This window comes from Calliopsis andreniformis, unplaced genomic scaffold, assembly GCF_051401765.1.
Source record: "Calliopsis andreniformis isolate RMS-2024a unplaced genomic scaffold, iyCalAndr_principal scaffold0022, whole genome shotgun sequence".
NCBI classification, from domain to species: Eukaryota; Metazoa; Arthropoda; class Insecta; order Hymenoptera; family Andrenidae; genus Calliopsis; species Calliopsis andreniformis.
The window spans coordinates 10697497-10766669 of NW_027480432.1; the positions used below are offsets into that span (position 1 = coordinate 10697497).

General features: G+C 31.9%; 1 protein-coding gene and 1 pseudogene across 1 annotated transcript; one reads left to right on the forward strand and one right to left on the reverse strand.

Annotated features, from left to right (window-relative positions):
• Positions 1–1075: 1075 nt before the first annotated feature.
• Spz3 (Spaetzle domain-containing protein 3) lies at positions 1076–31153 on the reverse strand. Its single transcript, XM_076390851.1, has 6 exons — positions 30618–31153; positions 26414–26645; positions 3677–3801; positions 3042–3326; positions 2558–2683; positions 1076–1268 (listed from the first exon to the last, which is right to left on the reverse strand). The coding sequence occupies exons 1-6, from the start codon at positions 31151–31153 to the stop codon at positions 1076–1078; spliced, it is 1497 nt and encodes a 498-aa protein (XP_076246966.1).
• A 34138-nt stretch (positions 31154–65291) lies between these two features.
• On the forward strand, positions 65292–65412 carry LOC143187414 (5S ribosomal RNA; annotated as a pseudogene).
• The last annotated feature ends 3761 nt before the right edge of the window (positions 65413–69173 follow it).

Below are 69173 nucleotides of genomic sequence, written 5' to 3' on the forward strand. Positions count from 1 at the left end.
TCGTTTGCTTAAATTAACAGGGAACGAGAAAAATGGCAACGAGTAAGTGCGGAGGACGAAATGCGAAGGTTGCGCGCTCTTTTCACTTAAAATTCATTGTTTTAACTGTAGAGTAATGAAGTACATTGAAGATGCTGTGAAACGAGTTTTTCCTGTTTTCTATATTCGAATCATCCAATGTCTTACTATAATAAAATCGAAACGTTATTTTAAATTCCTTATTAGTCATTAAATACTTTTACTTTTCTACACTTTCTTGTCTATTGTGTTTTCCTTTTCTTCTTTGTTTATTTAAAGCAGTTGCAACAGTAAGGTATATCTACTACTTGAAGTTTGTATTTTGTCATCAATTTTTAGTATAACTAAATCAATAAGTCAAATTTGAGTTCAATACAATCTATAATTGTGATAACAAGTAAAACTCTATTTCTGAAAAAAGAGCAAAGAAAGAGATACTGTGGATGCACCCTAAGAACATATTTGAATATTACATATGAAATGACATTCGACGCTTACATTATTATAATAATTTTAACCTTAGCTCTATAAACACAACATTTAGATATTTCATCTTTATTTTCTATTTAATCATTAACATAGAAAAAATAATCTTAAATTAATAATTTTATATTATAACTTCTCCTTAACATAGATATCTGTATATACGTATTTAACACAATGCTACTTTACAATGAAGATAATCCTACTGTAGATACTATTCCTTTAATATTTTGTAAAAGTATATTTATAAATAACTATAGCTTCGTCAACACGATCTTACATCATACCTCCTATCAACTAAAAGGAAGAAATAGAAATAAAAAATTGACAAAAGTATACTGTATTAAAATCTCGTTGCTTCAATGGACTCCACAGTCCGACAGTAATGGTAACAACACGCGAATTCGATTCCCATTTAGGTGAATCACGTGTACGCAAATGGAAACACGGACCTGTGACTCTGCGACAGGACGGAAGTTCCGATTCACGCGGTGTACTGCAGTTCCTTTCGTGACTGCGATTGAATCCCCGATGCAACCGTAAAACCTTAGGAAACTGCTCTCGAGAAATCGTTTCAATTACGACTATTCGTTGAGGAAAATTTGTTGGCGATCCGGTCGCATCTACAAACGCAACACGAAGGAAAGAGGAACCAGTCCATAAAGATACCCTTGCAGTCGTTGTCAGGGTCGTATGCGAGCAGTCTGTGCCACTTGTACTTCTGCTCGCAGCCGCAGTCCCCTGTACAACGATGTGTCTGCGTTTTCCTGAAACAGTGCACATTTCCTTGCTCTTATAATTATGCATCCACTTCTTTTCGGTAGTTTTCTCTTGGAATAATGATCAAATATATGTCTACAGGGCGATCCAGTAATAAAAAAAGAAGGTTGCCGAGTTTGGACTGGCGCCTAGGTTGGACTGTCATGTATTTTGCAAATTAGGTATGTTGACATCTAGATAATAATTTTGTTAACTTGTTTTCAAAGAAACTTAATCGTTTTTAGACTTTCATCCAGTGGTCTAACTTATGAAACCGAAGGTGTACTCTAGAAAACTTGTTGCTTTGATTAAATTATTGCTACAGTTATAAAAAAAAACTACCTATTTAACTGTTTGTACTGTATCTTGTAAAATATAAATATAAAAAATATAAATTATAAGTTAGAAGTTATAAGTTGACATCTACGTAATAATTTTGTAAACTTGTTTTCAAATCGTTTTTAGACTTTAATCCAATGGTCTAACTTATGAAACCGAAGATGTACTCTAGAAAACTTGTTGCTTTGATTAAATTATTGCTACAGTTATAAAAAAACTACCTATTTAACTTTTTGTACTATATATTGAAAAATATAAATATAAAAAATATAAATTATAAGTTATAAGTTATAAATATAATTATAAAGCCCAAAAACAAATGTGATTACCTACTTCTTAACATAGTTAATGTACTATTAAATTTCCTTCACTTATAACGTAATTTAACTAAATTTCTATTATTCTAATAAATTAAAGAGGAAGGAATAAGGTTCTGTAAAAAGCTTAATTTTGCAAAAAAGGAATGGGCTAGTCTGCCTCTGAGATGTAGATTTGTTCTACTATCTCTCAAATATTAAAAATATTTGATTACCAACCTAGGAATGAAATATTTTATTGATCCAACTTTCGTAACCTCCTTTTATCTTCCTAATGTAATTGAATATGATCAATTTGGGACCAATGTAAAGCACAGGAGTCGATACAGTGTTGTCTCGATATAAGCTTACTACTTGACTCAAGGGGTATAGAAAACTCGTTCCTACCAAAGACAAGTTTTCGCACTAGCTACTTGAGTTCGAATTTTCAAATTCAGGGATCATATAAAGTAGAAGAATAGTTTCAAGTGATTGTGCATTAACTGAGTTAGGGGAACCTGTTGACAAGACGCCTCGACGACATAGTTCAGGGTCACTATTCATAAAATAGTCCTGGTAGGTGAAAACTCATAAATTTCAGGACAAAAGCAGAAGCGATGTTTCAATTAAAGAGGTATTACTGTATCTTAGGGTATACTTACGAGCAAACTTCCTGGTGAATGGCCTGCTCAAAATGTTGTGTATTTACGATGGCACGAATTTTACCAGCGCTATTGCTAGCCCAATAAGGTGTCACGATTTCCACTTTAGACTCGCATGCATCAACTCTGAAAGACATTAACACTTTTTAAACATTGCACTGTGACCAGCAACAGACGTTTTAAAAGTTTGATACAAGTAATTTCGTATAACAAGGCATCGTAAAGTAGTGTAATAAATAATTTAATCTATCAACAGATATTCCATTGGCAAATATATTCGAACAAGATAAGTTCAGACATATTCGTCAGAAAACACATCCACTGTAACCATAGCCTAATGCAGTACCTAGCCAAAAAGACGAGTAACACTCTATGTATATAAAATATAAAACAAAACAAAAATTTTGGCTTCTGAAGATTCTCTTACAGGAAATCTTTTGTTTCGAATGTGTTAAATGTTAAATTCAATATTGTAATTATGTACCTCCCACTGTCATTATTATTTCGATTCTTTCCAGGAGATTGTCTTGGATTTCTGGTTCTTCTGATATTCGCAAAGAAGGAATCACCATCAGGCTCGATTATGGGTTCCAAATCGTCTGGAAAACTTGGTCTACCATCAGGGATGTCGTCTTTCGAAGCTTCTCTACTTTTTCTTCTCCTACGCGTTCGATGGCCTGGTTCTCTAGGTGTTGATGTCATCTCAAAATCGCCGTACATTCTCTTCATTAACGCCTTATTTTCATCAATGAAACGTTCTATCCGTTCTCTGAAACCATTTCATTTCGTCGATTTTACTCCTCATCGGAGTATGTTAATCGAATATTAAAGCAAAGAAATGTTAAACTTGGTTTCCTCTTTTCTACTCAAATTCTAACACATTATAAAACATTAGCAAACGTAAGTTATTTCAGAACGACAACAGTGTTATAAATATTATGGTATTCTAACTCTGCTTTGTAATGGCATAAACAGCATGAATGATTTAAAAGATTTGCATAGAGTATACGTTAAATGAATTTCATATGCAGTAGTTGAGTGTTGAATGATTTGTTTAAGCACGATAAGAAATGAAGAAAATTATATAGTATATTATTATACTGGTGTTACAACTATTACATTGGGTATGTGTTTCCGGCAGTTGGACAAAACAGCTGATGATATTTTTTAATGCATGGTACACCACGTACCAAATCTCCCCTTAATTCTGCACCCAGAGCAACAGAAAGCGCAGTCCAAAGAATCTGTAACATTAGAAGAATATATTTCAAATATTATTACATACAAACTTAACATATCTTTTTTACATATATAACTATTTCGCATAAAAAAGTCAAGTCTTAATTTTTTTTACCTTCCAATTACCACAATTGACAATAGAACTACCAAATCCATCAAAATGATGTGCATAATTATTCCTTAAACACATTTTATCCTTTACAAACTTAATTTTTTTCTCAGTTAATGTTGAATAATACAAAGAAAACATGTGAATAAACGTTATTTATAAAACTTGCATACCTTTTTAGACGTTTGTAATTGTAGCACATTATTAAAAATGGACATATATTAATCACGGTAGTTCTAGTGTTAAAAAAAGTGGTCCAACTGAAAACTAGAGGTCCTATCGTCTGCTTTATGAGCTAAAATATTATAACAAATATCAAATTGTCCTAATATACTAATGTACATCAAATTTTGTAAACTTTTAATTTTTAATTTGATTGTGTGATATACCAAGTAAAGAACAGTACCTATACCTGCCTATGGGAACTAATGAGTTAAAAGTCATAGGGACATTATACATAATTTCTTTTATACTATTACCTCTTTTTATACTATTATACGTAATATCATAAAAAACAAAAGAGCAACGTCAAGAGCGAGTAATGTTATATATTTACTTTTCACGAAGGACTCTGAATTTACAGTTGGTCACAAAAGTATCTGATTGCCTAATTATAGAAAGAACATCATCTATCTATTGTGCATTTAAAATGTAAAGAGTGTTCGGTTACAGCTGAAAAAAAATTTATGAAATGCTTCTAGATGTCAAAATAATAAGTACGAAAATCGAGGGTAAAGAACTGCATTTATGGTTTTATTAACTCTTGGAAAAACTAGATGGAGTCGTGAGATGTAAGATGCATCTGACGCCAAGACCTATTCTACTAGTTATGTGTGTTAACCAGGTCAGACTCAGTGACAGCAGTATCGCAGGCACCCGGAAAGACTTACTTATTTCGTAGTGGAACTGATAACATGCAGCATTATTGGCTAAGTGGATTATTCTAGGTCGCTACGGCACTGCCGCTGCTAAGTAAGCCTAATTTTGTTAAAATGTGCTTGCAATAGAATGTCCGGTAGAATACTTCAGGTCAGTAGCATTGCGAGTACTTTAACACCAGAACTGCCGACAGTAAATGTATGCATTTGTTTCAAAATTGTAGGACTACAAATGATGCATAATTGGAGAAAATAGAATTCATGTAAAAATATATAGACGTTTCAATTTTATTCGTTATTAGTTGAGAATAAACCTAAAGTCTTTTTAGAATAAATCGTACATTAAAAATAGCTGTACGGGTCATTTTGACTTGTTTGGTAGTTCTAGTGTTAAATGATTTAGGAACAGGAAGTTCAAACGCAATTTTGTTATTTTAAATTTTTGTCCCATTTTGGGACATAGAATTAGTAACAGAATTACTCCTTAAAATGTCTGATAACAGTTGTCGAACACCCTAGTAGTAGGAGTTTTATTAACTTCCATATTAGATATTTTATTTGATACTGGTAGCACTGATCTATTCTAATATCTTCTCATTTTGTGTAATATATGAATCGGGTAAGGGTACCAATTATTGTGTGCTGACCGATTACTGTGCCTCCTTTCCATTTTCACATACCACAAGATTTATTTTATTCTATGAAAATATTTTATTTGATTTAAAAAATATAAATATTTGTAGTTTAATAGTGCTACATCCTGCTACATGTGAAAACAAAGTAGGGGTACAGTAATCGGTCAATACACAGTAATCGGCACTCTTAGTCTAGACATCTCTCAGTTCCATTTATAAAATTATCGTATACTTTGGTTAAAAGGGTTTAACCTTTTAAACTCTCTTTAGACCTTTTGACCTTATATTTTTGTACGGAAACAAAATTGCTTGACACTGTTTCGCTTCCAATGGATTTATAATAGGGACTTCAAATTAATGAAGACTCTCAAAATATCCTAACGACTCATAGTCATCTAGCCATGGAGGGCTTGCTGAGCGATAATTTACAAACATGAGAATATTGGGAGCAAGCAAGCAACCCGATGTTACGTTACTAAACAATGCAAATATTGTTCCTTAAGGAGGTGGTCTGGGTTACAAGACTGTAATTAATCTCATGGGACATATCTCCGAAACTATATAAGCTAAATATGTAACAGGTTATACCACGCAAAGATTCAGAAATTCTGTTTGGAAACAGCTTAATAAATGTTTACTTGAATGCTCGCTGACATGACAAATCCATTATTAGTAACATGCCGATCTTTAGAGCCTTCTTAACTATGTTTGCACATACCTAACTTTAAATTACGATCCCAAATAATAGAACTTAATATTACTTTAAACTAAACCTTCAAATTAAACTACCCTAAATCTGATCCAAACTTATGCCAAACTGAACTCAATCAGTGAAAGAATACATAATATAAAATACATGGTGGTAGGTATACAGAATGGGACAGAAATCGTACTACAACTGGGTTGGAGATAATTTTGAAAAAAGTAAGAAAAAGAATTGGTATAACACTTTTTCATCCAACGTTTTTGAGAAAATCGATTTTGAAGTTTGATTGATTGCTGTTTACAAGTCTTGTGGAATGCGTTGCTTCTAACCCATCCTGTATATTTCGAGACACAAACAGTATACAAATAATTGAATACAACTTCGAAATCGTGTGTTTCTCAAAGATGTCTCGCGGAACGCCTTAGAAGTAATGGCTTCCACGAGACTTCTAAGACACGAACAGTACCTTTTTTCTTGCTTACTGTTTATGTCTCGTAAAATGTCTTACGAAATACCTTAGAGATAATACTTTACCATGAGACTTGTGGGACACGATCGATAGTTAATTGAACTTCAAAGTCAATTTTCTCAGAAATAAAATTCCGTATGAAAAAATCTTATACTTAATTTTTTTTAATTTTTTCAAAATCGTATGTGTAACTGAAAATTATTTAAAACATTAACTTTGATAATACGCAGGATATTTGATGATTTTTTATGATATGATATGATGATATTTTGATGATTTAGGTAATCCTAAATGCTATATTGCGTTTCAGATTTCATGTTAAAGTTATTAATTGTTAAGAAAACGTTTAAAATATGTATGGGTGAAATGTGTCTGACTTGGGACTTGTTTTACTGAACAATCGTCGCTGCGTTTAATTTTACATGAATTTTATTGACTTTGCTTCATTTCAAAGTTATTAATTGATGGCAAAATGTTTAAAATTCGCATAAAGTGTCTCTGACTTGGGTTTATTCTAATGACTTCGCTGTGTCTGACCTGACTAATATACACTGACAGTAGAATAATTTCCAAGTCAGAGACACTTTACGCGAATTTTAAACATTTTGCCACCAATTAATAACTTTAAAATGAAGCACCAAACGCAATTTCGTCTTATAATATTTTGACATTTAGATTCACCTCTTAGAATTTACCTCTTAGCCCATGTTTGAAGTTCATCAATGTTAATGAAGTATATTTTCAATACAATTATGAAATATATTTGTAATTAAATATATATTTAAATAAAGTTCAAAAAACGATATCACTGTTCTTCATCGTAGTTTACAAGTTTAAAGAAACATTTGAAAGGGGTTGAAATCACCGTGTGGGTACAAGAATGTCGACGTAATCTAACCTCAAGCATACAAAATACAACAGCATGAACGTCACCATAGGCTGAAATAATTCAAAATATCGTTGATCGTAGGTGGCACAAAAAGGGTCCTTAGAGATTCACGGATAAACGAGCAACAAATTCAGGGTATCTTGGCGGAAAATCGCGGGACGGTGGAAATGCGACACAAAGAGCGAAAGATCTTCGATAAAATGGTCCTTGGTGCGAATGAGGAATCGATATCGAGTAAGCAACGTTTCGTCAGTATCCAAGGCATACGTGACCATTTCGAACGTTGTATTTGCATTGTACATGCGAAGCAGGCAAACTGTCCTCGTTTATATCGATTCAACGTTCGTGCCAAAGAACGAGCGTGTACGCATACAACTCGTGCCAACGCGGCGATGGGACGCTACACCTCTGACAAGGGTTCACTTACACCCACGCAATCCGCGAACGATAAGAGCTCGATGCGTATTTATTTCACAAATTGTATAGGCAAACCTGGCCTACGCGTCCTCGTGCTAGATGCTGTCGTCGTCTGTGAAAAAGCGTGATAAGGCAGGTACAGAGCTGAGAGGCAAAAGGTGCTTTAGCAACATAGTCGGGACACCCACGACCGACCGCAAGGACGTTCCCAATGAGGAAACAACTCTTTTGTAGGAAGACTAGTCTCGTGAATAATACTTGGATTGAAGGAGGATAATCAGGATATAAAGGGTGTTCAGAAATACTTTGGTCGTATTTAAAAAATCATCACAGGAGATTCTAATTTAGATAGTCGAATAGTCAATCTGCGATATTTTTTTGGAAAAATTATATCTACGTGGAACCCTTTGGTTTAAGAAATTAACAAATTAAAAATATTTCGAAGTTAAACAGATTTGTTCATTCTTTGTATTATTTACTTTATCTCCAAAACTGTTTTCTAAAAAAATTCATTTCTGAAGTGAAGAAAGATTCATCTATCAATAAAAAACACCTATTTTTAGGAAATGGAATACTTACTATAAATTCTTTTGTTTTAGAGAAAAAACCATAATTTGGTGAGTATTTTACAATTCGAATGGGTGTAGTATGTAAGTTTAAATAAATTTATTTAATGATAAAAGTTAAATACTGTTTTAACTTCTTTATACATTTAAATAGAATAACAAAGAACCTAATATCAGAAAATTTTTACACTAGAACTAGATTTGTTCTCAAAATTGTTCTTGCTTCAAATAGTTCATTAAAAAAACGTCTATATTGAGTGTTTAAAATATTATTTCAATAAATATTTAATACTTAAACAAAAACTTATTTTATTTGAGTATCAAATAACGAAATAATCTAAGAAACGTTATTTATCTCTTCAAATAAACTATTACCTGATTATTTAAAATAATATCAAGTCAAATAAGATAATATGTTATTTTAATGATAATTTATGAAATAGATCATTTCGATAAGGTTCAAGCCTGACTCCTATTTATAACTTATTAAGCGAATCACTAATTGCTGATTACCATGGACATTTTAATCTCATTAGTTTAACAGATTCCAGACACGCAGCATGGGCACGTGACGACTCGTAGCACAGCAATGTAAAATAGATATCAATTCATTATGATTCTTCCTTTACATTTTACAACTTATTTAAATCGCATAGTACAATGTTTATTTCACTAATTGAGAGATATTGCAAAGAAAACTAGTTTAACAAATATCATAAAACAGAAAGAGGTTAAAAAGTATGTATTCCTTTATTAACTTGTTGCTCTTATGTTTGCAAAGTGTTTCTAAAAATAAAAAAACTAATATTGTCAACTTGTTTGCCTACTTCAAACATATTTTTCTATTATATTTTGTGGACATTCCAGGTTTTGGCAGGACTAAATTTCTTCAGACAGAGAATAGATTAAAAAATTTTGAAAAGCCTCTCAATTTGATGAAAATCAGGAGCTATAATTTTGATTTTAGTTTACTTATTTGAATAACATGAATTTGTGTTGCTTGTACGTGTAATAAATTATTATATAGCAACATTTCAAAATGCTACATTTTATAATTCTATAACAAAATTTACATTGCTCTCTTTAGAAGTGGATCTGGAAATAGGAATAATGCTTTAAACCACTGTAATTAAAGTTACAAGATCGCTTGTACTGCTGAAATAAAATAATTTTATTTTCCACTTCGCATTAAATAAGTTTTTCACTTCACTTCTCCAGCAAGAAGATTATTTACAAATTCAATTTTTATAAAATTCTGAGTTTTTATTATGTAATAATATAAGCAGCCTTTTACTTTTAAAAACAAAAGCTTTCTTGTTTATCTAATACTTAAACATTCTTATACTTCTATAAACCTTTTTTTTCCATGAAGCTAATACTTTGGTATTCTCTATAAATATTCTCATCTAAATGAGAATAGCATACTGTGACCGTTCCTAAAATTTACACGTTCTAAAATGATTAGACACTTGTGGTGTATGTTTTTCATAAATTATAATAATTATGAAGTATAAACTTGAAATATCTAGCATACCTACTGTCTTTTATTGTTTACTTTACACTGCATTCTATGCATTATAAACACCCTTAATTAAGTAATTTTAAAATCGCTACTCGCTATATAAATCGCTATTCTAACAACAGTCATATCACTGGACAATTAATGTGTCTAGAACATTCGGGGAATTGCAGAAGTGTTGGTCTATAACCGGAAGTGAACTCCGTTAATGATCATAGTCCCACACTCGCGTCTCCATTCAGCAGGCAGCATTCAGTAGGCGTCATTCAGTGGCTCGAGTCACTCGGGATCTTTTCTATGTACGCTATACGCAAGAGGAGTATGACCAACGTAGTGTATTGCTCCTCAGAAATGAATCACGCCGCGCGTCCACGCAAGTCAATTGTAGGCTTTCGCGTGAGTTAAATTCAGAGATTGGTTTGTACGTTATGAACCGATGAATAATACTCAAATTCATTCCTATGAGTGCAAACTCGTATCTATTGTTTTGGTTTTCACTGTTATTTGTGATAAACTGTTTAAGTACAGATTACTATTCAGTTATTATTAGCTATTTGAAACAGGAACATGAGCCAAAGAATGGAAAATGAAAATAAATGCTTCCAAATCCACGCATGTTATATTCACAAGACATGTAAATAATCCCCAAGAATAAGTAGGTACGTATTTAGACAGAACACTTACTTGGAAGTAACATCTGCAGACTAAAGAACAACAGAGGGATATCAAATTAAAGAAACTAAGATGGATACTTGGCCGTTTGTCACCACTATAGTTAAAGAACAAACTGCTTATACATATGCAAAGTTGATTAGTCCCAAGCTGATCATATGGTATCCAGCTATGGGATTGTCCTAAGAAATCCAATTCAGATACGATACAACGTTGTCGAAAGAAAGTACGTCAAAAATGAAGAGCTATATAAAGACCTTTAAGTGAAGTGGGTCCATTTAATTGCAAGGAAAACAACCCTATCACACAGTAAAAGACTAGGAAATCATCCCAATACTCTGACAAAGGCATTGACCGACAACCGAGGAATTAGGCGACTAAAAAGAATTTTCCCATTGCCAATGGGAAATTCTTCTCACACGTAAACCCACAATTGTTCACATTCGATAAATGACCTAATTTAGTTAGTTGCAAATATAGTTTATAAATTAGAAAAGAATATCAACTAGTACCTGAGTACAAATTAAATAATTAAAAGAAGACAAAAATCGATAATTTCAATATAATGTTAATGGTAATAAGTAATTTTTCGAAGAATAATACTGAAAACAAAAATATATGTACAAATATGTTCACGATAAAAAAATCGATTGCTGTTATATGTACTAAAAGAGTATTTCTATACTCTTTAATAATGAAATAGTTCTGTAGTTTAAATCTTCTATAAAATATTACTTATTAATCAAATATTATAATTTTTACCAATATTGTAACAACTTAGGAAATTGGTTCTGTTCTATTAATATCAATGACAGTGAATTGCAATAAAAAAATTCTTTTAAGAGAGAGTATCTCTTCTATTTAGATAAAATTTTAAAAGTATAGGTTAGACTCCGTGTTTTAGATCCATGATGGCCGCTAACGCCACACTGGCCTGATTGCTAATTCTTGACGGAAACAGTAGGCCACTGGTGAAAATTACGCTTAAAACTAGCCGATTATCATAGTGTTGTATCATAGGATATAGGAAAGATACTATATCATAGTGTCTTTTATTACAACAACCTTTAGTTTAAAAACGAACAAAATTTAAGAATCATTTACTTTTTGTAACATTTGTACAGTTTAATGATTCCCTTTCATAGATAATTGTTAGATTCATTTCCAAGTATTTATATGCACTAAATGATTTTTAATAATTCTTTCCTTTTAATCCAAAATTACAGTAACATATAAAGTATATTATGATGTATTTTTATAAACAAACATAGCTGATATTGAAATAAACGACTTTTACTAAATTACAACCACCTTTACTTATGTTAATTGAAGTATCTTTTGCAAGTAAATAAAATGGGATACTCGAATAATATTATACATTTTTCAAATTTAATGATATTGTAACCTACAGCTTTAAATTAACAGCTTTAAATTTTTAAATTAACTGCAATATTTTCATAATCAAACGATTTAGAATTTTATAGTTCTTATATTCTTTTAAGTACAGATTTGTGCATACATACAAGTTGCCGTGACACAAGAAATCATTAGGCAACATTAAAGCAATGTAAATTGAGGATTACCAAATGTTAAGAATTTAATTTCTCTGTTAGTAACTAAAGTCGTTTCAGTGTATTGAATAATGAAAGCAACAGGAATTATTTCTTCAATTTATTTCCTATTTGTAGTTAGTTAATTTAATTCCTATTTTTCAACTCATTCAATTACTTGTAATCAGTAATACTGATTGAATTCACGTTTAATGATTTTCACTTATCTATATCCCATTAATTCTAAATTTGATTAACATATGCTTGGAAAAATTCTCTAAGAATTACAAAATACTAAATTGCAGGAATTCCTTCACTTATAGCACCTACATGAAGCGCATTCGAAGTAATTTTCGACACGCGCAAATGTCAAAAAATGTGAAATAACTAGCTGTCATTAAAGTTTTTTATCTAGAAAAGAAACTTCAGTCCTGTTAGCATCGGATGATTGCCAATTATAAGCAAACGTGTTAGTGAATGGGCGTTCATCGGAAGGATTCTCTTAAAGCTTGTATTAATTGACCAAGAAACACCCTCAGCAGCTGTTCTGACATTTTGTATCTGACTGAAGACGATAACCTGTTATGCACAGGGTCGAACTAAGATTTCGTGAGACCCAGGGCTGTACAATAATGGAAGGAAGGATCTGCTACTATACTAAAATATTTCCTACTTTTTCCAAAGATTTTATAAAGAACAGCTACTGTCAATCTATGGGCCAAAGTAAATTTCAAAGCACCACAGTAAATACGACTTAAAAAAAAACATTAATAAATCAAAACTAATTTTTGTCTTAACTGTTTGTTGAAATTTATTTTAGTATACGAAAAAATAAGGCCTCTTACAGGATGAGGACAGCGACTATAGACTCCCTTAACTCCTCTCCCTTTGTCCGCGTCTGGTTGTGGAGCTAGTGAAAGGAATAATTTGCACGAAGCACATGTCAATTAAAAGCTCAATTTAGTTAAGATCTATCCTCTTAAATCGTACCTACTATTAAATCAGTGATTCTCAAATTTCTTTAGGCGGTTAATTTCTTTAATTAAATTATTTTAAAAAACCCCTGTAATAAGTGCATGTATTGCAGAATGCTTTAATTAAATTAATTAATATCGAAACAGTGGCGGATCCAGTTGGTAGTGGGAGAAGAGGGTAATAGTATCTAAAAATATTATTCAAATTTTCCAAAATTTGTTAGATATACACTTAATGCATAAGTCATTCATATGAATTTAATTGTTTAAGGTATAGTATCCGATGGAGATATTAAAATAGAAATTACTAGCAAGTTTCAAATCTTTTTCAAACAAGAAGGTTTGAAGAAGGTACTATGTTTATTTACCTATATTATAATTTCCAATTACATATTATTCCCTATTATTACTATAATAAGGATAAATGGCCCATGTTTGGGCTACTTCAGTTCTCTATAGGTTAATACGAGAATTTTTACACCATTGTGAGTAATATTAACACATGCAATTATGAATGATGTTAACAACAAAATATAACAATAGTTAACTCCAGAAAAGAGAACACTTCAGGATGAATAAGAAATCGATTGAAAATCATTTCTTTTTTCAAGTTGAAGTCATTACCAAACTGATAGAATTTTTAATGAATTTAGCGAGGCAATCAACGCGTTAGTAGTCTAACAGATGTAAATTCCCACGCGATGCGAGTCTCACTTCCTAACAATATTCATGAAGTCAAGTTCGTGCTGCACTACAACCTATGAGAAGTCTCATTCAGACTGCAAAGTTGCTAGGCGATGCAAGGGCCACATAATCTGAAGGGGGAAGTTCAGCTATATTTCTCCTTGACTTTCTTTCCTCACGAAACTAATGACATGACCTTGTGAATTGGTCTCAGGTTTAAGGTAGTTGTTGCCTAAATCCAGTTTCTCAGGAACGTCTCGTAATTTTAATCACATATGATATAAGTCTCATCTATATTTGGTTGAAATTTTGAAGAATTTCATCATCCCAAATTCAAGTTATTTGCCTTCAAAGTGACAACTTGTAACACGTAATACCTATGCCAAGATTTCGTTGAAGTAACACTTTTAGCTCTATCTCCGACAATTTTCTTAGAAATTTGTTAAAAAACTAATATACTATGCAGAACGACCCTAAGGATTTAATAAAAACCGAAACAGGACATGTTCACCATTTAGTTACCGAATTGCAGCAATGTAAAGTTCATAATTTAGCAAAATTCCGAAGAATTTCCGAAGTATGATGCCATAGCAATGATGCCATAGCAATGTTACCATATCGTCATTTCTTCTTGTCCTTGTCAATGTTTCTTTGTATGTATAGAGCCTATATCAATGTTTCTTTGTATGCATACATACGTGAGTATGCGTAAACGGCGGGCAAAAGCTGTACAGACGTATCGAAAAGTTTTGTCATACCCTTAGAAACAAAATAGTCTCGAATAATAAAACCAGGTGTAATTAACTTTCTCATAAAACTGCGCGGAAACAACTACTTTAAAACTATCTATCAACCATCGCCAACCATAATGCATGTAAGCGATTTAACGCATTTGTGTAAACACATTAACGTCATTCATAATAATTCCTCTTTTCCCTGTGGAAGTTCCTTTGATAGGAACGTTTGCGATAGAAGAAAGTAAAAATTCTTAATATGTTAATTCGTGTTATCATAACTTGCATATCATTATGTGGTATTGCGACTGGTCACGCACTATGACGGAGTACGTACACGTTCCTGTCCTAGTATTTTAAATACTCGACTACTACACATGATTGTTACACACGATATCTTCGAAACGACGTTTAATCCTGATTATGAACAATGAACTGTAGAATGGAATTCTAATCCGGACGGATGTTACTGTAGACCCTGCACATGCCTGAAACTATACAATGTTGCTAGAGTCCAAGGACTAAAGTTATCTTTGACCTTTACGGTGTTACGCGAATAAAGTTGGGACCTTATTGTGCATACGAAACATTTCGCTTATCTAATGGCATATAATAAGTTTGCAGCTTAGAATACTTGGTTCTAGATAACATTGAGATATGGTAATAAAGAAAGTAGGAGAAGCATAGGCCTGGATTAAAGAGAGAACATGATTGCTTAATGCTTTTTGACACAAATCGCCGAAACGTGATAAAACTATTGATACTAGTGGATCGTGCGGAAGGAAAGTATTTCCTGTTAGATAAAAGACATTTAAATCAGGTTTTCAGTTTTAAACATCGGTACTTTGTTATGGACTCAGCGACGGGACTTGTTATCTACTAAAAATACAAATTGGAAGTATTATTTATATTGCTTTACTTCACTCATTTGGGAATGAGTCTTTCTAAAATTATTAGTATAATTTTGGGATGAAGTACAGCTTATATATACCAGACAAAGAAAGAGGTCAAACTAAGGTGTTGTCTTAGATATATTTGTGTAGGTAACATTCCTACATTATATTTTGTTTTTATAGACAGTATATGTATCTATTCTATGTATGTGTATTAACACATTTTTAACTGGTCACTTTTACTATTATCCAGTTTCCATTTTCTAGTAACTTTTTCAAAGTTTACATAGAGGTTTGCATAATGTAATTGAATAGAGTTATTCGAGTATCCTTTCGAACAAATACAGAGTTGTAAATAGTAGAAATTCATTTATACAAATACCAACTTTTATTATGGGAACGAATAAATTGTAGCGGAAGGAATAATCCGTGGATTTCTATTATCTAAACTATCTAATTACTTGAACAGTCTTGTTTTCTGAATAGTACGAATTGTACTGTAGATAGTCTGACTTACTTTGTAAAATATCACGACAATCATTATTTTAGCAAATTTTATTAATACAAATAAAATAGTTTTACTGCAAATAGTATAAGAGTTATGGATAAAGCGACTTTACTTTATTTATGTTTAAGGAGTATGATCTACTAGATAATAAAGTTTATATTGCCCATCACGTAAACATTGCTGTTCGACTTTAATTTTTAGCAGACTAGAAAAATCGGATCATTCTCATAAGACGTTCCATCATTAACTTGATCAATAATTAATAGAAACCATAATAAACTGTCTCCTATTAAAGAATATACCTTATTTCAGAAAATAAGTAACCTTTACAACAAATTTTCTATTTTCATAATGGTTATGTATGTTGTGTGTTTGCAAATTTAAAATGTTTAAATAAATAATATTTCCAGAATATTTAGATAAATTGAACAATAAAATAAATCCTGCACTGCAATACACAGATTGTAACGAAGACTACATTATGTGAAAAGAACGTGGTCTTGCATATTTGCATATTTCGTCTTGCATATTTCAGATTAATTGTAATTGCATCTTGAAAATTAATCTGAAGTGTAATTTAATAACGAATACATCTTGAAGCCATTAGAAGAAAAGTTCTTTGAACTGGTAAGTCAGTGACAAGCATCAGATTTTAGAATAGAAGTTGTGAGCGTATATTACTCCAAATAGTAGAACAGTGAAAGGGTTAACTTGTTGATTGTTATCGGTACATTTCTACGTTGTAGTAATTCTTATTGTCTGACATGGGTGTGTTGTCACATTAAGGTCTGAGAGCACAGAAGAATAAATGTTGACCTACAACATTGAATATTTATGGTGAAATCTAACAGTTCAGAGAAATGAACTACAGTATTATCTACATAAGCTCGATGATATACTAATGTTTTCTGGAGACTATTTTTTCACTTTACATAGCCTTTGTCTTTGAGAAAACAAATTTAAGTTTCTGGTAGGTAAATGGATCTTACGGTTTTCTGAACTTTTGACGCATTTATATTATGAGCTTGTATCGAAGAAATATTGTGTATTATGTTTTCACACACTGTACATGTCCAAAAATTTTTACTGTATTAAAATTAAAAGCATTAGCATTAAAAGGGTAAAAAGCATTTTAATTAGCATTAAAAGGGTTAAAACCCTGTTTAGCCTGTTTTCAGTTTGAGTTCAAAGAAGTCGAATTGTGCTCTATTTGTTCTATTATGACACAAAACTTCTTATGACGTCGATAGAAATGATGGAATTCGACACTCTCGTTAACTGCCCTGAAATAACGTTAGGTAACATCACTGAAAAGAGAAAACGATAAACACCAAACAAAAATGGGGAATAAGTGAGGACCAGTGGGTTACTCTTAATAGTCATTAAGCAATCATGCATAGATAATTGGTTAAGATATATTTATCAAGTAGTATCTAATACAAACAAACAAAATTATCAGGTAGTGTGTACATTTTATGAGAAGGGGACCTTTCATAAACCATAGAAGCGAGAACACCGCAAGTTGGTTGCTTTAGCTACCAATGATCTTCTTTTCAAAAACGGACAATAGTCCTTTCAAATTTTTATTCTGTAGATTCCTGACGTATAGATAATTAGGAAAAGAGGTTGGAAAAGAATGAAAAAAGAAATAAAAAAATACTGTTTCTATTCTATGACACAATTTAAAAGCGTGAACGTTTTGCGAAGACTCAAAGACTTGACTAAGAACTAAGTGGCAAACAATACACCAAATGCCTTGGAGGTCGGGATTTATGGAGCTTCCGTTATGTCGCGACATAATTGTTTGATGTCGTCTCTCGATTGCCACTTGAGATGCTGCATGAAACCGAATGGCGAATGAGAATCGCCTTTTGAGTGCAAAGGGTTGAGATCTGACCCGACAGCAAATTTTCGCCCAAGGAAGAGGACCTAAAGGATTATATTAGGAGCATATCAAAACGATGAATCTTATCCGATCAGCATATGTTCAACAGGTGAAGGTGCTCTTATTGGTATTGGAAATAGTCCTCGTAGCTTTAGTATTATTAATACTTATCCCGAATTCAAGCACCTATTCACTGCAGTTTTTCTTGGACCTCATGGAATAGTAAAAGCAGTATACTTCTCTGCATTGACTCATGAGAGGCTGTATATTTTATTAGAAGTTAGAAAGACTCTGTACCAAAATATGTGATCTATAATAAGGTGTTGTCTGTATTTCTGTTCAACCTGACGTCATAATTCTTACAGAAATTTGGTTTGACGACAGATTCTCCGAAAAACTGAATTACGCCTAAACGATTAAAGTAAATTGTTTTTAAATTAAAGCAAAAATTGTACCATATTATTAGGTATATCTGTGCGCCAAATCTCGATATATAGTGTTTCCTCACTGCTCACTAGCAAATTTATAATGTAGAACTCAGTTTCATAGTTAATTCATGCTCCTAGAATTCAGCTTTGATGTTATCGAAAATAGTAAATACGAATGCAAATAAAATTCTTTCATTCCAAATAATTTCAAATCACTATGAATGCAACAACGAGACTATAACGAGGAGATACTGTAGGCACCAGAATAAGCTAAAGAGATAGCAGTGTATTAATTGCCACTAGAAGTATCACATGTAGCCCCAGTATTTTCAATTCTGGTTCTGAAATAGAACATCTTTTGTCACTATCTTCCTCGGATCTCATTCTATAACATTAAAGGTAGATTACTTCTCTCCACTGATTCATCAAAAGCATCACGATGCACATTGCTCTTTTATCTTTGAGGTTTTTGCAACTGTCCAATTTGCGACTACTTCATCCGCGCTGATTATAATCTCCCACATATCGTCTGGTCGTTTATGAATCATCCACTCTGTTTAATATGCATCCTAGAGCCTCAATGAATGAAGAGCTCAATGATGCTTCCGTTCAGTTGTCATCTACAACTTTCAACTTTCACAACGGCTTTCAAATGAACACTGTGTCCAGATTCTTGGACAAAACTTTAGATCTAATATTTTAAAATACTGATTTTGTGTTTATTGATTTACCAGTTGACATTTTTCTAATTTAATATAATAATCACCTTCTATTGTTGAGTTATTCAGGGTAAAAGTTACATGCATGGTTTTGAGTGTGGTGATTATCGTAATATTTTTGACTATTTAAACTCTTTGAACGTCTTTGTTAATCCTAGAACAACTCTTCCACTTTTCGACGTAAATAACACTGTGGAGTTGCAGGCGACCCAAAAAGAATCTTAATATTTAAAATAATATTTTCGAAAAATACTTTTTCCATTCTTCTCTGAATATGTTAAGAAAAGATAGTTGCACGGTCTGATTCCTATTTACAAAAAAATAAACAAAATTTTTAAGTTATTTCGAAGTACATGCTAAATAGATTTACACGTTTGAAATTTTGTGGGGTCGCTGGTGACCCCAGGAGGTCGTTCTAGGATCGCTAATCTAACCTAGAATATTTCAACCTTCTTTGATTTGTAGCAAATCCCCCTCATTCTCACTTTTACCATTTTTTTACTTGTTCCTACTTTCCTTTTCTTCACGTGGTCCTCAAAATTCAGTGTTTGACCATTAGAAAGCTATATAACTCCCGTTGAGAAACCCTGATCTAGCCTAACCCAAACTAAAATTTAGCCAAAACCTAATTGAAATGTAACCTAAGCCAAGTCCAAAGTTAACCCAAATCCTAAAAGAAAATATAGTATAAAATATATACCTAGGAATAAGATTTTGTTGCGTATATCTCGAAAACTAATGTGAAGAGATAACTATACAGGGTGAGTCACGCAACTATATCACCTGAGTTTTCTTCTAAACTATATGTGGTATGAAAAAATGTTCCGAACGAAAGCTGTTTGATACAGAGAGTATGTTACTCTTTGGTATGCTCTTCTCGAAAACATTTCTTCATACAACATATACATTAATAGAAAATTCAGGTGATACAGTTATGTGACTCACCCTGTATGTAGGCCTATGCTCTAAATGAAAATTATTCAAGACATTAATTTTCACAACATTTGTCAAGGTGATTAAAATCAGTGAGATGTGTCCTATTCTATGTAATTAACCAATACTGTCGTTCTTAGTTGAGTTATGTTTAATTAATTTATTCTTTGATTGATACACATAGCAGTTTTTGGTATTTATTAATGGATAATAATAATAACGATATTCCTATACAAACGTAAACTTTCCTTTTATTATCCTTTAATTACTCCTACCATTTCACAATGAAACTTTTCCTCGAACTGAAAACGATAAATGTAGAGAAGGATTCAAAGGCATGGTCGTAAGCTGGTTCGCCAATTCAAGGAAATTTGTCAGTAGTAGAAAGGTTAGTGAGGTCAAGGGATTATCGCTTCAATGCCAGTCTACCGAGTGACCTCAATGGTGATATCGTGTGAGAAGAATTCTTTTTACCGCGCATAAATCTACGCCAAGGGAAACGAACGACAACAGAAGCAAAAAGAGGACACGAGCAAAACACCTGGGCGAGAGCAATTATGGTACATGCGCCCAGTCGATCGTACATTTGCAAGAGTCTAGGAAAGATACTCGGGGTCATGGGTGTTGCGGGGAAATGTCATGCCGCGCGGTGATACAAACTTTGAATGTTCTTGTATCCACGGCCGCGTTCGATCACCTTTCGAACTATTCCCGAACGCGTTTCATGATCTTCTAAGTACGAGACTTCAGTTGGGAGATCTTTCAGGAATATAAAGATCGAAAATCGTAATACTGGGGAATTCATAGACATTGAAAATTCATATATTGTCATTTCCAGTATTGTGTACAGGTGTTTCCAGAACTACGCATACAGAAAAAGGAACGCCAGGAAAATCTGTACAATTTCTGAAAATATGTTTTTTTAACTTCAATTTTTTTCGAAATAGTAAATAAAGTAGAAAAGAAAAAAATATATTGTTCTTGAGCTGTAAAGAAAGTACATAACTATTTGGACACTTTTATGCTAGTGCAATGTGTAAAATACATCAAGTGAAATTTTGTAACATAGTTTTGGCTACAAATCTCATCTCACAGTATTATATAAGGTTCACAAATATCGATGAGAATAATATCTAATATCAGTTAGTATAAACTAAAAAATATAGGTATTTTATGCGTTTCTAATAATGTTAATGTGCTTAAATACTTATGCACGATATTGTATTCTATAGTTGCTCCCTCTTTAATCACTGACTATATTTGTTCGCTATAAGCTTAACAATCTATTGTTTAGAATTATTTATAGTAATTGAGTTTTACTGGTACATCATTTACGAGTGGTGTTTATAAAAGTGAAAGAAACAAATAATCTTCATATAGACTAACCTTTTGTGAACTACAAGCTGCGAGTTCATAGCAAGAAAATACTGCCCTCGAATTAATATTCATAAAGATTAATAATATTTTCTATATTCAAAATTAAATTTGAAGAAGGTACCGAATATTAAGTTTGACCTTTGTTTATACTTAATACTTTTAGAATGGAAATCCATAATGGTAAAAAGAAAGTTTAATATCGATACTTTTCTGTACCTATCAAATAACTTTAATGTTAGACTTTACTTATTATATTGGTATTACTGATTTACTTTGGGAATTTCCTGCGATACATAGTGTGTTACCGAATAAAGAATACATTTCCTTCTTATAACCATACTAAATTTTGCTGACGTTTAGCTTTGAAACTTTCTTTTCCCAAAATTGTAGCTTTTGATAGACAGGGAATTTAGGTTCGACGAAATTTACTTGTACATTCTACGATCGTAGCTCACGTATGCTTTCTACTTACATGTAACGAATGCTTCCGCTCTGACAAGTTATGAGTCACACCATTGTCACTCAACGTTTGTAAGAATTGCATGAACGAAATAACATTAGAGAATCCACAGTGTCATGGTACCGAATGATTGCAGATGTATCTTACGTCATGCAAAAGATTCAAATTAGCAAGTGACTGGTAGAGTCTATTCGTACGTACTCAATTACAAATATGTTCATAACTTTTAAAAAGTTCATATATATGACTCTAAATAACAGAAAAAATTAAAGCTGTTTTAATTAACACTGATTTAATCATTCGTTTATTTATACTACTTGTTTTATCTTTAAATAATACGATTCATAAATTTTTATTCAAGAATAATGCAAATAAATACTATTATTTAATACAATAAAAAGATACATTCCTGCGGTATCACAATGAGAATCACAAATTGAATTTTATACACTAATTAAGTAATAAATTTAAGGTGATTATTCCTAAAACAAGGAAATAAATTAAATAGTGTGATAAATAATGATCTTGATGATAGCTTTGATCAAAACAGGTTTAATTGTGACATAAAATCAGTAAAACTGCCATAAGAAAAAGAATACTGTTTCACCATAATTTCTGGAGGTAAGGTAGTGACATTCTGAAGAAAACAAATATTTCGTTTCAATAAATATGGAAGAAAGATACATACAGGCTGTTCAACAACAGGTGTCGAAAATTTTAAGGAATGATCCTAGGTGTTAAAATAGAATGACAATCTATTAGAATGAAAATTTAAAACTTCATTTCAGAGTAATTTCATTGCTGAGTAAATACCTAAAGCTTTGAGCGATATATATCTGACTTGGGACTTATTCTATTGATTGTACTGTATTTGATCTGACTAACACACTGACAGTAGAATAAGTCCTTAGTCAGACACATTTCACGCGAGTTTGATGGGTTTCTTCAGTGACTAATAACCATGAAACGAAACATGAAACTCATTTTCTTCACGGTTGGTCTTTCTTTTATTTTAGCGTGTAGAATCACCTTTTAAAATTTCTGACTCTTGACATCGAATATCCTGTATAAAGTGGCATGTGTAAGCTTCTACTTACTATTATTATTAAGAAGTTTTGTCTTATTGTTTAAATGTTTAATAATTAAAGACGAAGACTAACGCCTGTCTAACAATATGAGATCTTAACTAGAGACACTTACTTTTGGACACTAATACGAGTATGGAGTCTGTCAAATTCGGATTCCAAGACATCATTATTAGATATTTATAAAATTCATATGACGTAACATGTATTAAATAAAAATATTTCAAAGTAACGTAGAGAAAGTAATCTATAATACAAAATTATGTACCAGTAGCTAAGAGCTAAGTTTAAAATTATTTTTTTCTAATATTTCGAAAAGCAATCAAAGTATAGAAGATTAAGTTTTACATAAGCTCATGTTTTCGTGACTTGTTTTTAACAAATCGCAAAGGTTTGTAAAAGAATAGAAAAATTGGAACTTGTTTGGTTCATGGGTTGCAAGAAATAGTTGAAATAATGGAAGACAACGTAACTAAAAAATTAAACGTTATCCAATTGTACATGAATTTTTTTCATTGTTTGAATTGACAATTTGGACTCATATTTTCTATACAGTATACATTTACCAGTATAATGTTGTACCCTTGTTTATGTTTAAGTACTTAAAGAGATGCATCACCATGAGGCATCAAAAGATAATAATTAGTGCTGTAGAATTTTTTTCAAACTTTTTAGTTATTACTAAATGAGAAGTTTAGTATTTCTACGGAGACTGAAGCACATATAAATCTCAATCCTATTTTTCAAATTTTAAAAACAAAAATATTACAATTAAATTTTCAATTAAAATTTACAATTAAATTACATTAAATTTTCAGTCAGTGAATTTAGCATGAAAAACGAGTTATTTAATAATACCACATTTTTTAAATAACTATGTCATCGATAACATTTAATTACTGTCTCGTGCACGATAAATTTGGCGTCCAAGATTTAAGGAAAGAACGGTGAAACATGTATAACAAAGTGAAAGGAATACTTTCGATATTATGTCGTTATAATCTTTGTTACATAATGAAATAATTTAAACGCGAAACAAATAATTCTGTACACGACAAGTTGTTTAAGAATATTAAGTATGTTTCATAACAATACTGAAAATTGTATATTTGCTTACAGAAATCTTATGTCATAAAATAAATCACGATTGATGAACTATTAGCAAAAATGAAAGTTGCATATCAGTTTAAATAATACTAAAGTAATTAAATTTGTTTATTATATACAGAACGCAGATATGTCAAATATGTTATTTGTTATTTGTTATTATATGTGATTTGACAAATATATTATTTGACAAATTTAATTAAATTTAATTATTAAACAAATTTAATAGCATGTACTATTGACAACAAAATCATGCATTAGATAATTAAAGTTAATCTGAAAGAAAATTTCAAAGTGACTGGTAACATCTACAGTATCTATAGTATGATTTATTATAAATAAAGGAAAGTTACTTAACTCCTGCAAACATGTGCCAATTATATACAAAATAACAAGTAAGACAAAATTTTAAAAATGATACTACGTGACGAAATAACATAAAAAATCAACTGTAATACAATTTAATGAATACAGAGAAAACGATTGGAATTTTCTTCTAAACTATTTATTATTCGAAAAGGTGTTTCAAATAAAAGTTACTCCATTTCGAGGAGAATGTCTTATGATGGACAAAAATCTTACCTAACCAAGCAGGTCACTAAGAATTTTAAATGACTCTTTTTCTTTACATGGGGCTATACAGGGTGTTCAGCAACAGGTGTCAGAAATTTTAAATGGTAATTCTAGGTGGTAAAATAAGACGAAAATGAAAATAAGAATTCAGTGGAAGAAATAAAAAATTCCATGACAAAGAAATGTTAACTTTACGTTATTGCCACTTTTTCCAAAGGCATTTGTCTTATTCTAGTTTGGACAGTAACTACACTCGTATTGTATAAGCCTATATTTGACTTTTTTACGTCAAATGAGTACAACAACGTAAATCGTGACAGCCATTCAATACTTTCTTTTAAAAATCGCCTAAAATCGACGTCTCCGAGTGGCAAATACCCATTCAAAGTCTGGAACCATTTTTTATTACCTTATATACATCATTACTTCGTCCCGAAACAGGATATATGTCCTCTTAAAAAAGTATATACAGAGTGTTTCCAAAGATGTAGGTCATTTTTGGAGGGTATATCTAGACACGAAGACAATGACGTTACGAAAAACGCTTAGTTTTTTAATTATATGCTTCTTATATTGCATACGTTGTGGTACTTTTTTTAAAATCTACTGCTGTGTGCCACTGATTCGAGGAGTCAGAATATTCCTGGGCCCAGCAGACCCTTAAAGAGCATATCACACTGCGCAGGCAAGAAATGGATTAACATTTGCGTAATATAAAATAGAATGTAATTAAAGAGCTATGCATTTACAGACATATGCACATTTGAACTTTCTTCATTATCTTTGTATCTAGAACCTAACCTTCAAAAGTGTTTCATACTTTTCTTATATTTTTATTTTCTTATTTCTGGACACGTGTTCATATGAACTATTTTGTTATCTGTGTATATAGAATCATCGTCCAAAAATGTCCCACGTATTTGGAAACGTCCTGTATACACGCATATACTACATTCTACGAGTCGAGGCACCAGATGTAAACAAAATAGTCACGTGCTAAAGTATATGACAGGAGCAGCGATCATAAATATTGGCTGACGATGACCGTCAAACATTAGTCAGTTATTAATATCAGAAGCGGATTTGTATCAGGTCGTAAAATGTGTTAAGTCATTCTGGTCTATAATAGCCTACATTCTTACTCGCTCCTTGTTTTTATGTATTTTTTATACATATTCATAGTTGTACTGTGAATAGGATATAATGATACTATGTGCTACTACATTCGTTGTTTTATATTAACCACACTGTCAGGAACCACGACTAAGGTAAAGGTCCCAGTTGCCATGCCCGTCACAGGTTCCAGATACTAAATTAATTTTTTTTAAATTTGAAAAGAAATATATAAACACTAGAATAGTTTTTGTATACACAATCTAAGAAAATCTTAAATTCTATTTTTAAAAATATAATGGTTAAATTACTGCATATTTCTTTCTAAATTTAAAAAAAAATTAGTATCTGAAATCTAGGTCCTTTACCCTAAGATCCCTCTGTCCAGCTAAAGTGCCATCACGTGTATTTGTTTATAACTGGTGCCTTGACTCGTTGAATATAATATACGTTGTATTATAACAAAACAACAAAGGTCATCTTGAAATCTTGGAAGTATCTCCACTTAAATAAAATTTGTATCCATCATAAGATGCTCTCCCTGGAACGGAGTAAATCATACTTGAAACATTTTCTTTGAACAAGTAATTTAGAAGATACAGATGAACACTAGGAGTTTGAATTTTAATATTCAATACTTTCATGCTAAATTCACTTCCAATGATCTCTGTGTCAACAAATAGTATAAGAATATTCAGTAACATCTAAAATGAACAATGTTTCTTTACACTTACCGGTATTTGTACAAATGTACCATTGTTTAGTTGAGGATAAGAGTACAACGGCACGACAGGAACTGATCCATTTTTTAAAAAGATTGGGCCTTGAATAGGGGTGACGTGTGTATCTCTCGGTAACTCTTGCTCCTCGTCATCGTAGTAGTCCTCGAAATCGTCGTCGTAATCTAGGACAGCGTGGATCGAAGTTTTTGCACCCGGACCACCTCCACCATTTACTCGTGTGTACCTACAACGAAATAGTAGCTTAGTTTCATACATTGTAGCAATCTGTGTAAGACATCACTGAAGTGAATATTAAATACATGAAATTCACTAAGAATTTCTATTGCTGTTTTCTATATAATTTCTTTAACCATGAACGTGTAGTATTTTGTAACTTTCCTACATGGATTTGTATATATTTAAGGTATATGGGGTAATCGATAACAGGTTAAACATTTTAAGAGATGACTCTTAAATAGGACGAAAATCAAGAACGATGAAAATGCGTTTGATGCTTTGTTTCGAAGTTATTAAATGTAGATTGATGTGTCTGACTAGAGCCTAATTCCATTGATGTCGCTATGTCTGACTTGGGACTTATTCTACTGACTTCGTTGTATCTGACTGTCTAGTGCACCTTGACAGTAAAATAAGTCTCAAGTCAGACACATTTCACGCGTACTTTCAATCTAAAACAGAGCCTTGAACCCAATTTTATTTTGTTTGATTTTTGTCTAATTTCGCACAGAATGACCCTCTATTCGCTGCCTAAAACTGCACCAAAGAATTTTGACAAAAAATTTCTTATTTATTCCATGTATGTTCTTTTAAATAATATATTCAAAGATTTGAGGATTCGATCATTTTGCAAATCGAATATTTTAAAATCTTGAAATTTGAATATTTATTTAGGGGATATCAACAAATTCTGTTTGACAAGTTTACCAACTTTGCAACTATTTATTAGAAGGAAAAGATTACACTTGGGGACTTTTCTTATAATGGTTTTTGATGATGGTTATATTCTCGCCTATCTATTAATTATTGGATCCAACATTCAAACAGAATATTTGTTTAGCGAATCGACCAAGCCTCATTGTCTTGTCATAAGAAAATAAATTATTTATAAATATTCTGTTACGTTACATAATAGCACGTGATTTCACATAACATTTGTGAAATGTTATCTGACACATTTTTTCGTTTGCTCTATAATAATAGAAATCTGCTTGTTGTCACTGGAACACATTCTCTAATATTCGAACTATATTCTAAAATTAGTTCTATTTAATATTACTGCTGTTTTTCGAACAGTAGCTACTTGAAAATAGAATTGTATCTAGATTACTCAATACGACAACCTTATGCTGCAAAATAAATACAACAACCGAGGATTAAACAATAGAATATTAGAAGGTGTTATACCTTAAGTTAACGAGCACTTCTTAGTTAACCTTAAACTGAACCAAAGTTTTATATATTCTTACTTTCAATAAAAATGTTGCGTCGTTTAGATTCAAACAATTATCTGAAACTCAAGCTTTCTTATGCAACAGAACTGATTGAAATACCATCACCGATAAGACAAGCAAAATAGCTTATAAAGAAAAACATGGAATGAAGTGGCAAAGCTTAAAGAATTTATAAAGGACTTTTATCTTAATGACAATGAGCATAAGTAACGGCGAGCAATTGATCACCTGTATGGAGTTCAAAAAAGAGATATTAGATACGAGCCACTATTTCCATCAATTATACGGACAGAAACAGTACTCCGTGCATGACCAATGCATGGACAGTAATGACACATGCTTAAAACGATGCGTGACGAAAGAAACTGACATAATTCCTTGCTGCAAAGAATGAAAAACCGCAAGAATGTACGTCAGATATTCGTCAGAAATTCATTACGAATGCGTGACGCGCAACAAGAAAGCGTTCTGTCAGTCGTTACATAAATAATTGTAAGGGCATTTAATGCTACTGTGCGAATTGCTTTCACTGTTTTGCCGATGAACGTGTTTTTGAGACAAAAATGTCAACACACGCTGGATCAGATGACATATTGGGTTAATTACTGCGGCCCAATTACACTTGCCGTGTAAGTGAAAATGGACAGAAAGGTGAAACTTTGATGTACACTGTCAATATATTATATGGCGTAATACTAAATCATCTTTAACTGATTTTGAACTTCTCAATAAAGTGTTCCATATAGATAGTTATTTTTATTTTTGTGGAGAGTGATTCAGTCCTTTTAAGTCTGAACAATTTCGTGTTGAGAGAAAGTCGTTTTTTTATCATGTATTAATAATAAGTAACTTAAATCAGTTTCATATAAAATTTGATAATTTTAAGTTTTGAAGTTTAGTAGTATGAGAGGACCATTACTTCATACATACAACCCCACCAAAAATGTGTGGAGGCCAGCAATTGATTTTGTACCAGAACGAGTATTGGGAATAGTCAATAACTCAGTCACTTTATAATATTTCTACTTTCAAAAAATTGAAAACCAAATCTGAAACTTACATTTATGTTTTCTTGAAAAAAATTCTAAAATATTACGTGACTTCTCACATCTCTGGGTGGTGTCTCCTTTAACCCGTTAAGGTCTAAAGTTGCATAAACGCAACATTTCACTCATCAATTTTTTTAGGAAATTTACATTATTAAACTCTGGTCCTTCATGTTACTGACATGTGGCGTTTACGCAACGTTAGACCTTAATGGGTCAATACAATATTTTTTATTTTATAGAAAAATTCCTTTTTTGTAAGATCACAATCAATCACCAGAAATAAATATATCAATTATGTAGTTTTTGTGAGCCGAAATTATATTCTTGAAAGTGTTGTTGCGTGAAACGCAGAGCTTTTAAGGTGACACTATAGCGTCTCTAGATGGCGTTTCAGTGTCAGGGTAGAAGGTTTTTCCGCTTCTATACATGCAGAATCAGAGATAAAGTTTGGCTTTCAATTTTTGAAGACACAAATCTTTATATCTCATCATAAAATTTTTAAATCGTTAAAGATTTGTTTTAATTTTCAGCAATTAGTTGTGCTCTTTACAAAATCAAATCTATCCTTCTTATTGTCTTGCATTGCTAACTGGAAAGCTAAGTAGTAATTAGGAATACTAGGTTCTTCACTTCTTTCAGATAAATTGCTAATTCTTTCCTCTCTTCAAGCGTAAACGCTAATTTCTTAATTTAAACAAAGTTGGGATGAAAAGCATATTTCGTCTAATATTTCGGAATGCATTGGATGTAGAAGAAAACTTTAAATTAGTCGATTGTGTACTTTTGAACATGGAATCTATCTATAAAAACAGTTTTTAAAAATATTTATTTGCTTAAAGAATATTGTTGTAAATATAATTCGAAAAATTATTTAACTTTATAATATTTTAGTCATTAAATTTTATTCTGTGTTGTTAATTTTTATAGTTAAATTCTTACAAGAATCGAATAAGATTTTCAACATATTTCTTCCATTGCACAAAATATGGATAAATAAATATTCTTTGTTTTTCGTAAACGTATTTACATTATTAAATTTATAAAGGTCTATATTACAGTTCATAACAAATTAAAAAGCGTATTCTTATTATTCACGTGGAAAACACAATGCAGCAGTTTCTTTCACCATGAAAAAATTCAAAAATTAAAATTATATTTCAAAACGTTAAAATATATTTGTTGCTTAGATTTGATAATTCTCAAGAAAATAATTTGTAATATATTACCTACATATCTATTCAACATACGTCAAGTATAAAAATTTCTATAATTTACAACCAACTTAGTTGATAATTAACGCCATTATTTTTTATTATAGTTACAAAGTTCAATATTGGAATAAAAAAATAGTCCTAAACGTGTAATTGAACTTAATTTTGTATAAAAATAGTACTTATAAGTAATTTAATGGAAATGGTATTTTACGAAAGCTCTTAATAAAAAAGAGGCAGTATCTTAAAACAAATACAATGTTGTCTCGATACAAGCTCGGTAGAGATTCAAATTCCCTTAGAACTATTCTTTCAGTTTACCTTGTTCACGACTTCATAAAGACAAATTATAGCTGAGGCATTAACTTATCTTAGAAGTATGTTCCTTAAATTCCTTATACATGTAAGTGATTGCAAGTAATGGGCTTGTATCGAGACAATACTGTATATACATAAGTAGTTTAAAATATTCAAAATTATTTACCCATTTGGCCTATCAGGGTAGCTCTCCTGTTCTGGCATCCTCGACGTTCTAGGATTATCTTCGTCCCTTTCCACTTGAACTCCATGTTGTTGCTGCTGCTGCTGCTGCTGCTGCTGCTGTTGTTGTTGTTGCTGCTGCTGCTGCTGTTGCTGTTGCTGCTGAGGTGGAGGTGGCGGAGGTCTCATCTGCTGCTGCTGTTGTACCTGTTGTCTTGGTTGAGTTCTCCTAAAATCTTGATTATAATTCGCGTATCTAGTGTCCTGCGTTGACGAAAAGGATGACTGCTCGATGAACGGATTCGCATTTCTCTGTCGGTTGAAAGCAGGGTGCTGTCTCTGGTGCTGATAACCCACAGGCGGTATATATGGCTCATTTTGGAAAGGTTCTTGTTCGTTAAAAGATGGAGCGGGTGCGGGTGGCAGTACCGCGTTCAAACGAAGGTTATTCACAGTAGAATGTCCCCCATTTTGTCCGCTATAGAAGAACGGTGTAGGCGTCGCCGATTGATACGGCAAGGTGAAGTTGACCAGCGACATTTCTGCCTTCCTGTCTGCAACAAAGTGTAAAAATAATCAAACATGTGTTTCTAAGACGCCTTGAGTTCTAGTGTGGGCAAGTGGTTTTATTTATACGGTTCTTTAATGGGTATTAAGATTAGACAGAATAACTTAAATGTTCAACGAGAAGTTAAGACTTTGAGAGTCATGTTAGTCGTCTACAGGATGTATCATAAAATGTGGAATGTTCTTGCAGACTAGGTTCTATATATATAGAAGATGAAGAAAGTTCATAGTTCACAAAATATGGAACACTTTTGGAGAGTAGATTTTACACATAAAGGAATGAAAAAAGTTTACAGTTCATGTATCACACCGTACATACGTAGCATAAAATAAAATTTGTTTTGTTTATACCTTAGTACAAGTCTTGTGTTTTACAGAGATCACAATAACATACATTATTATTATAATATAATTGTGCAACAGGAAATTTCAATATTCCAACCGATGGATTATATGAATTGATGACAGGGGGTGTTGTTTGTAGCAATAAATTAATTGTGTCCGAGTCTAGTACTTAAATGGTTAGCTTAGTATGTATCGAATATAAAATATCATATAACTAAAAAATTAAGGGTTTAAGAAAATTTGATATTTCATAAGAATCCACAATCCAGAAATCACCCTGGTTTGGGGGATGAAAAAGTTTTCTAATCGCTGGTTTCTAATGATTGGTCTCACCCTAACCTCGTGTTCTCCTCTGAGGCGTTACGCAATCCTTCCTCACTAACCAAAGAAAATATGAGAAACGGCGAGGACATGGAAAAAATCTCAACAGCGTAGGAGTCTAGGAATTTCTCGAAATACACAAATGGTAAATTACGGTGGTCCTCGACAGGAGCTGTGGATTATCTGTCATGCCAGGGAGATTTATCGAGATCAAATGTTTGGGCTAGTAAACTGGTACTGTACAATGTTCAATTGTCTCTTTCTGACTGCTAGGCTATTTTACATACAAACAGGTAAATCCAAGGAACAATTTCTTTTGCTCAATACCGTGAGATCATGAACTTTGAGGGCAATTTGAAATTTTAAAACTGTTCTCATCTAATTTTTGAGTTAAAAGTACTATACATTGATTATTTTTAACGAGATCGTTCCAATAGAAGAATATAGATCAGCGGTGATCTGTGACCAATCTGTCGAATTAATTTCAAAACTGAAGTCATATGAATTATTAAACCCAACTTATGTTTAGAATCTTCGCTGAATTGAGTTAGAAACAAATTAAAAGTGAGTAAGAAAAATGATACCATTGTCACTAATGTCTCCTTTTTTACTAATTACTTTGTTTCTCCCAAAAATTGGATTTTTTCTACAGATCACAAAAGCATAATATACAGGGTGACCCATTTGAAGGTTCGCACGTAATTATCTCCTACACTATAGCTTGTTTAAACAAATGTTTTAATAAGACTTACCCTATTTCTGGGGAGACATCTTGATAATCACAAATTATCTCTGGATGGATGTCTTATTAAAATATTTTTTGAATCAAGCTATAGTTTAGGAGATACTTACATACGAAACATCAAAGGCATTACCCTGCATAACAATAAATACACATAGTATACTATCGTGTACATATATTATGAAAATGAAGTATAATAATACTGATTGACTTACAATGAAATGTATATAAGTATATTACAATTAGATACAGGTAAACTAAATGACTTAATCACGGTTAAATGTCATCAAGTGATACAGTCTTACAGCGCCGAGCGAAGTAACATACTAAACTGGTAAAAACACGTGACGTACATGGTACGTCATTTTTAACTGGCGCAGATGAATGACGGCGTGCATAGTACGTTACTATAGCGCAAGTGGTTAACATTGTTCTTTTCAAGAGAACTGCTGGGAAAACTGGTGACCATCAGACCACTTTGGCCCTTTACGACAGTTTAAGACAGACTGTAAATCAGCCATACGCGTTCTTGAACGTATAAACTTTAAGACGCATTGCGTCGCAGCAAGCGTCAGAGTCCAAACGAGTGTTTGTATTAAAAAGCTTGTTAGAAGTTTACGATGAGTTCCAACTCCTGAACCGGCAAGGATCCAACTATCCTGGGTATTATAGAAAATCCTTCAACTCACAAGGAAAGTTCGGTGAGTGTTGATCGCTGATTTTAATGAAACTTTGTACAGTTACTTTATGGTCCTACCTAAGAATTTTTACGTACAAAGTAGCTGTCCATACGCACCTTTAAGGGAGAAACTACACCTTTAATCCAAGTCGCCCTTTTCATTTCGGTGCTTATAGCTCGCAAAGTATAAGCGCTATAAAAACATGTTACATACGAAAGTTTTACTGTTTTTCAAGACCTATAAGATGGCTTTTAAAAAATTTTGAAAAAACGAATTGTTTATAAAAATTCGATTTTACCCCCGTTTTTTCAAAATTTTTTTAAAGCCATCTTATAGGTCTTGAAAAACAGTAAAACTTTTGTATGCGATATTTTTTTATAGCGCTTGTACTTTGTGAGCTATACGCACCGAAATGAAAAGGGCGACTTTGATTGAAGGGGTAGTTTCTCCCTTAAAGGTGCGTATAGGCAGCTACTTTGTACGGCAAAATTCTTAGGTAGGACCATAGAATAATTGTACAAAGTTTCATTAAAATCGGCGATTAACACTCACCGAACTTCCCTTGTCAGTCAGATAAGGTTAGGAGAAGCAAATGTTGTGCTACCTCAAAAGAAGTATGTTGTCTAACTATGAAGAAGAACAATAATATCTAAAAAAAAAAACAATTCGTGGCAAATCGACATAAACTCTGACGCCCTGAGCCATTAACATTTTAAGGAACAATAGTTTATAATGCAGTTACTGCTTTCCTTGTTTGCATTTAATGTAGATTGTTTAGGCAGTAAGAATTGTATTAAATGTCTCATAAAACAACAGTTTTATCTCATAAATTAATAACATCTTATAAATATCATAAAATAATAGTTTTATGAGATAATCGAAGGTACCTCATTACCCATAGAACCCACTCTTGCATCTCTGAGACCAGATACGAATACTCTTCCCTTGTACAAGTGCAATTGGCAATTATTGTATACCATTATAAACAATATAATTTTTTAATTATAAAAAATTAAATTATTAATCACTTGTATTGTTACACATGTAAACAAATGAATGTAACTACAACATTAATATTGCATAACTAGCAGCAAAATTTATTTAATTATTCGAAATCCTTATATACCTGAAACAGGCCACTCAATTAGCTGCTGTAGTTGTGGCAAAACGAAGATTATATTACATGCGTGGTGAAGGATAATTTTTTTTCTGTAGTACCGAGGTCATCCATGTTTCTTCTTTTATATTTCTTTTTTCTTCTCTATGATACAACTGACATGAATATGTATTCAGATCACATATATCATCTGTCAAAGAAGGTCACATGCAAATGAAGATCTAGAATCCGGGAAACAATAGATGATTCACATGTTGTTTTATTCCTAACAATGTGGTTGATTTCATGTGTAAGTAGATTAGAAACAAAGTGATTCTTATTACTGTTAAAATATACATTATCTCATTGAAGACTCTTAAGATTCCTTTTCAAAAATTGGGCAGTTTATCAAAATCAAACTGTTTTATTCGTGAGTTTAACGATTATTATGGCTATGATTAAACTGCGGATGTTTATGCAAATTCCTGTTTTCATAAATGCGATTAGAAAAGTGCAAACACAACTAAGTGCAGAAAGATTCGCTGGGTGATACTCTTGTGTAGTCTGCTTTACATCTCAGATGCACGAAGTGCTAATATTGCACTAATAGTATTGAAAATAGTCACTATTTTAGAAAAACTATAGGTTTCATTTGTAGAGACTTGTATTGCTAAATTGTCTCTTAAAGTATTAGTTTTTGACTGACTGAATTCACAAGAAGTACAGTTCCTTGCAGTATTAACGTGGGTAGAGCCAAATTGTTTAGTCAAAATTGCATTTTTCATTGGTTTTTATTATTTTCAAAACCTGGCTGTGCGCTGCCTTAAATCTCGTACAAATCAGTCAAGTTACTTGAATCCAAGTGGTTTGAATTTAAACGTAACTTGAATTCAAGCTTTTATACAAAAATAATAAAAACGGCCTCGGAAGAAATGGTATGTGCTGGTTATTTAGTTATGTACTCCTCAAACAAAACATGTACTTTTGACAACTTCCTTAACATTCACACGTTCGTCGATTTGCTTGAAATTTGCCTGCATGTTGCAGTACACACCAACCAAAATGTATTTAAGGCAATGAAAAGTTGAAAGGACGTCAATTCCACTTGAAGTTTGGAAGTATATTTCAAGTTAAGTAAAATAACACGCTCACATTGGTCAAATTGCCTCAAATCTTCAATACAAGTAACTTGACTAACCTGAACAGCCCTTTAGGTCTTTAAGAAAAAAGAAAAAATTCCTTTAAGACAACAATTAAAAGAAAAATCTAGGATATTCCCTAGGTCTGCAGGAAAGTCTAGACAAGCGACCATTTTTGCTAAGGGTTGTCCTCGTTTATAATCAACGTGTACAAACATTTGGCATTTCAACGTTCTTTAAATTGGCGATCAGTTTACAGATACAAACAAAACACAAATACGCAACAGAAAACCGAGCACATAAAGAAAGTCATTTAATTTTGAAGCCACGATAAAATATCTCTGACATAATTTAGATGGTTCTGCAGATACAAATATATTTTAAAAGCACTTTGTTCTAGAATCCTTTCATTTGAAATTTTCAAAGTCATTAACGTTGCTCGAAAGAAAGTGGAGTAATATATCTTGTGCTTGGGGTGTTTAAAGAAATTTATTCAGTATAAAATCAAAACATGACCGACATTGGCAGGAGACAATCCTGGTTCTTCTTTGTAAGCATAAAGAACAGAAGGAAAATGTCTTAAATTATAGTCAGACTAGGAAGGCTTGCACAGCGTGATGATCAAGATTCTCAATGTAATTTACTGCATACAACGTTTGCCAAGAAGCAAGCATAAATCAATGCGTCTGCATCACTTGGCGATATATGGAGGCTCTTCTATTTCTTTAACAAGAACTTCTTGAAGACATAAATTCAAGAAGATGAAAATAGAGACTGTAAAACATTTAAGTATTTTGAAAAAAGTAGATCAAATATTAAACGAAGAATGTTCAATTTTACGTTCAACGCGAGATTTATCCTTACCAATAACGCGTAGTACGTACATAACCAACAATTAATATGGAGCAACGACAAGGACACTTCAAATGTGTATGTTTATGTTACAACTACAGAGAGATTCATTAAGCTCTGCCACTTCAATTACTTGACAACTGTTTGTTATACAGAAAATTGTTCCAAACAAAAGTTGTAAGGTATGAAGGAGGACACAGTACATACGTGCTATAATTAGGGTCAATGTACACGAGCGATATTTTAACGCACGATTTCGTTTTATTATATATTTCTCTGTTTTCCCAATTACAAATAATGAAGACAGACATGATCGTAACGACATCGTGCATGGGGTCTTAGTATTTCGCTATTATGCGTTTTTAATCTTATAATTTTCAAATTTTACACATCACAATTGGAAACCTCAAGGTACCCCTTACATTCGATAAAGAAACAAAATAGCAAAAAAACTAACTATAGCATTGGGTGTCCCCTTCATACTTTACATTCTTACAATTTTCGTTGAAAACATTTTTTCAAATAACAAACAGTTTTCAAGTAATTTAGATGACAGATCTTGGTTAATTATGCTGTATGTAACTAGGCCTGTCAAAGATGTCAACCTGTCTCGATATTAAATTGTGGAAAATGAGTAATGAGAATCGCTAATTCTATGAAAGAAAATGTTTCTCTAACTTTAAACTTTTTAACAATCTTAATTCGGAAAACAAAGACTATAATATGTGAATGATATTGTATAATACTTATTGTTACTATTACTGCTAGTAGAATATTAAATAAAGTAAATAACCATAAAGATCAAGATAGTGCACTCGTTATTCTTCTTTACTTATAATGAATATTCTATCTATCTATAAACTGCAGCTATCTTAAAGGGGAAGTCAGTGACCCATTACATAAAATTCTTCATCGTCACCACAAGTAGTATAACAACAATTTCTTAACTAATTTTACAGACCACTATGAAGTAATAATTCGTTTATCTTCGATCCTCGAGGAAACTTCACGTGTTTATCAAACTGTTTGTTCCTTTTTGTCACTTATTACGAATAATAATTATAAGCATTGAAAATTCATCAAAGTGCATTGAAACTTGTAGAATAAAAAATTGAGTATTCGCAGTAAATTGGTATGATTAATGAAGAATGTCATGAACATCAGATACAAAGCGATAACGATCAAGATTCGATTCAATTAATCATTCGCACTATACGTTCGAGCATCGGACACTATTATTCTCGTGACGATAAAATTACAGGTTTCCAATGCTTTTGTTCTCTACTAAACTGTTAGTAATCATCGTCGAGTAATTAATATACAGTTATCTGCGCGTTCAATCTTAAGAGTGAAATGATATAAACACAAATTTGATGACAACATTTCAATACACAATTAGTTATTAGTTACGATTAGTTATAGATTATTTTAAGCCTTGTTAAACTTTATTCTAAAACTTACTTAACACTTGCAATAGTTGCAATAGTTGCAATAGTTACAATTAGGTGCATAGTTTCGTCGCTGATTGCAGTAACGTGTTATATGGCGAGTAGAGACATATTTTAGGTCCTTGATTCTGGGAATCATACAATTTTTAAAATTGCTTCAAAAATCTACTAGAGAAATTGCTTCGAAAATCTATTGCAGGCACAAAATAAGCTTTAACATTACTTTTAATACTTAAAAACCAAATGGGTAAGTTTATTTTAAGTTATTAATATCATTCTACTCTTTCCTTGAGTAATTGCAATTAACATAATTTATTATAATGCAGTAAGCGATATTTGAGGGAAATAATATTAATGTTTTGTTTGATCTAAAAAATAATTATTGAAAATATTATCCCATCGCGAGAAAATTGACAAGTCAACAATTTCCAATTTTCATTTCATTGCAGAAAGTATCTTGTTGCATATAAATTTACAATTACTTGTAAATATTATAATGAACATTTGAGTAAATTTAGCAACCGTAGTATATCTCATAATGCAGTAATTAAATACTTATTTAAGTGGAAAATTTTATTTCACTGTCCTCAAGACCTTTACCTTCTTCACGTGTAACAGTTGTTTCGCAGTTTTCTGTTATACCGATTTACAATATATTGCTGTCTCATATAGGATGTTGCAAATGGCAGTATACGTGAAAAAATTGTGATTAAATCTGAGAAACTCGACAATAAGTCAACTGTGTTCACCATAACAGATATTTATTGTTCATATTTCAATTTATATTAATTCTAATTTCTAATCGAGAAAGTGAAATATAAATATAATATAAATATATTAAATTTCTATTAATACAATAGAAATTAAAAGCACGTATCAGTAACTGTAACTATCAATACTAGAATTAACGAGAAATCAGTTAAACATTAACAATGTTTAACAACTTATTAAATAAGCTGGAGACGCTATTTAACTATAACGACTTGTATCGATACAATCAAAGGTAAGCGTATTTGGAAAGAATTTATAATTACTTTATCGAGAAAATAAATCTAACTATTTAGTTTTTATTTATTGTAGAATTGAAGTATTAACTCGTTATAAGCTCATAACTTGTTTACAGAAACAAACTTATGCAACATTAGATATCTAAATTCTTACATGTTATAAAAGTTAAGTAATGTATCGGCGATTCACGTTTACTTCAATGGAAACGTGATTAATGCTGACAGAAAATCATATAGCTATATTGAAACATAGTAAAACTCTAAGAAATAATGATGATCTTAAGCAAAGTAAATAATTACTGTAAGAGTATAATAGCAAATTGCATGTTTTCGTTCATAGCAGTAGTTTTACGACAGCCTATACACATATATTTGAAATAAAAATTAAAAGCCATAAATGCACCTTATGTTCGTCATTTTTCTGTGTCTTCTTCAGTTACGTTTATTAACGATGACTTCTTTTGTATTTGAGCAATATTGTACAAGCAGTTGCTGTTAATCATCTATTCTTCTTTTCTCTATTTTTATTCTTTTTTTGTACTATCTTTACACAATTGTAATAAAATTACGTTTAGTGATGAGCTTCTAGTAAACTAAAATACTCTTTACTAGAATGTTGTAATACATATTGTGAAATCGCAATTTAGTTACTTAATTATTTTCATTGGACAATGATTCCTCATAAAATAAGTGTCCAAACGATCTTTTTATGTTCACAGATGCTTCTTTTATGTGCCCATAAAATTTCAATGACATTTTTAAGGAATTTTAATGACTCTACCTCTTTGATGTCTTATTCTTGTTTTATATGCTGTTTCATTGATAAGTAAGGAAAGGTACTCGTTCATTCACTTGAGACTGATTAAATGAACTCATAATTAGCCCCTGCTCTACATTGGTTTGTTAACCCATAAATGATTAGTTTTGAAAAATCGAGCATTTTATATTTTTTACTGAAATAATCTGTTCTAGTCATTTTCTTAGCATAATTACTAATATTATTTATTAAAATAATTGTTTACATATAAAGAGAGTAGTTTATAAATAAAATATAGCCCAGGTTCCGTAAAGAATACTATACATGTATACATTATTAATATTTGTTTATTTGAACTTGCTAGAAACACAAAGAATAATATGAAAGAATTAGAGATTCTAATTACACTAAAAATTACACATTGTACATAAATGCAAAATAACAATTGTTCAATAAGACAATTAGCAAAAATAGTTATTGGCTTCAAACAATTCAAAAATTCGCATTCAAATATTTATTTATAAGAATACTATTAATTATGTTATTTTTAATAATACTACATTCACAACTCAAAAATCGATTTTTTGTGGATTAACACACCAATGCAAAACAGAGTCCAATTGTAAAAGGAAGTATTGAAAAGGAATTATTGAAACAATATTACAATATTGGTCATATACTCATTAGCCTATATAGTCGTACAAACTGTTAGCACAGGAAGTATATTGACGCAAATACAACGTAAGCTATGACGCAATAGAGTGTGTAATAAACATAGTGGTATACTAATAATTACACGTTAAGAGTATACATTGATAGAAATTGCATTTCTAGTTATTCCTAATAAAGTATTGAAATACGTTATTCAGAAATACAGGAACAAAGTACAATACGTAGAATACATAAACAAATGTTTTAAAAATATTATAGTTACAATATAAAATAGTATAGAATATAAAGTGTACAGGTTATGGTATTCAAATAGGAACACCTGAAGACTTCCATTATTGATCGGTTTATGAAGAAATCTTTAAAACAAAGTTATACTATTTGAAGGGACAGATTTTTTATCATTTTATCTCATGGGGCTCATTTAGAATTAGCCGAGCAAATGCATAGTAACGTGTGGTATGAAATCAAACACGTTACCAGTTCATATTATAACGTGTCTGTTATTACGCTTCAAATTGTGTTAGAAATACATTTGTAATTTAAAGAGTAGGTATTTTTTATACATGAAAATCTATACACTTTTATTGTACTGTTAAGTTAATTCCAAGGCAAGTAATTAGAAATAGATCTAAAATCAAAGAACTATTATTGATTTTTCTTCCGTATGAAGGCTGGATGAATGAAAGCAATTCAATATGTGAACCAAATATTTTCTGCTAATAGTTATAGTGTAAAAATATTGCTTGATTAAAACAAAATACGGGGTGGATAAAAACTAGGTAACAACTTTTATGTTAAAATAACTGTTTGAAAAGACTGTATTTAAATCACTTATTCATATTGACGATAAAAAAATCATTTGGTGTTATTTTTAATATAAAATTGTGAAGAAATAAGTTTATCGGCTGAATATCGAATTTTTTTATACAAATGGATTATCTATGCAACAAACATATAACAGAAAGATAAACAAGTGATTATTTGCTAAAAACAAATGTAAAAGAGCCAATGAGATCAGGTTTGATGAATTTAGAATCAAGAATTTCTTAGGAATAAGAAATTGAAACAAAAGAGTCCGTTTTAGCTAATGGCATAGGAAATGTTTGTTGACTAGCGTCAATTTGAATGACTGGAAATATCGAAAGAGCAAGAAAAGTTATCGAAATTATCGAAATTATCGAGAAATTATCGCTATAGTCGTCGCTTTTCAATCAATTACGACCAATGATTGAGTAAAGTTATCGATAACTTCAAATAGTGTTTACGCCACTAAACGTAAAGAAAAAGCAACATTTAGAAAATTTGATAAACTGATTTCCTTTTAAGTACTTAAATCAAATTTACTTCATTTATTTATATATTTTGCTTATTGTAGACATTATATTGCAGACAGTAGACATTTTCTCAACTAATAACTCGAAGACGATAACTGAAACGCAATTTCGTTTATCATCATTTTTTGTCTTACAAGGAACACCACTTTAGTGCTGTTTCCACCTAATTTGAATGAAATTTGATATACAAGTAGAGCACCAAAAAATATTAAACACGTAGTCTTTTTAACTGACGATATTCATGTTTAATGAGAATCACCTCCACATTTGAGGTGGGAAAAATCTTGAAAACTAATGCAAGTAGAAGAAAATCGTAAATATACAAAATACTTGGTTTCTTATAAGTAAGAAGATGATGCAAACGAAATTCGAAAGATTTACAAAAACATATTTTCCACCGCAATTTTGGAGATGGTTTTCATCCCCTAAACATGAATATTAGCAGCTAAAGAAATACGTATCTAATACTTTTCGATGCACTACTCGTACATCGAGTTCCATAAAAATTGGAAGATAACACTAAAGTGAAGTTTAGCAGGTACAATTATCCCCTAAAATTTGATAGTATTTATCATTCATCATGTAATTCTATTTTCTCATAAAGATTGATTAAGGTTCGAGTTTGTTTTGGATCTTTCAATTTGGAAGCTGCCTCTAAGAAGTCTTAACCGACTTACTACATATCTTACAGAGAATGTTTATAGAATGTTTATAGAATGGGCTTTGCTGGAGTTTAATAGACAAATGAGACGTTTTTCCGATTGCAAAACGGCCACAAATCGAATCCATATAATTATGCAAGTAGAACCTACAGGACACTACATGAAGGGGCCCTGTTCAGGAAACTAACCCACAAATCCTAAGACTCCAAGACATGTAGCTTTAAAATATCGCACACGCATTGTAAAAGTGACACAGTTAAAAAAATGTTTTTAAGGAGAAGCAAAAAACTATTTATGAGTTTAGGAGGAAATTATTTATTACCTATATAATATTGACATAAAGAGTAGCTTTACGTAATAAAGGTTATCTTACTTGAATAATTTGTCTGAAAAGTTGCGTGTTACCTGCATTCAATGATTTTCTTCGTAATTTACATTGAAAGGGTTCTTTAAATTCTATAATTTTGATCTTTGACTAGTAAACTTTCAATAATAAATAAAACTGCATTTACTAAACTGATGTATAGCTGTAATTTAAAAGTCACGTCTCTTGAGTTGTGTCACTTTTGAAGTATATGTGCGATATGTCAATTGCTGTTGAGGGTAATCTGGCTAGAAAACAATCAGAATGTTAGTCAAATCCTTTCCCAGACAGAACAAGCCTTTCAAGAAATTCTTTAATCCGTGACAAATCGACTTCCTCAAAAACGATACTACTCTATATTATCGTAGCATAAACCTAGATACAATTTTAGCTACAAATAATGTTTCCTTCGATCGGCTGCATTCATAAGATTATAGCATGTGTCTGCTTTCCACTAGGTCTCTCAATCGTTGAAGAAACACATAAAATGTGTCTGACTCAGGGACTCACTTTACTATGTACGCGCATTAGGCAAGTCAGACTCGGCGGCGTCAGTGTCGAACTTCCCACTCATAGAACATCGTAATGCAAGCGCTAATGGCTTGTGGATATACACTGCGTTTCATAATTATAAAACCACTCTAGAACTTTTCTCAGGTCTTGCAATTAATGTTAAACTGGACTAAAGATTTAGTAATATCTTAACCTTTAATTACTGATATGGAATGTGGGAGACCCTGTGCCACATTTTTGTTAGTATTGTTATGTTATGAAGAAGGAAAGGATAGGACTCCCTCGAGAAGTAGTCCTTTTTCTTCTTAATAACACGAAGTTTATTGAAATAGGTTTTCCAACAGAATACAAGAAATCGTTTTCCAAGGATTGCACGTCTGAACACTATTTCTGCTGATTCCGAAATGAGTCTCAGCTCGATGAGAGGGTTCCTTATAGTATAATAGTTTTCTATAAAGGGTCTTGGATCTTATTGTTAAATGTGTCACTGGACACCTAAGCTTCCTGTCACTATTGACTCCAAATATTGGAGTTACCATTTGGGCAAAAGGGCAGAGGTAACGTTGAGTCAGTCTGTAACTTATCATGAGGGATGATCCCACATAACAGTATGAGCTTTATTTAACAATGAAAAATTGCATAATGAAAGTAGATAATATATGTCATTCTTTGTATCTATTTACACTACTGTACATAAGTATTGGACACTTTCAGATTATTGGAAATTCATGAAATACCTACACTTTTTTATTTATACAAACTGCTATTAAATATTATTTTCATGAGTATTTGTAGACCTTATATAATCCTGTAAAATGACGTTTGTAGCCGAAACTATATTACAGAATTTTACTTGGTGTGTTTTATATATTGCAACGAAGTGGAACTGTCCAAATACTCATTCACAGTAGTGTAGGTAGCAATTCACGCCATTTTAATTTTATAAATATTTAATGTCAATAGGTTTGAATCGAAGTCTGTGTGTTCTGAAACTGAATGTCCATAGTTGAGGGTTAATAAGCCAAGGTTTCGACATTTTTTATACATATACCGTTATTTGACTTTCATTTAAACCTAGTCAATCCAACGTACGATTTAAATGCTTCAAGCTGGTTTTATAAATGTGACATGCAGTGTATATAGGTTCATAGCGTAGATCCAATGAACTATGACTGCGCCAATACTTATTATGCATTTATTTCTGCTATTCTGTATATATTTTCAGCTTTTGTTATAGAAAATTCCACCTTTAAGCCTGGATTACGTTTAAATAGACTAAGATATCTTATAAATAAACTTTAAACCTACATTATCTATTAAGCATTATTCTTATGATAACGATTCATCATTTCGAATTTCCTTTCTAAAATTACTGTCATTTTCTTTCAGTCTTATTTCTGATGAAAATATAAATAGCTTTAACATGAATTAATCTTATTGTTGGAAGTTTTACAATCTTTTCAAAGAGTAATGAGACTATAGCGAGTATAGATCGTATCAATATAGATATGGTAGTTATTTATTCATATTCATTAGAACTCTGTATTCGTTTTTTAAGGAAAAAAAATTTTGAAAATCAAATGTTGTGTAATTTTAATAGAACCTGTGACAGAAGTTGAAAAATATATCTGTGATAGCACAAAATACTTTCCAACATTGACTTGGTTCATTAAATAAAATGATTTTATATTAAATTGCCCGATTGTGAGGTACAAAACAAAAATGAAGAGTTTATAACAAAAACAGGTCTTGTCAAATTTTACGATTTTTTTTGTAATAAGAACACAACATAATGGAACCTATTCCATGAAGAAAGTAATATATACTACAATGAATATTTTGCTAAACAGAGCATAAATAAATTAAACAGTAATTAAAGATGTTATAGCTACAGTATTGTCTTTATTATTCTAGAAAAAAAAAAAACAAAAATTGTTAAAAATCATTTTTCCTATGAGCTCTTCAAACATATAAAAATATTCATAGTATAACATTTACAAAAGAGTCATCAAGATTTCGCAATCAAATAAATCTTCACAAAGTTTGAAAATCAGGAATAATACATAGCAGTTTTTTAAATAAATTATTCAAAAATAACATTTTGACTGTTTACTAATCCGAGGAGATTAATAAGAATTCCTGTTTAAAGGAATTCCAAAAATCCGAGTAACACTTCTTCAACAACAAAAAAGTCAACATTAAAGTGAATCGAATTTTATGCAAGAACGACAGTACCTACGACACAACAAAAACTACTTATGGAATGTATTGCGTATTACTTGCGTTTCTTTTGTTACTTTTTTTTGTTGTGCTCATAATCTAGTACTGGAATCACAGATCAGTTCACAGTTAGCTGAACAATCAAGACGAATACTTATCCTATTACGATATATGCTAAATTAATAGCAATAGAACCGTATAAAAGTCCGATAGAAAGACCAGTACTTATGAAAGACACAAGATAAGATACACATGAGTAATAAACGACTCCTGGAATTACCAGTTGCTCGTAAACTACACTTCGAGGGAAATAAGAATTATATCTTATGTACCTCCTTCGTAAATGTATGATTTATAGAAGATGGATTCTTGATTTATCCAACCAAAGCATTTATAGAAGTTAAATAATATTAGTGCGTTAATGGAGGTTCAATATGCAATCATCTGTTCGAATATTTAACTTTATTTTAAACATGTTTATTTAAGGAAAGAAGTTACTTTTCAGTAACTTCCAAAAGACCTAAGTGAAGACCAAAAGAATTTTTCAGATTAATTCAAAAAGTAATAACATACATAGAGTATAAACAATATAGGTGGCAATATTTTGGAGGGTGGTAGAGGTGCCTAAATGGAACACAAAATGTTCTATGACATAATGTCTGAATTGCCTTCGTTTTACAATAATAATGCCTAAAGGTAACATACCTATATGCACATCTAATAATCAGAGGATTCTGTAATTTTCCAGATGTATTGAAAAGTAGAAACAGAGAAAAAGGGTTAACTTAATACATATTGTTATATCTTTCACCATTTAATTTTTACAAAGTTTCAAAGATCTGAAGAATTAGCGAAATTATAAAGTTATGAAGGAAACGATGCAAAAAGCCTAGCAGCTTTCGAAAATACATTTTTTTAATCCAAATTTTTTTTAAGCGTTTTAAATTCTTTCAAATAGGTAATTCGAAGTTAAAGATAAAAAATATATAAAGCCCATTTTAAATGAACTGTAGCTATTTATAAATAAATAAGTAAATAATTAAAATTAAGCTGTTGAGCTGTAATATAATGAAGAAACCTTGCTGAAAGAATATGACTTGTACGTTTAAACTATTTGTAACTTTCCAAGAAGAAAATATGATATAAATGATTATAAATAATACAAAACACATGCATACAATATTCACAAGTAAGAGGAAATAAACCTCATCGGAGGTTTTCAGCTCTCGATAAAAGAAAACAAAAAAATGGAGAATGTGTGCGTCTCCTATGGCGATTCAAACGACTGTTCCCCTAATGTTCCAAAAGTGTTTAAAATTCGCGTGAAACGTGTCTCATACGGGGATTATACTACTGTCACAGATGCCATATCAAACGCTGCAATGTTATGTTAAGAGAAGATGATCAGTAAAATAAATAAAATCAAACATAGTATTTTAGATATATGTTTATGAATTAATTACTCAGAAGCAATGTCTGAAACATAATTTTGTCGTTTCTGATTTTTGTTTCAATCTGATGCTCAGAATCATCCCTCAAATTTTCTTCTACTGTTGGCCATACACTTTGTATAGTAGTTAAAATATAATTGATATCACAATTATGTTAGACTAAAGATACATATGTTTGTATAGACACATTTATATGTAGAAAAAAGGCTAAAAAATATCTTACTAAGAAAATAGATATATTATAAATTCTTTGTTAAAGTGTGAACTCAGGAGACACAATAAACGTAAAGGTCTGTAATAACTTCTAAAACGTGTTTTGAAACATCTTTGCACTACTTTCTCACTGTAAGTAATAGAAGTTATAAGAAGTAAGAATAATAAACATAAAAATGTTGACAATAGACTAATAAATTATTAATAATTGTTATCGTTAATATATATATGTAAAACAATATTAAATTTTTACTGCGGTAAACTTGTACATAAAATTACATAAACTATTATACCTAATTTAAAGAAAGTTAAGAACAATTATATAAATAACAATTTCCATATTTTCTTTAATTTCCTACTCGTAACAGTAAATATGGAAGAAATGTTTTACTGCAATTCGAAATTTCTTTAAATTTTAATTAGAGTTTGACCTTCCCTTTAGTAATCAAATTCCAGAACTTTTTATCAGCACTACTTTATACATATTCAATAATATCCATATTTAAATCATTTCTAGTTCACACAAGCGACTTCGTATAATTCTTACCTAAACACTTTAAACACTCAAAATAAATCATTTCTTAACAGGTTCAACTTTCAGAAAAGTAAAAAAAAATATGAAAAGGTTGTGCTAAGTGAATCATCAAACAGTTTTTACATTTCCGTAGCTCCATTCAAAAATATACATATATGCCTCCAAGGAAAGACAGTTATAATGTCTTCGCGAGGCAAAAATATGCAAACGCGTCGGCGTACGCGCAGACGCTAGCGAGAATGAGAAATTCGTGCGCGTATACCACGTGTCACCGAAAGATGTCACAGAGAACAGAAAAACGATGATGATCAACGCCGATCCACCTTTTGGGATCAATAAAATTCGATGTTAGTCGAACGTGTTTGACCACTCGTCACTTTCGCCCACTGAATTACTTTCCTCGAAATCAAGTATGCAAACCGTACTTTCACCGAAAACGGGCTGAGTTACACCTGTCCTATCCGTTAAAACAAATCAAATAGATTCCTTCTTCTGCGTAATTTTTCTGTATTCGCCTAATTCTTAGTTAACTCGATTCAAATTGGCGAAGAATCCTTACTCCAAGCGATTACATATTTAGCAATATATTGAAAGGCAATAATATTTCAGTTCTACTGAAATGTCCACATGTTAGTGCAAAAGGGTCACAGTAAGATGTGATCCAATTTTGAAAAAATTAAATTTCTGTGAAGAGTTCCTTTATAAAATAGCACTAATTTACAGTGGCTTACTTAATTTTGGATGACTGAACTACATTCGCTGGTAATTACGAAAACTGTAGAAGTGACAAATTTGAAAAAGTTGAAATTTTTTCACTTATTTTGTAATTTAAATCGATGAAATATCAAATATGTGATAAATTCAACTTTTCTAATTATCGACTTATACCATTTTCATAATTATTAACACAAATTTTTTATTCGTTTTGAATGGAGTAGGTATACTTAAAATTATTTTTCAAATCTAATGAAATAAAATTAAATACAGAAATACACACGTGTTTCCTTACTAAAAATGTGACATATTTCGTATACATATATACCTGTCTATAATTTTGCATTCATGTTTATCAAAAACAATGTTTTAGTGATAGAACAGAACAAATTTCAATTTCTATAATTGTAAAATATCAAAAATAGTTTGTAAAAGTACTATTCTCAAAATCTCAAATATCTTACACCATTTTTGAATTTGATTCAGTTTTCCTCCTTCTCTTTACCTTCAACAGAACTTCAATTTTAAATTTCTTAAATTAAAATACTCATATAACATTGGTATGATGCAACAAACCCATAATTTCTTTTTCCTCGCTATTAGTTTAATAACTCCAACATTAGAAACAAGTAAACTCACTGAAAATATGCAACAGGCTAAAATCACAGCCACAAGGAGCACAAACCGACTTCTCTTTAACTACGTAACTTCACCGCCAATACGTGGCCCACTTCTTCACCATTTTCCAAAAGAATGGTTCCACAATACGACACCAAAACGAAACGAGGGAGAAAATTTCTCCAATTTCTAGCTTAGGCCAGTTTCATAATTCCCGTCACAGAATCGGGGTCTTACCTGAATTAACGATCCATTTAGCCACGCAAGGTCGACGAATTCAGCGGAAGCACAGAGTCAACACGCACCGAAACAAAAATCTTTCCCGTTGCTTTCACTTTCGACAGCCGGAGAACAATCCCTCGGACGAAGAGTTACGATCGTCGGCGAACGGGAGTGGAAAAAAGTGTCGTGGCGTCTCGCGGTGGAATCGGGAAGGACGAAATCCGCGAAAACGACACCAAGGGACGATACACGTGGTTGCTCGTGCGCGATACCACGAGCAGCTCGTCGAAGTCGCCGGAGGCTCGCGTGCGTGACACCGCGCGAAACGATACGTTAGCGAGCGACAACTGAAAGAGAAGCGTTTTAACCGACCGAATAGAATGGGGATAAAGAGAGGTGTCCCTCGATCATGAAGAGTAGCGCAGCCTGCAGGTCCTCTCTCACTTTCCGCTCTTCGATGTCCCTCTCTTCTCTCTCCCTACTTCGCACCGTCGATTCCGATCGTCGCTTTGCGTTTTTGTCGCGGATAATTATTCCACGAATTTAACAGTTTCCCGTTATTTTCCTCCGCGAAAATGCGCGACCTTCAATAATTGATAAATACATTCGTCACTTTTATGCCCAGATGGAGATTCACCGCTTACTGATTTTTTATATTTAAATTCTTACTACGCTGTTGTGTGGCACGTTATTGATTTATATTACGTCGCGTTATTCGTGATTGGTCTGTGGTTTTGTTACTTAAATTAAATTTTCCACAAAACAACCTTAGCAAGGTAACAAAATGCTAATATGCGCATCTCCTGCAAGAATTATTTGCTTACAAAAAACTGATTTTAGTTGCGAAAAGCAACTTAAAATATTAAGGCAAGTAAATCCATTGAAATTATTGGAAACTGTAAAGTACAATAATACAACTCTCTTCAAAAGCTTTGCCAATAATGTGGTTCCAACAAATATTACTTTTAATCCTATTTCAATTACTACAGTGTACCTCCTACAAAAAATACTTTTGATTTTGAGCTGTTTTAGAAAGTGTAAGTTCACTTAGAATATTATGGAAATTAGAAAAATTAAACACATGTCTGTATACATTTGCTTATCAAGTTTTATAAAAAAAAGGATTTCAAATTTTAAATAATCTCCAAAGTTTTCAATTTTAAAAGACTTGAATAAACACTACATAAATATATGTAGGTACAATCAAAGGGACATTATAATAAAAATACATTACGTGGAATAAAATTTTAAATATTAGATTATTTTAGATACCAAATTATGAATTATATAAAAAGTCTTAAATTTAAACACCAATTTTTTATATTACATATATTGCACAATTTTTTTGAGCAAATTAAAACTTTTTCCGAAAAATGTTTAATGCATTTAAAACGTCAATTTCTTCAACTATGTATTCTACAATTTTCGTATGAAATATTAATTATGGTAGTCATTGTAGAAATCAGTGTGAGAGGTCTGGGTTAGGATGTGAACGCGAGGATGTGTAATTTTTTATTGCAAATTCTGAACTAAAAAATCATGGTATTTCCTTAAACCCTAAGATAGTTGCTTCAGCTACACACACAGATTAAAAAAAGAAAGTTTATTATGACATGATAGAACCTTGAAGAAAAAGTATCGAAAAAGTGCAACATTTGCAAGAACTAATTATTTAATCGAAAGTTCCTTATATGTGAGTAAAATTGAAACTCAAGAAAATAGTATCAGGAACCAATACCCAAAATTAGAAGTAAATTAGATGAAAATTAACTGACTTATTGATACAGCCAATTTCAAAACACGGTTTCGAGAAGAACATATTTCAAGTTTAAAACGGTCAATCTGAAGCATTAAATACATTACATTTAATAAAGATTCTGTAATTTTATCATTTTTGTGAATTTTATTTGAATATTCTAAGGTGCCATTTTTGAATCTCAAAACATTAAAAAGAGATAAAAAAACATTTTTGATTGTTTCCAATCCATCATAGTGGTTTCCTTCTTAAGCTTCGAAAACTGGCAATTTAAAAGTCTCTCAATTTTCAAAATCGAACTGTCTGAACCAACGAATTCAATCCTAAATTGCACAACCGCGGTGACAGACATAGAACATCAGCAAGGTTACAGAGATCTATAGAACCTAAACGATACTACTTACTTACGTTCTACTCGCGTATCTAACTACATACATTAACCACCAACAAATTAGCGTTACATGCAATAAAAAATAAACTAACACCACACACTCTTTCAAACATTCATAAAAACGCAATTCCCATAGTGAATCCAAATCATGGGCTATTAATTTCTCCTCTAAAAAGCCTACAAACCTTAGTTATACCAATTCCCTAACATTCTCACGTCAAAGAACAAGTCTAGACATTTACAACACCCCAGCCAATACACTGAATTCATTTACTCCAAGAACAAAAAACCCAGCGGAACTAATTTAGCGAGCAAACATTCTAACGCTACAGCCAACGAATTGTCATCGTTCAGGACAGGCTGTTTGAAGGCTAAAATGAAGTCAAGCATGTAACATGGTAGAGAGACTGGAGACAATAAGGCAGCCACAGCGAGTACTGCAAAAGCATTCACTCTAAATTGTTATTCGGCCTAGCGCGGCTAAAAGCGTCGCTATTTGAATCGCGGCTGCTAGCAGCGTTTAAAAGCGATCGGCCTGTTCGAGGGCATTGAAGGTTCGTTTCCACGTATAATACAATTCTCTCACGTGTGCCTGTCTCGCAATTCGGTCTCACGGGTGCGCGCGACGAAGAAAGATCCCCACGGGCTGCTGGCTAGATGAAAGAGAAGAAAGAGAGATAGAGAGAAGAAAGAAATCACGACGCTGAACTGTATCGCAACGGGCAATTATTACGCTCCTATTACGTGGCCGCCGTCATTCTGTGCGTCTTTTTCATGCTTAAGGTTCTTCTCTTTCGAGCGACATTTTTATGGTCTACCGAGTGCCTTCTCCTCTCGAATCCCTGGATGCACCGCACTCCGGAACCTTTCATTTCTCGGCATGCTCAATGGTATAACTGTATCAGGATCTCTTGCCGGCCCACCTACGTTCACCTTCTTTGTCAAGAGATACGTACTTTGATCCACGAATGCTAATAATCTTTACTGGTTTCGATGCGTTTCTGAGCAACTGCGCGGCCTGGGAGGACCGTTTGCTGATTTCATTTTAGGCAGGGAATTTTTACTCGTTCATTGGAAATTTATAGTTTTAATCGTTTTATTTGTAGATATAATATTTAACACTTTGTGAATTAAATGAGACATGTGTCGAGAAAGCAGTTTTGGTAATAGGTAGATGTTATTTGAAATACATTTTTTTTAAATGCTATTGTAATGTGTGATGCATAATGTGATAAAGCAAGTGTTAGCACCTGGGCGATTGGAAGTCTCCTATTGACTCGCTGACTAGAAATAATGAGAGTTAGTGTTTTTAGATATTGTAGAAAATATGTTTTCTAGAGACGCCTTAAAAATGTCTTAGAGACATCCAGTAAAGTTCTAAAAATATTCAAAAGACGTCTCTGAAGTGTCCATAGTTACAAATCGAACGTCCATACAGTGTGCTTTTAAAACGTCTTATGGGTGCAAATTTCGGAAGTCTTTAAGACGTACGCTGCTGGATGATTTTAAGACGTTCAAATTATGTTGTAAGACACTCAGGCATAAAATGGATATAAATTAGACGTCTTCAGAACATTGGTGCTGTCTAGGTTATACATATACATATGAGGTCGTTGTTATTACTGCAGAATGGACAGTCTCATATTTTATTATAAAATATATTTCATTCCTTATTTCAGCTTCCTATCCACATTTGCGTATAAATATTTCAATGTATATTTAAAATACATTATATAATTTTTCCGAAATATTTAACAAAATACTCTGTTTTAAACTGTTATTGTTTAAGAGTTTAAGTGAAACACATAGTGACAATTTTACTTTTCAAACAAGACAACTAATAATTGTGTCTAAAAAAAAGTTATGGAATACATGAACCAAGTTTATTTGTAAGTCTTGTAACTATAAACTGATGTGCTCAATAAATGTACGAAACATCTGTCTGCGATTAATTGGTGCATCAACGATTTGTAATAGGGATATAACAAATAGAATAAATGATATATTTAGATAGAAGCTATTTACACTAAAATAAATTAACATGCTAATATTTCACCAGGACAGTAACTGGTATTATAGCATATATACTGATAGAATTAAAGTGTTGAGGATGTTTGCATATCTATGCAGATGCAGATTGACATCATTTAGAAGTAATCATCCAATTAGCAATTGCTTTATTTTATTAATAACACAAATCGCAATTTTTAACTTTCATTCTACTAAAGCGGAATCAGTCAAAACTCAAGTAGATACCAAGTTTCAAGAATTGGAAACCAGAAACGAGAACAAATGAACACATAAAGACATCGACGATTTAATAGTTAAAAATTGTTCATTTTGGGGAAATAATAATATTAAGGTTCCTGGACAACCCCATTTCGGTATGTTAAAAATTAATTTTCCCTAACTATTTAGCGAGTCACTATGTAGTATTCCGACATGCTCTTACAAATATCACATTCCATTGAAGCGAATACATATAGGTATAGAGAAGTGTCCCAGTTTTGAGTTACGTCTGTCGAGTTTGCGAGCAAAATTTTTCTAGTTACTAATTAGAGGCAGACGAATTTGTTCCAAGTCCCGAGGATAACAGAACGAGCTGTAGTGAGAGCAAATGCGACGGAGGAAATAATAAAAATGGTAAAAATATCTTAATTATCATCTGAGCTGGAATACATAATTATAACCTGGCACCTCATTATCAATAATTACCTAAATGAAGTAACCAATGAGAAGCTGGCAAGACTCTTTTTTCTATTTAATGAAATTTAATATTTGAGGAATTAATCTTTAGCTTTAGGGATTCTGTTGATGCCTCGTTATGGCACTTCGTATCATGACCATTCTTTTATTATGGAATATTATTATATCTTTGTATATTTAGAGAAATTAAACTACAACACCAAAATCATTATAAATTTGCAATCCTCAGTAATCATAATTTTATTTCAAATTATATTATTTACATTTTTATTTACATTTTTAATGATTATTAGGATTAGGTAAATGAATGTATGATATTATGTTTCCCTTTTTTGCTTTATTAATCTGTTGATCTAATAATCATAACAAAATTCGAGAACGGAATGCCGAATCTTATAATTAGTAATAAATAGCTATAAATACAAAGTATGCAATACTAAAGTCGCAATATTCGATCCAGACAAACATTTAAATAAAAAATACTAGTGAATATTTATGTTAAAAAGCCTTAATTATATTATCCTTTATTATCGAAATAAAGCAAATAAATTACCTGTGGCGGTAGGATATGGACATTGTAACGAAAATGAAGAAATAATTTATTTTAAATAACATATTAATAACAAATATAAGACTCTCTAATAAATAAAATACGAGTTAAAATTTTTCCACAGTTCAATAAAAATCCTGGCGTTCTGAGCGTAGCTTATTGTACACCTTAATTGCTCGAAGGAACAAATTATATTATTTCGCCAAAGAAAAGAAACAAAAAAGTAGTCCTGTAGCCATGTCATACAAAAAATTGTCATGCTATAAATTATTGTAAGTGCCCGCCAGTTCTAACTATCAAGCTCATTTACATCTGTCGGAAGCAATAACATAGTATGATAACTACGACACAACATTATAGAATGCTCGTGTAAATTACGATCGTAAAAGAATATGATTATGAAAGAGAACAAGAGACAATCAAGAATAAGTTAAGTTCGTAAAATGGGGTTTCAAGACATAAAGATATGTATCCTTTTTACAGTCAATTCCGTGACATTATTCTAAAAAAGGAATTTGCATAACAATTTTGGCACGACGTTGATACGAAAGAAATATTGATAAGCATCGAATTATATCAAAGAACTTCCTGCTAACACTCACTCCACCCACTCGACAAGGATTTTACTTGCCTCAGGCGTGTCTGTTGCAGGAAGCCGTGATCGTGCAGAAAAACGATCATTATTCTACCACATGTTACTGTATCACTCGTAAAGGTATTCAATGACTTGATCGTTACATGAATTTTACAAACCATTTTTTCACGATAACTGGAACGATTACAGTCAAGTACTTGACGTTCAGCTGATTGAGATTATTTTATTTCAGGAAACTGGAAATTTGAATTAATTAGTAGAACAGGTAGATTGAGTAATTTGTTAATGAAACATGATCCGTGACAAAGTTTTTGCGAAGTCTAGGAGTCATGAAAGTAAAGCAATATGCATGGCATCAAATTAGATGATCTAAACTACATAATTTCTTAGACTGATCGTTTCTTATTTTTCTACTGTTTATAGCGTATGTAAGTTACACGAATAGGATAGTTTATTAAGTGGGCAAAAGTGAGATATATTTACATTAAGAAACAATTAGATTAAATATATTTATTTAACCTTTAATTACTATTGTTGGTCTGTGAGACCACCATTAATTATTTATTTGTATCTATTTCCCTTCCTTCATTATTGATGTGCAAAGCAAGATCAATTGATTTTGATTGTTTACTTGTCATTTTTATGATAATAATAATATGTATAAGACCGCTAATAGTGGTTACGTAAGTTTTAATAGGTGTAGTTATTAAGTGTTAAATAGTCAAGTGAACAGTGTTCCACGAACTCTACAGGATGGTTCACAATTTTCAAATTTTTCCAGATTATATTATTAATATTTGCTGATTATTTAACTACAACTCAGATATTGTGATCGATTAGAGCTTTTGAAGAATAGTTCCCATTATGCTACATAAGTAACTATTTTATCATAATTCACGAAATCCCGTAGGCAATCTATATCTCATGGAACTAATGTCACGCAGGCGCGCGTCGAAAGGCAAAAGTAAATTATCGCTCGATTGTTGTTTACTAAATGACTTTAAGTGGTTATATCTCATCAATTCTAATATGCTAACATATTAACAAGTATATATATATATATATGACACAACACAGGTAAAAAGGAAGATGAACACTCAAAAGACAACATTAAATGTTTATAATGTTAGAAGAAGTAACTAGTGCATGTATCCTTCATTCGATCACTACCCTTTGGACTTAATATATTCTTTAAATTAAATTCTTAACCCCAGGGCAATAAGCAAAAAGTAGATTAAAATTACTTCACGCATATAAAGTAATTATGGATTATAACCTTCTGGCGCCTATTATGTACATGTATATACAGGGTGGAAATTATAAAGCGTTACAGACGAATATCTCCAAAAATACTGATTATACGCAAAAATATTTCAGATGAAAGTTGTTCAGCACCGAGGGGAATATCATGTGGTTGGACTTTTACTTTTCCTGGTGGACGCGTAAAGGTGAGGTGAAGGTCACGACCATTTTTCCAAATGGTATAATCGAACGTTTAGGTATTGGTCTGCTAGGTTATGAACTAACAAAGATAAAAGAAACGAGAGTTCTATGTTCTTCCACGTGAAAAAACATTGATTATAGTGAAACTGAAAAACCAATTCAGTGGTTTCAAAGATGATGAACGGAAGGTATGGCGTTCCGCCTTACTTCACATCTTGCTAACAAAAAAACTGACGGCAAAAAAGCAATTATTCTCACTAGAAGTGGACCTTTAACTATGAGAAAATGAGATTTAGTGTTACAAAAATATTTGGCTAGAAAGAAAAATGATTCTCCAAAGATATTGAAATATCACTCTTGCTCAGAGGATAGGATAAACTAAACACGCACTTTAAATTGTCTAAAACTGTAAAATCTTTATTTTTATAAAATAAAAACTATTAATTTATAGATATAAAATAACTGTAAATATAAGTTTTTTATATAACTAAATATAACACAACGTTATAGATGTGTAATTTATTGAAGGTTACTATAAATATTAAAGTAAGAAGAAATTCAGGGATAGGTAGATGAGGTTATCTTTCTTTACAATCAGTTCGCTGTATATTTTACAGGATATCCCAGACTTTAACTTTCAAACTTTGTCAGTATATTCTAGGGGTCTAAATAAGAAGAAAATGCTATATAAACATAGGTCGTTTAGAGCTTTACTGAAAAGTTATAACAGAAATACGAAACATGAGAAAATCATAACATGGGGTTGCTGCATTACAATGTAGGAATATAGCAACACCAAAATTTACATTTAGTCGGTCTTTATCTAGCAGTAAGCTGTATTTACTCTCTGAACTTTGGGGTCATTATTTTCGTTAGTACTGTTAATAAGTTGTTAGACCTCATCAAAGAGACATTTTGAAATGCTAAATTAATCAATCCTGAAAAATGGCTAAAAATATCGTAACACTTTTAATAACCTCAAATAGTACTATTTTCTAGCTTAGATAAAGATAGACTAAGTGTAAATGAAATCATATTTCGTTTTTCTACATATAATAACTTTTAAATATAGCTGTTAACGAACTATGTTTATGCAACATTTTTTTTTATTTACACCCATAGAATATACTGACAAAGTTTGACTGTTTAAATCTGGGACATCCTGTATAATAATGTATAGGGTTTTCGACAACAGGTGTCAACAATTTTAAATGGCGATTTTACATGACAAATAGGACGAAGATTAAGAATAACAAAATTACATTTAAAGTTTCATTTCAGAGTTATTAGTTATTATTAGGAAAACACCTAAAATACGTGTGGAATGCGTTTGACTTGGGTCGTAGATATTCCACTGCCGACGCGAACTAGCCAAGTCAGACACAGCAAGGACACTAAAGTAAGTCCCAAGTCAGACCATCTCATACAAATTTCAATCGTTTTCTCAGCAATTAATAATCCTGAAACGAAATCTTAAATGTATTTTTATTATTCTTAATTTTCGTCTTATTTTAACGTACAGAATCACCTCCTTAAGATTTCTGACCACTTTGTATGTACTCAAGAAGTTTTAAGTACTGTTCAAGTACCATGCTTTATGATTGTTAAATCAACAGTGTAAAACATTAGGACAATGCAGTAGCTGTAGCAGTAGCTAATCCTGAATTGAGATCGTTAAGATCTTATGTTATAATGTGTCGTGGACATTGCTCTCACTGCAGATATTAATGTTTTGGTCCCACAAATCCCGTGGTAACAACAATGCAGTAATAAAATACGATCATAAATACGGTATGTGTCAAGTGCATCGAAAACGTCAGAACCAGAAACGTGCATGCCGCGTGAATCGACACACGCCAGTGAACCCGAAGAAAAGACTGACAATGAAAGGGGGTCAGATGCATGGCACACGCGCAACACTGAATAATTTTGCACTGTGTGTTTTTTAACTTCTGCCGCCAATTTAGTGAATAATTAAACGTGTTACAAAACTATAAAAAGTTGAACTGATAATATTATTCTCTTATAGTTCTGATGTCTTCAAAATATGTACTGCTGCCTTATTGCTTAGTGTTCTTAGTGTTCTAATGTCTGAATTTTTTCAAATCTTCATTTTCGAAGTTGACTAATAAGATTGTGCAAAAATCAATAAAAGAATCAGTTTCAAGTTTTGTAAAGAAGTTATATTAGAGTGTTTTAAAGTTATGAAGCATTTCAGAGGTAATTACCTCCTGTTTGAGTTTGTTGCTATTGTATTAATACTAAAATTAAATTGATGTTAAATTTATACTGAATAAAACTAGAAAAATTAATACTTGTCATTTATTTTTCGTTTGATGAGGCGACTTTTTTTTATAAAACTATTTATATCAGCTTATACATAGATACATATTCAAAAGTATCTCATATAGTTATTAAAAATAAAATTGTAGAATTTAATAAAATATACAGAAATAAATCGGCCAGTATCCAAAATAACTAATTGAATAGTTTATAATGTAATAACATAATATACACCAGCATAAAGAAATCGATTTTATAAACATTTATTAGTTTTTTCAGAATTTGCTTCATATTATCACTAATGATTTATAGGTACAAAAAGATACATTCCATAAAATCAGGCTATCCTTTTTAACACAATTTTCCTTATTTTCTGATAATTAAAACATATTTAGCCATAACATAATTAGCCATAACATAATTTTAATAAATTATCATATTATAATAAATTAGGGTATTAAGAACTAATGTTGAGAAAAACACTAATAATGTTAACAAATACGTTTCTTGTACAATTAATTTAATAATGTATTCAAGGCTTTCCTTTTGCCAGTGTATCATAAAACTTTTAAAATTCAGTGTCATATAAATGGACCACATGTTTACATTGACACAGATGCGATCCTTTGAAAAGAACTCAAATTTCATGTGGTCACCTCTCGGATAGCGTATTGTAATATTCAATATGATTGAAATATTATCACATTAATTCTTGTGTCGATATAGACTGCATGGTATGCATAATTCCAGACCACCGTAATTTTTAAGGTCCTCGAAGTTTGAAGGAATGATCACAATTACAAATATTAATTCTCACGTAAGAAAGGATAAAATTTAAGTACATGTGTAATAAAACGAAGTTGCTCCATTAATTTACACAATACTATGCAATATGTACAAATTAACGATTTCAGCTTATCAGAAAGTTTAAATTCAAGAAATCGCGTTTCAACTTGTTTTATTGTAAAATTATTTCACGTTTCTTTAATGATCCAAGTAACTATATGTATGTATAAAATGAGAGAGCAGAATTATTTTCTGGACTGAATAGCAGGTTCTTAAAAGTGCACAATTTTTTAACACCTCAGGACTAACAACTATTACTAGATGGAATTTGTAAGAAAACATTTACGAGTGTAATACATATTTATAAAACAAGATATTGTACTTACAATAAAATTGTCATACCTCAATTCCATCATAATTTAATATTGATATTAGTATGAATTCAGCACTTGAAGTTTGTTGTACCAAATATTGCAAAACAACGTTTCAATTATGTACATATAGGTATCACGATAAATTAACGTTTTACATAACTCAGTAAATTAAAATTCTGAAACAGAATATGCACAATCTAACATCAGGCAATAATTAATAGTTTTTACGATTTTATCTGGAATAAATATAAACATATTAAAATTTATTTAAATAATGTATATGAATATAATAAAACCAAAACTCTTTGATAGTACTAAATACAGTATTTACACGTTATAAAGCTCGTTGCTGTCTCTGTTGCCCCTACTCTTTTCTCTGGATGATCTACTAATTTCTCTGAGTGTCATCCCTAATAAAACAACTCCAAATCATTGACATATGCGTCACACATGTCTTGTGCCCTATAAAATATAAGTCGTGAGACTATAGCGAGTAAAGACTGTATTTAGTGAAAGGGAAAGTCAATAGTTCTCTATCACTGAGATCAATTTGTTTTCCAAATAACCTGTTTTCAACACAACCAGGCCAGAAAAAATTTACCTATATTTACTCTGGAATCTTATTAATAGGTTGAGACATACTAGATATATATGCAAACAAAATTTATTTGTAATTGTATAGAAGGGAGGATCTTGGAAATAGTCTTTCTGTCAAATACACAACTACTAATGTTCATCCCATCATGCACAGAATAGTAGCACACTATGAAACCTGTTGTATGTACTTTACTTTTAAGTAAAGATCTTAAGAAGAATGAAATTCTTTCTAAGGATTTATAAGAAAGATTGTTAACTATATAGACAGTACAGGCTTTCAGATTAAGAAATGTGTATCGGTGCTCATAGTTAACCGTAACCTAGTAGAAAAGGCTAGAAAGGGAATCAGACTCTAGCGGTGTAAGATCTACGATAGATTTTATGCACATACGTGCACTCAGCTCATATGATTCTAGTGGTGCTATGATAAGTGCTTCGTTCCAATTATAGGCAGTTGCAAACGTTTAGAATCGATTCCACGCGGTACTTTTATGGAAGAAATGGAAGAAATCAGATAAATAATAGGGGAAGATTGGCGAATTTGAACTGGACCTAGGTTAAAACGTCTTAAAAACATCCAGTAAAGTCCTAAAAATGTCCAAAAAATGTCTCTGAGACGACCAATGTTACAAATCACTATGTCTTTAGGACATCTTAAGAAACATTTATAAGACGTTTTAGGAACGTCCAAATTATGTATATAAGACGTTCAGACAAAAATTAGACGTTTTTAAGACGTCTAAAAGCGTAAGTCTTTAGGATATCCATATAGTATGTCTTTAAGACGTTTTATAGATATAAACTTTGCAAGTCTTTAAGATGTACGCTCTTGGATGTTTTTAAGACGTCTAAATTATGTTGTAAGACGTTCAAGCATAAAATGAACATAAAATAGACGTCTTCAAGACGTTGTGTGCTATCTAGAAATGTATAAACAATTTGTGCTATGATAAGCAATACATGTTGGTTATACAGGGTGAGTCATTTAACTCTTTCACCAAAATTTACGTGTAAACTATATTCTGCATAAAAAAATGTTTCGAACGAAAGTTCTTTGGAATAAAGAGGACCATAAAGTGCAATAATTAGTTATTTGCTGTTTTACTTTTTTATCAAAATATGAAGGTCAAGTTGAGTTTCTAAGTCTTTTTACTATAATATGTAGCATTTGATCATGTCAATCGTATGTCTAATGAATATCGAATAAAAAACTATTAAGATACATGGGGAAAAAATTAATAGTTATCTAGATATTCTTTAGTTAATTTTTAATGCAAGGAATGTTCAAAATGTTGTCCATTAGAATCAATGAAAGCGCGAAGAAGATCAAGCAGTATGAGCGATACATGTATAAGTGTTTCTGGAGTTATAGCGTTACATGCTTTGATGATGCTATCCCTCATATTTTTAATGGTCGTAGGTATTTCTCCATAAAACCCATTTTTTAGACAGTAGTTTTTTAGACAGTAGCTACTTTAGACATTTTGTAAACGTTGAAACTGAGACAAACGTGTCGATTCCTCAAGCACAAGAGTTCCACCAACCTTCACTGGAGAATATCTCAGTAATTATTCATTTTTGATCCCATGTACCTTAATAATTTTTTATTCTCTATTCAATAGATTTCATATTATAGTATAGTATTATAGTATAGTTAAAAAACATATTATAGTAAAAAAACTCAAGTTGTCATTCACATTTTGATAAAAAAGTGAAATAGCAAACAACTAATTATTGTACTCGATGCTCCTCTTTATTCCAATCAACTTTTCTTCGAAACAGTTTTTTATACAACATATAGTTTACAAGTAAATTTGGATGAAAGAGTTAAATGACTCACCCTGTGTACTAAATTAGTTACTGCAATATTCACTATCATGCAATACCACTTGATGTTTAGATAAACAAACGCAAACTGTTTTAACAACTGGGAATCTAATATTGTAGCATTCGACTGTAAGCTGTCCATTTTTTCTAAAGTATGTAGTATGACTTTCAACTATGTATATAGAAAGTACATCTATTAAGCTAAAATTTATTGTATTTATTTTCAAATTTTAAGCTAAAATTAATGTTTTAAAAAAAACATCCCCGAATACAGGAGTAGAATCAAATTCTATGGAATTTGACGAACCAACCATATGATCAGCAGAACGGGGAACCTGCAACCGGGATCAAAAACCTGCTGATCATGCAGACCACTATGCTCTATCAACACAACCATAGAGCACAACCAAGCTATATAGACGAGGAAGGAGATCCTCAAGAAGATATTTAGAACTTAGCTACCAAACCGACTGTTCTTTAAAAGGAAGGGGGATCCTGGGTAGGGGGTGAAAACGTGACCTTCAACTTCGATGCTTTTACCTCCTTTGACAGTCTTAATCTCAAAATCTCTACAACACAATAGAGAGTATACCACAGGGTTGGGATTCAATAAAGGGTACCAGCATAAAATCACTTGTCACTGTCTCTCAGGGAGGGGGGAGAGCTTTCGTGACTCACGGTAGCAGGGGAAGGCGAAGAGAAACATTTCGACGAGTCACGTCAAACGCTCTGACTGGATGTGATAATGTTCAATAATCCGATTATTGACTTTGTCCCGAATCGGTAACACGTCTTTGGAGGAAGTCAGTAGGCTCGACAACGAGAGGTTCGATGATCTTAGTAGTTTCACTACAAGTTATAGTTCTAACTAGATGGACCTATACTTCGTTCACTGGGAGAACGCAGTTGTCGGTTGGCTCTGTTAGCAAATAAAAATCTTCTTGAATATCGTCTCTGTCGACCGAAAACGTACTGGTACTAGTCAGAATTCTTACTGCGTTGCAATACCATAAACGACCCTAGATTTCCCGTGTCATAAACTACCTGGTCGCATCGAACATTTTGTAGGAAATCTAGGAAACAGTTCTACCGTTGCTGTTTCTTTATAATCAAATAAGCTGTGGATTCTTATACATTGATATCTCAATAAATATTGTTTCTTAATAGATAGAAACATTTGTTTCATTTGGACACTAGGTATACAGAGTAGAAAGAAGCAAGGCGTGTCCTTTTAGGCTCTTGAATCCTTCACCAATCTCAGTGGAAAAGTCAGTCGGGGCAATGGAAGCCATCTGCGTAAAACGACTGCGTTCTCTCAGTGAACGCAGTATAGGAAGAAGGACAAGAAGTATTATAGAAATATCTCACTGCCGACGACTCACTGCACAACACAAACCAAACGCGCCCCTTTAGAGTCGTAGCGTCTTAAAGATCGTTTGGACCCAATGTAATGGCACGGTCCCAGCGATAGACGCGCCCTCAGGAATAGGGCTACTATCCACATAGCCCACGCTATGTAGAAGGATAGTTGTGAAAGCGGAGTAGAACTAAAATCGGGTTATGCTCATGTATCCTTCCTGGAGGGGCGGAAATCTGAGAGTTACCTCTAACAGGGCCTGGATACCGGACCTCCGTTGTTCCCTCGCATCTTTGTGAATCACTAATCACTAATCACTAATCACTAGGGAATCGGTTGCTTTGAATGGACTGATGTTATAATTCACCGCAATAAAAAGTTGGACCATTTCTGATTATTTAATTTTTGGAGACATTAAGTTTCTAAATTTTTGAGGTTCTTTGTTTGAAATTTTATTTACCAATAAAAATTGTTTACATAGGCTATACAGAAATCTGTAATTTGCACCGCCTTTAAAAATGTTGTTTAATGGTTTATGGTTTTCCTTTTAGCAACCAATGTTGCTAACATTGAATTATTTGATGCTTTACACCATTCATGCACTACATTTACTCTACTAAATTTCGATAGGCATCTATTTATAATTTCATAAACTTGTATCCGAATGTGTTTAGTCTTCAAGACATTTTCAGGATTTAAGAAACTTAAAGAATTTAAAAACTTTTCATTAAAAGGGATTCCTTAAACTACAGTTCGATTTTCTGGAGTTAAGCCCTAGTGGCAAGTCCTCTAACTTGCGATGTTGTCGCTTCTCTAACTGGTGAATGGTGATTCTTCACGCGACGCACGACCTACACATTGGGCCTTAACCAATTATCTACAAATACTTAGTCATGGGTCTTCATAGGTCCTTACTTATACTGTCGTCTCTCCTTCTCAGCGGGGTCACCTACCGCTATTTCAATGGCGTTTGACAAGGGTGTCGAATCCTATTGGCAACTTAGGGAGGCTCGTGTCGCTCAGAAAAAATGGCGGACAACTCGATTTCATTTAACTCAAACTCAAAACAAGTTAAACAATGTCTTAAACTTCCTCGCAACTTCTTGCAGGCCCGTATAATGTTAAATCGGTATCAGAATCCCTTACATTGATAAACGAATATGAAAAATGTAATCAATTTAGCATGGGGTGTCCTAAAAATGAGGAAATTTGCTTTGTTGAGTCACTGAGAAAGACGCATTTGCTGTTAAGGATAGAAAGAGAGATTACACAATCTGACAACATTGCTTGAAATACGCTGTTAGCGTTGAGTCCCTGACGGGCTACGTATTGGCCACTTAACACGTCCAGGGAACAACTCTGGAAAATGGCACTGTACAGTTGCTCTGACATTTAACCAATCAAATTAAAAAAAACCGCATCCTACCTTTCCCCACTTCTTCAAACGGAGATTCAGTAACCTTTTCTAGCAATGCTGCTTGTATAATAGATTGTTAATAATGACATAACTCCAATTTTACCCTCTTAGAGAAAAGAGACTCGTCAACGTTCACATTACGTTAGAAAATACCGGTTCTCGTTCGATCACCGAAGTCAAACAGCGTTGGGCGTGGTTAGTACTTGGATGGGATGACCGCCTGGGAATACCGCGTAATGTTGACATATTTTTTTTATTTTATACCATTTTTATGTATCTTTTTCTTAAATAAACGATATTAACAGAAGAAGCGTCAATCTTATAAATTTTATATCTATATTGTTATTTAATAGGAATAAAAATTGTGTTACGAATAATGTTTCTGAATTTTCGATAAAGTAGAATTGCCACGCATATATTACACTTTATATAAAATGAATATACACAATCTGACAACGTTGCTTGAAATACGCTGCTAGTATTGGGTTCCTGCCGGGCCATGTGTTGGCCGCTTGACACGCCCAGGACTCAACTCTGGAAAATAGCACTCTAGTTCCTCAAACATGATTTTATAAAACCTCTATACGTTCTCATAAAATTGTATAATTTTGGAACTTTGGCGATTTACCGTCTCTTTAAGTTCATTTTGTATGGTTTCGCAATCTGGTATTGCAATCTTTAACATTTCACAAAATGATGAAAAGAATACAAATTTCGGTAGTTCTTAATAATGTCTAATACATATCTCAGTTCTAACTTCTTTACATCCCTTTCAAGATTAGATAGTCTAGCTACACTTTCTTCTTGTAAACGTCGCATATTTACTTTATGCACAACTGATGATGCATATGCATCAAAACTACTAGATATTGCCACAAAAGTCACGTGACAGATCTTGCATCTGACTTCAAGTCTAGTTTCACATTTTTCCACCCATAGTTTGTAGTTGAGATTTTATACCCAATTCTCGTGGAATCCATGGAGGAAAACTTTTTTTTACTATAGGAAAAAAGGTCTCGCTGCTTTCAGAGCTGATATCTATTAATACAAAATTCATAGTTAGTCCACAAATTTACTCTCCATCTACTACAAAAGGAAACATGAAAGACTAATTTGTTTAATATAATTGAACAAGAGATGTACTTCTATTTTTCAAAAAAGTACTAAACATTTATCTAACCTGATTTCTCGAACATACTGCAATCTTTAAAATTATCTGAAACTCCACAAACAAAACAGTTTCCATAAATTTTACTACGCAATTTACGCATCTACGAGTCCTCGCGAGTAACGGTTTCAGCTTTGGCGTTGAGCCGCGTGGCTGATTGTGGCGTCGCGTCGCATGGTGTAGGCTGCCCCACTCCTTTCCACCTCGTGACGTCACTGTGCAGTTGGTTTCGTATGCCAACCTACCAATACTGCTCCCATGCGTAGTAACCAAACGTGGAGGGAGTGAAGACGCCAGAGAAAGAGGTGTCCTTCAACCGACTTGCGCGGCTGGCTCTGACTATAGTTGCTCTAATATTAGAACAATTATGTTAAAATATCGCTTTTATTTATGTTATAGATTCTTGACAATGACTCAAGTACAATGCCATTTTCTTAGATAGGGACTACTTTTGTTACGAATAATATTTTTGAATTTTGGATAAAGTAAAAATTCTACTCACATGTTATACTTTATACAAAATGAATATATAGGAATATATAGGGTACTTTATACAAAATGAATATATAGGAATATATAGGGTACTTTATACAAAATGAATATATAGGAATATATAGGGTACTTTATACAAAATGAATATATAGGAATATATAGGGTACTTTATACAAAATGAATATATAGGAATATATAGGGTACTTTATACAAAATGAATATATAGGTTATATGAAACGAAAATTAAATAATGCTACTGAGAGCTGAGAAAATTGGGAAATAAATGAATTTGTAGACATTTATTTTTTCTATATGACAATTAGGTCCCTTATTTTAATTTAAACTATAGATAATATAAACATCACACATCTCGTATTGAATTATATGAATGCAATAAGATGTTCGAAAGATTTCTTACATTTTGTATTTGTAATCATGCCTTGACTGAAAGGATGATGGTTTTGTTTAGATTAAAATCAAATTAGAGCGTAAACAAATTGAGTTGTTCATATTTTTCTTTTGTTTCACTTTGTGGTCAGGAAAACAGATTCGTGGATCAATAAACGCTTTTTTGACAAAATGTAAGGAACCTCTTGAATCCCTTTTGTATTAAATTAAGCGAGATAGTATTACTGTATTCTTTACAATATAAAACACACTGACAAAGATTGTACGGATACTTGTAGAACACTCTACACTCTACAGGATGTAACAAGTATACGTTGAAATATTGTAAGGGGTAGTAGGGGAGTTTAAATAGAACACAATGTTCGATTGTGTTCGATTGTGATCAATGTAATGTTCGATTCCGTTTTGCAATAATAATGTCTTCAAGTTAACATAAGTACATATATTCTAACCTAACAATCAAAGAGTTTTGTAACGTAGCAGATACATTGAGGGTCAGAAATAGAGGGAAAAGGTCTTAATACATTTTGTTGTATCTCTTAGGATTTAACTTTTATAAAGTTTTGAAAATCCGATATCCATTTCCTACAAACATCTTGAATTTTCAAAGCTTTAAACAAATTAAACCATAACAGATACAACAACATTTATTAAAACTTGTTTACTCTCCTTGTACCTCTCAATGTGTCTGCATCATTACAGAATTCTCTGACTGTTAGTTTAGAATATAGGCCTGTTAACTTCATGGCATTGTTATTTCATAATAGAGGCAGATTGGATATTACGTCATAGAACATTTTGTGTTCCATTTGAGCACCCTTGCCACCCCTCAGAATATTTCAACGTATACTTATGTACCTCTTACATCCTATAGGGTGTATAGGTACATATGCGTCATAAGTGTTTGCGCATTAAGTCGGAGACCAAGAATGAAATAAAATTACTTCTTAGAAACTAGATAAGTAGGATAAGAAATAAATCGTCAGCTTATCGATATTAGAAATTTTGGATTTTCCCAGGTACGTAGACACCTCATTCCAACGTGATCAATAGATCAAGCAGAGAACAGTAAATGTAACCGGAACCAGGTCCTCATTAAAAGAATAAGAAAGAAAGAGCACGTGCACGTGGCACAGCGACTTAAGATTTCGTAATTCCTCGGTTACATGTTGCACTTGTGCGACAATTCTGTGATTCACGCATGCTTATGCACGCGTAACGGTAGCGATAAATGATTATCTTACACCTACAAGATGTTTTATTATCCTTTAGTAGATAACTTGAATGGATGCATCAAGATCTTAAATAACATTTTCATCCCATAAAAATTGACTACTAGATGAATGGAAAATTCTCCTGTAAATTAATCCTGTGTCATTTAAACGGTTAGCAAGTTTTATTGTAGCATATATCAACATGCATGATCGATTCTCCAGCAAATGCTCGTTTAGTACTACCTCTATTTAAATGTCTATTTATAGTAAATCGTCCAGCTTTTTTTCATCTATTTCTGAATGACTGGAATTCGAAGGTGACAAGCACCGGACCAACGCCCACATACTTCAAGTATCCTGCTGACCATAATGGACATTGACGTAGAAGAAATTTACTTTTTTTCTGTGTCTGTTAAACCTATTATGCAATTATCGCTTATAATAGAATATTTGTGAAAAGGAGATGTAAGAGATAAGTTAAAAATACCACAGTGTTACAAAAAACTATTATTTCCCATTTACTGTTACATATATACCTGTGTAGGAGTGGTGATAAGAATTCCCTTAAAATAAATCAGTATTAGCAACAGTGTTATACTTATTTTTTCTAATACCACTGTACATGCAAAAGTGTACCGGTGATTATAAATTCTTGTATTCGTTTGAAGATGCATCATCATTCGCGTTTGCAAATTTTTAAAAAGATAATATTTTTTGGTATAAA

What these genes read in the sequence shown, in the direction of transcription:
- Spz3 (XM_076390851.1), bottom strand. Translation starts at nt 31,153, where the DNA reads ATGTCGCTGGTCAACTTCACCTTGCCGTATCAATCGGCGACGCCTACA. An exon ending in GTACATTTGTACAAATACCG is followed by an intron (nt 3,802 to 26,413) that starts GTAAGTGTAAAG and finishes CTAATGTTACAG; the next exon opens with ATTCTTTGGACTGCGCTTTC. An exon ending in GCCGGAAACACATACCCAAT is followed by an intron (nt 3,327 to 3,676) that starts GTAATAGTTGTA and finishes AAATGGTTTCAG; the next exon opens with AGAACGGATAGAACGTTTCA.